General features: G+C 36.6%; 1 protein-coding gene and 1 long non-coding RNA gene across 2 annotated transcripts; one reads left to right on the plus strand and one right to left on the minus strand.

The window, feature by feature from the left end:
- Positions 1 to 5,871: 5,871 nt before the first annotated feature.
- Positions 5,872 to 13,724, minus strand: LOC122474922. Its single transcript, XR_006295045.1, has 2 exons — positions 13,540 to 13,724; positions 5,872 to 6,058 (listed from the first exon to the last, which is right to left on the minus strand). It is a non-coding gene; the product is annotated as an uncharacterized LOC122474922 (long non-coding RNA).
- A 20-nt stretch (positions 13,725 to 13,744) lies between these two features.
- On the plus strand, positions 13,745 to 55,972 carry NAF1 (nuclear assembly factor 1 ribonucleoprotein). Its single transcript, XM_043566288.1, has 8 exons — positions 13,745 to 14,272; positions 19,078 to 19,246; positions 34,138 to 34,231; positions 37,788 to 37,870; positions 44,423 to 44,583; positions 47,971 to 48,022; positions 51,559 to 51,661; positions 55,108 to 55,972. The coding sequence occupies exons 1-8, from the start codon at positions 13,944 to 13,946 to the stop codon at positions 55,569 to 55,571; spliced, it is 1,455 nt and encodes a 484-aa protein (XP_043422223.1). The 5' UTR covers positions 13,745 to 13,943; the 3' UTR covers positions 55,572 to 55,972.
- The last annotated feature ends 16,117 nt before the right edge of the window (positions 55,973 to 72,089 follow it).

Genomic DNA, 72,089 nt, shown 5'->3' on the forward strand with positions numbered 1-72,089 from the left:
TCATGATGTTTTTGCTTAATGTCTGTAATGCTCATAGGTCACAGAGGTTCACAATCTTTAAGTCAGTCATTCTCTTTGTTCCTTTTATGATGTTCCAATCTTAAGGAGATCATTTGACTGCTGGTTAGTGGCTGAAAACATGCATTAAAAGCTTCTGAGAGGATACAGCACACCAGGGGCATTATTATGATTATTACAAGCAGAATAATTCCCAATGTTTAAAGCACACTTCAGAGCCATGGTCCCCCAGACCCAAACTAATCAAAATCAAATAAGTCAAAGACAGACCTGCTAAAGGAATTATCCTTGTAAGCCAAACGGCTTGCTCTGTGATTGTATGTAACTGAGTTTTGACTTCCTCAGAGTGTTAATCCAGATATAACGGGTAGTATTAGCCACAACACAGAGACCTCTTTACTCAGCTAAAAGATAATTGAACAACTTGGAACAGAACAACATGGAGGCAGAAAAGACCTATAAATACAGAGAACAAACTGATAATTGCCAGAGTGAGTAAGGTAATGAGCAAAATGGGTGAAGGGGAGTGGGAGGTGCAGGCTTCCAGTTTTGGAGTGAAGAGTCATGGGAATAAAAGGTACAGCACCGGGAACATATTTACTGATATTGTAATTGTGTTATATGGTGATGGATGGTAGCTACACTTGTGTGAGCATAACATATAGAATTGCTGAATCACTATGTTGTACACTTGAAACTAATGTAACATTGTGTGTCAACTATATTCAGATAAAAATAAGATAAATGTTAACATTTGCTTTCAACAAAAACAACAATAGCAACAACAACCGCAACAGCACTTTGGCCAGAGAGTCTAAGGATCTTTGCAGAGCAGCAGTCACCTTAACAGTAGATTCTGCAATATTTAAAAGATTTAAGGAGGTGTTTCTAATCATAAGGTCATTTACATTTATTCCTAACCAGAGAAATAGAACCCTGCCAAAGAAAGTGAATCCTGAATCATGAATGCCTTCTGGTAATTATTTGAGATCATGTGAACGTGAAAAATAGTTGGGTTAATTTTTATAAAGTTTTTGAAGATTTTTATGAATGCTTAATTTATATAAGGGTTTGATTTTCTTTAAACTAACTAAAAAGAGTTCTTTTCCAAATTAATTTTGGCAATACCATTCAGAAGTAGAAAATATCACACATCTACAATCTACAACACACACACATATACTATACATATATATGTATATGTATATATGTATATGTACATATGTGTATATATGTATATGTACATACGTATATATATGTATGTATATATTAAACTGAGAGACAGACAAGAGAACTTACAGCTTCCATACACACATTTCCCATTAGCCCAAATTCCAAATTACTTTTTTTTCTTTTTTTGATAAGAATTACATCCATGCAGTTTGTATTTTAATATTTATATCTCAAAGTTAAGTCTCAAGACTTTTAAGAGAAATAGAAGTTTGGGGATTGGTAAGAAAGAATAGGTACATTTTGAACTTCCTCTAGAGTCGCATTTCTAGTTTTTGTAAAGATTTGTAAGATAAAGACAGTTGCTCTCAATTCCTCAGGAAATGGGCTTGCAACTTAAATGGCCTGATAGGTTGATCCACCCCTAAATCTTTTCACAAGGGCTTTAGAAAGTTTTTCTTTTCCTCTGAGTATATCGTTTTATTTTAACTTGGGGAGAAGGCCTAAAAAAAAATTTTTTTTTTGATCAGACTCTATAATTTGACCAATTTTTTGACCACAGAGCTACTTTGTAGTTTTTAGCTGGAACAAACAATAAATATTTCTGGCAGTATTGAACAACCTCTTGCACTGAGGAGGCGTTCTCAAAGATGGTGCAAAAGATACTTTATTTTCCTCTTTCTGCTAGGTACTACAGCAGAGATCCAGGAGAGCTGACTCCGATAAGGATTCTTAGTCTTAACTGGCTTCTGCCAGTTTTCCTAGGATCTCATCTGTAGTTCCAGTATATTTACCAGAATTTGGCAAGGTTTTTCATTATTTTTAGTTTTAGTTTTCCCTTGGTTTTTGAGAGAATAACAGCAGTTTATCAGAAAATTCCTCCAAGTCAGGTAAACTTCGGGAGGGACCCATTTAGGGTCCCAGCTTTAAGGGTAGATTTGAAGGCACGAATTGCTGAAAATTTTGCAGAGGCCTTTTGAGCACAATCTTTTTTCCAGGGTCCTCACTGATAACAACTGAGACATTAATCCCTGGGCCAGTATTTTAACGATGGACCCCAGGAGATTGTGATATGGAGGTGGAAGGAAAAGTGTTATTTTATTTTAGGTGTCTGGCCTTGGAGCTGTCGTAGCTGTAAAGCTAATGGTTTGGTAAACTTTTGTTTATGCTCTTGTGTCTTTAAATTTTCATTAGTCTTTTGCAACGAATTTTTTAATTAAGCTATTTTGGAATCTTGAAGCCTTTGGAAGCTTCCATATACCAATTAAAATAGGTATCCCAGGCGCATCTCGGTGGCTTAGTAGTGAGGGCCAACTCTTGATTTTGGTTCAGGTCACAGTCTCTCATTTCGTGGGTCTGAGCCCTGCGTCAGGCTCTGTGCTGGCAGCACAGAACCCGCTTGAGAGTCTGTCTCCCCCTCTCTCTGCTTCTCCCCTGCTTGCTCTCTACTTCTCTTTCAAAATAAATAATAACTAAACATTTTAAAAAATAAGTATCCCGTTCTGTTTGTTTGATATAGGGACCCTTACTTTTAAGTATACTTAAGTAAACAATCTTGTCTAATAGGAATATTCCACATAATGAACATTATAATTCTAGGTTGTCTTTAGTAAAATTTTGTCATTTTGGTGGATATTTAAAGCTTCCAGGAACACAGTTCTCAGACCTAAAATGAACAGGTATGCTAGGAAGATGGTGTGCTTGTTGAACTTTGAGATTACTATATAATTACTGTTATTGTTATTATTTTAGCTAAGCCTTTGGGTCACTCAAGCCAAACTAATACTTAGGAGGGATGTGCCATAGGGTTGGGGTTGTGTGGTGTTTCACAGTGCATCTCATTCCACACAAATTATCTTGAGGTTGGTGGGTGACCTAGGGTCAATCTAATCCATTGTGTGACCAACTAATCCTCACATGAGTCTTTGAAATAGGTGGCAAGTGCTCTAAAACAGCCTTTAAGTTCTCAACTTGTGCCTGCCATTTTTTGTGGCCTTTTTCCTCTCAAGATTCCCATCAGCAATTAGCCTTTATCTACACAAACCCAGGCAAACAGACACATAAGCCTTAATAGATTAGCAATAACCAAGAGAATGTTACTGCTTCCTGGCCAAGAGAACAGCTTGTGTATACCACCAGCAAATCCCAGCATGGATTAAACCAGCAGAGTTCAGTAAATGGGGATTGTGGACTAAAACTGGGGAAAGAGATTCCAAACAACTGGGGAGTTTTGGACTGAACCAAGGGCTAGGGACTCAGGTTCCAGTGGAACCATTTGACGAAGCTGATCTCCTAAGCCCTGAAAAGGCAATTAGATCAGGATCTCAATGTAAGGACAGTGGAGCTCAGAACCAATTGGACTTACCCATGGCTCTCATAAAGAGCAAGAAAGACGGTGAATTCAAAGAGGTTCACAGAGCACCATGCCTATGTTTTTCATTGTCCCTGAATGCCATCAGAAGTTTGCTTCAGATCCAGCTGCCACCACCAAATCCATTAAACAATAAAAATTCAATGCAGTAAATTTGAAGATCTAAACAGCTTTGTTCAATGATTCATGAATCATGTAATGCCCCATCTAGCAAGCAGAAAACAGCTCTGAAGACCCGCACGAGATGGAAAGCTGTTACACACAGAAGGGGAAGGGATAAAGAAAGAGCAGATTAATTCATCTTCCTTTGGGGAATGAAAAAGGGTTTATGTGGCGGATTACCTCATTAGTGGTGACCAGAAAATTCTGGACTGACTGCTTAAGACTACATTCCTGGAGAAGGTTGAAAGTAGAATTAGGTTAGGTATTAAGCCTTGGTTTGGTGACATGGGCTGAGCACAAGTGACTCCATTTTGAGCCTATTATTTCTTTTTACACCTTGACGCATAGATAAACTGAATTGCAGGCAGCACTGCTCACAGCAATATGTCCTTGGGCAAGAGGTTATTTGAGGTTATGTAGAAGTTCTGAAGCAATATTAGTCCAGGTTGTTTTGAGCTAGTTGGTGGGATAAAGAGACAACATTTAAAAGTGTCAAAAGTGCAATATTAATGAATGCTAAGTCTGATGAGATGGGACTACAAGAAAATTACATAGAATTCACCAGAAGAGTAAAGACTTAAACAAAGATAGATTTACAGTATGGTTTGAGTATGGTTTGTGTTAAGCAGTTCAATGTGTTACAGATACCACCCCCTTTTTTTGAAAACTTCTTTAAGGCTTATTTCTATTTTTAATTGTACGGATATATATTTGGATTTTTAATTTTCTTGGAATAATTTCAAAATCATAGAATAGTTATAAGAATAGTACAAAGAGAGGTGTCTGGATGGTTCAGTCGGTTGAGCCCCCAACTCTCGATTTCAGCTCAGGTCATGATCTCATGGTCATGGGATTGAGCCCTACACAGGGCTCTGTGTTGAGCATGGAGCCTTCTTGAGACTCTCTCCCTCTGCCTCTGCCCCTCTCTCCTGCTCATGCTTGCTCTCTATCTCTCTCTAAAATTAAATAAAGAAATAAATAAAGAAGAATTAAAAAAAATAGCATAAAGAACTCCCACTGACTCATTACCCAGCTTACCTAAAATTAACATTACTGTAATGGCACAATCTTCTGATGTAATTTGCTGCCAGAAACACAGCATTGTTTTTGTGATATCCTTGCAAAATAGATATATCATATGAATCAAATAATGAGAAAATATCAGATGAACCCTAGTTAAGAAACATTCTTCAAAATAATTGCCTTGTTCTCCAAAGAAACAATTGATTGTTACATACAATTGATAATTTTATTGTGTTTATACGTGAAATGTCCTTTTTATAGGAAACATGCACTGAAATATTTGGGGTAGAGAGGCATCATTTCTGTCACTGACTTCCAGGTGGGGCATAATGTTGTAGACACACGCACAAACAGATGCAGACATATGTATACACACACATGGGGTGACAATGAGAATATGTAGTAAAATGTTAACATTCTGAGACCCTTTTTCACCTGAAGCCCTAAGCTTGCTGTGGAAGCTGCCTTGCCAGGAAAGGCACAATCACTCACTCCTGCACCATAACCACAGGAGTGCAGGGTTTGGAGCGTGCTTGAGGAGGCTAAAGGACGTAGCTATGCCCCCTCTTGCCCATAATCTAGCCAGGGACTGAAGCTGAGTGTCAGGACAGAGAAGCAAGGCGATATGGAAAAGTAAGGCATAATAAAGAATGAAGAAAAACGAGATTAAGAAAGTGAAAGAGCAAGAAAGTGATGAGAACAAGGACACTAGTTCTCTGGTATGGGTCAGGAACTCAGTCATTGACTTTGCAGCAATTTGCGTCTTTCTTTGCATTACCTTCAGCTCTCAGCAAAGCATGCTTTTCTGGGGGATTTTGAGGGGTGTTTGGCTTTGGTCATAAAGAAGTACAATGTAGTGGGGAACTCTTCTAGGTTTGGAAGGACAGATGGCTGGGAAAGTCTGGGGGCTAGGACTAGGTAACTGGTATTTTGAACACAATGGACTCGAGCAGTGTAATCCAAAAAATGAACTTTACTTCCTCCACTGTCCCATTAAATCTGCCCAGGGGGACAATCCTTCTATTTGTGTGAAAACTCAGTCTCTCTGACTTTTCTGGTCACTCTGCAAAAAGAGAAATTCCTATGGTCTTTTAACATGGCAAACATAAAAATAACAATATGTCTCACATAATAATCAAAATTCTAAATTTTATTTCAACATAAAATCTTCACACTTCTCTCCAACTGAAGACTTCTTTGAGCTGGTTGCTAACTGTGGGAAGCAGGACATGATTTTCCTTTTGTCTTTTATCCTGTCCTAATATTTCTCCTCCTTTCCAAGGTTGTTATCATGCTAGATTTTTTTGGTCCTTCCTGTGTTGATGAGAAATGGCAGAGCGAAAAGAGGGAAGATGGATGGAGAGTGGGGGTGAGAATCACAATAATCCATCAACTTTATCCCTCAACAGTTTTTTTTAATGTTTATTTACATTTGAGAGAGAGAGAGAGAGAGAGAGAGAGAGAGAACGCTTGAGTGAGGAGAGGGGCAGAGAGATGGAGACAGAATCTGAAGCAGGCTCCAGGCTCTGAACTGTCAGCACAGAGCCTGAAGTGGGGTTCAAACCCACGAGCTGCAAGATCATGACCTGAGCTGAAGTAGGATGCTTAACCGAATAAGCCACCCAGGCACACCTCAACTTCTCTTTCAAAACCTCTTCATAAAATCCTTTGTCCATCCTACATTTTTATATTTTCATTGTGAATAAGGGAAATTTAAGGTTTTCATAAATGAGCATTGGCTGTTTCCTTTGAAATTCTGCCTTCAAGGAAGTCTAGCACTTTCTCAAAGGTAGCACCACTTGTATTCTGGTACTTTGTTCAAAAGTTCCAATTTAATATCCTGTTAGAACCATATCATGGAATATTGGTGTCTTAGTCAATTTAGGCTGCTAAAATGAAGTACTGTGGACTTGTTAGCAACAGAAACTTACTTCTCACAGTTCTGGAGGCTTGAAGTGTGAGATCAAGGTGCCAGTTTGCTTGGGTTCTGATGATAGTTCCCTTCCTGATTGCAGAATGCTGACTGCTTGTTTTAATCTCACATTGCTAGAAGAGCAAGGAAGTTCTCTCAGGTCTTTAATCCCACTCATGAAGGCAGAGCCCTCATGACCTAATCATCTCCAAAGGCTCCACATCCTAATACCATCACATTGGGGATTAAGTTTCAACATATGAATTTTGGGGGCATACAAACAATTAGTCTATAGCAGCAGGCATATATGAATTCTATCTTCAGGGAAAGAGGTAATCCTATAATCATGCTTAAAAAATTTGTTTCCCTGGAGACATTCCTCAAGGACCTAATTTATATGGTCCACCTGGTTGTTCTCATAGCAAAGGGCAATGGGAATGCATACTTGTCTTAAGAGAGCTTTCAAGAGTCCCTGAAAGCCTGACATCAACTGGCATTCTGAGTGAGATGCATTAGGGTTTGGAGGACTTTAACAGCCATAAAAACAGGGTCAGAAGATGATCTAATGCAATCAACAGGTGATCATTTTTAAGGGTCAACAATAATGTATGTGGAGTCCTCAGGGCAGTCTAAGATAAAGTCTATATTTCCAGCTCTCAAGACCACTCAAGTATCAGAAGATCACATCCTGTATATTTTGACATATTTGAGAACAGTATGTTGAGTGTAGAAATAAAAAACAATGCCTAGCCCAAGAGAAGGAAAACCAGCCCAACTTTCCCTGTCTCCTTGCTTTGCTTAAAATAGTCTCTGACAACACTGTCTTCATTCCCATCACCTATTGGGTGGTTTCTTTGCAATTTTGTTTTCATGTAATATTTAGGAATTTTCTTTTATCTTAAGGAAATGGTGAATTACGGAAAGATTTTTAAGTCAGAAAAATTATATGATCATATTTGCATTTCAGACATCTTATTCTGGCAAGAGTGTAGAGCATGGGTTAGAGACAGGTGAGACTAACTACTACATCAACAGTTAAAAGAGAATGGAGGAAAAGCCAAAAGTAAAACCAAGAAAATGAAAATAAAGCAGAAAGGGGGAAAATAGAAGAACAGTACCATAAATGTCACAGGTAGGTGGAGGGAGTGATAAACAGCTTATAATCGTTATGTGACAAATGTTACAAAATCTTATTTCCATTTAACAAAGGAATTGTACACTTCTAACCATACATGTGTCTATTCATGTCTTTTTTTTATCTAAATTTTTTTAAATATTTTTTTTCAGAGAGAGAGAGAGAGAGAGAGAGAGAGAGAGAGAGAAAGAGAGAGAGAATGGGGGAGGGGCAGAGAGAGACCAAGATAAAGAATCTGAAGCAGGCTCCAGGCCCTGAGCTGTCAGCACAGAACCTGACATGGGGCTCGAATTCATGAGTTGTGAGATCATGAAGTGAGCTGAAGTTGGACGCTTAACCAACTGAGCCACCCAGGCACCCCTATTTATGTCTTTTTAAACATTGAAATAAACAGATCAATCACTGTGTCATATTCTATAAAAATTCCTGAATTCAAAAAACCTGAGAACTAAAAGCAGACTATATGAAATCACAATTCTATAAAAGGTCTTAAGTTTCAAGTTGTTCTTTTTTTTTTCTTTTCTAAGTCTTTTCTTCAAATGAAATCTTACTTGAAACCCAACACTTGTAATCAATCTGGAATGCCAATCTCCGCATTCCCTAACCCTCAGTTTTATTGGCTCCTGATGCACTCTGAGGTCTATCAAGGCCTGTTCTTGTGACCATTCATCATTTAAAACTGAAATTTATATTGTGAGTTCCATAAGCTCTAGGACCATTTCTGTTATATTTACCACTTTATTCCCAATACCTAGCACAGCATGTGACACAAATTGGTGTCTGATGAATATTTATTGAATGAATGAGTTGACGAAAGATCAGACAGAGAAAATGACATGACTTGAATTAAGTCACACAGCAAATTGATGAGGCTCAGACTTAGTATATAGTGACTGGGTAGGTACCAGTGGCATTACCAGAATAGGAAATAAAGGAGGAGAAATAGAGTGAAAAAGGATGCTGAGGTCAGTTTTGGATATTAGAGTTTGAAGTGCTTTGGGGGCATCCAGGTAGAGGCATCAACAGACAACAAACTGTTAAGTCTATTTAGTTTAGACTCAGTGGTCTAGCTCTTCAACTCCTCTTGCAAAAGGCTTTCCTTTGTTTAACTTTTTTTTTTTTAATTTTTTTCAACGTTTTTTATTTATTTTTGGGACAGAGAGAGACAGAACATGAACGGGGGAGGGGCAGAGAGAGAGGGAGACACAGAATCGGAAACAGGCTCCAGGCTCGGAGCCATCAGCCCAGAGCCTGACGCGGGGCTCGAACTCACAGGCTGCGAGATCGTGACCTGGCTGAAGTCGGACGCTTAACCGACTGCGCCACCCAGGTGCCCCTCATTTGTTTAACTTTTAAGCACTGTGTTTGTCCAGGCATGTATCCCACCCTCACATAGCCACCAGAGCAGAGTTTCCTCTTTATTGTACATGCAAATCAACATGAGGAATCTTCTTAAAAGACAGATTCTGACTCAGAAGATGGAGCCTGAGCTTTGGCAGTCTTAACAGGCAGTCTTAGTAAGCTTCCGTGTGATGCCGAGGCTGCTCATCTACATTTTGAGAAGCAAGACCCTGCAAATCAGTGAAAAATGGCACGAAGAGTTGGTTGGCAGTTTGTTTTTTTCGTTCTGTAAAATTTCACTATCTTTATAATAAATAGAGATGGGGAACTTGCAAAGTTTTATTTGCTTTTCAAATGAATTTCTTCTCATAAACTTTTCTTTTGCACTTCAAAGAATATGTTTAGGTGTTTTACATGTTTGCTTTATAATATAATGTGACTGTTAATTCATAAATTAATTCAAGACAAATTTTCTTTAGTTTTATTTTTTTGTTATTTTATGTATGTATGTATGTATGTATTTACTTATTTATATTTTATTCTTAGGAGAGAGAGAGTATGAGCAGGGAAGGGGCAGAGAGAGAGAGAGAGAGAGAGAGAGAGAGAGAGAGAGAGAGAATCTCAAGCAGGCTCCACACTACCAGCTCAGAGCCCAACGCGGGGCTCGATCCCACCAACTGTGAGATCATGACCTGAGCTGAAATCAAGAGTCCAATGCCCAACCAACTGAGCCACCCAGATGCCCCAATTTTGATTTATTTTGAGAGAAAGATAGAGAGCAAGGGGGGGAGGACAGAGAGAGAGGAAGACAGAATCCCGGGCAGGTTCTGCACCATCAGCCCAGAGTCCGATGCAGGGCTTGAATATACCAAAGCGAGATCGTGACCTGAAGTCAAGAGTGAGAGGCTTAACTGACTGAGCCACCCAGGAGCCCCAGAATTTTCTTAATTTTAATAGTGATCCCATAAACTGCTTATTCTTTCTAGGAGTTTTTTTTAGCTGTTAGCCTCAGGCTAAAGATTTCAGGCTAAGTTTAGCAGCTGTTGGAAGTAAAGCTGTTAGAGAGGCAGGCTCTGGAAGTAGGTAAATTCAAGACATTTTGAAACATTCAAGTACTTATAAAAAGTACCAATTGCAAAATAGTAACATAGTTTAAATCTACAGAGAGGTCTAGTTATTCTTATCCTGAAACATGGAGACCATCCCAACTGGAAAACAAAAAGATTTTTATGAGAAACCAGTAGCCTTTCTTAGATATCATTACATTCATCTAAATTGAATGAATGACTTAGGCATCATCTGTACTTTTATCTGTAAGTCATTTTTCTTTTAATGTGATTGCTATACAAAACTTCATTGTTTTCTTTTTCATTCTTCCATTCAAAAAATCTTTTTATGATTCGTTATGCTTCTGGGCACTGAGAGACAGCTGTTGAGTCAGATAAAGATCTTGAGTTCACAGAATTAGTTTTGTAGGAAAAGAGACAATAAGTAAATAAATGTGATCGTTTCATGTGAAAATATGTACTACTAGAAAAATAAAAAAAAGAACAACCAACTAGAGTGGTTCAAGGGTGGTATTCTTAGATTGGGTGGTCTGGAAAGCCTTATCTAGGGGGCAATATGTGAGTAGAGAAATGAGTAAAATGAAGACATGAACCATATTTTTTTATTTTTTTAACTTTTTTTTTTTTGACGTTTATTTATTTTTGAGACAGAGAGAGACAGAGCATATGAACAGGGGAGGGTCAAAGAAAGAGGGAGACACAGAATCAGAAGCAGGCTCCAGGCTCTATGCTGTCAGCACAGAGCCCGATGGCAGGGCTCGAACCCACAAACTGTGAGATCGTGACCTGAGCCGAAGTCGGACGCTCAACCGACTGAGCCACCAGGCGCCCCAAGACATGAGCCATATTAATAAGAAAAGATAAGAGCAGAGCGGAACTGCCATATACCAAGAGTAAGCTTGGTGTGTGGAAGGGAGATTAAGACCAGTGAGATGACGGGCACAAGGGAGGAAAAAGCAAAAGAAGAATGGAAATGAGAGAGATAAGCAGCAGCCAGATCAAGCAGAGCAGGGAGTATGGATTTTATTCTAAGAGTGACTGCAAATATTTAGAGTTTTTAACAGAAAATTACATGTAATTTCTCTCTCTTCAGCATTTCCATTTGTACATTCCACTACTATAGTACATGCTTCTATAATACATTTCTTCACTAATGTTATTTATCACTTATTTCCAACATGTCTTTTCTACTAAACTGTTAGCTCCTTAAGAGCAGGGACTGTATTGATTTATCCACCTTCTTGTATGCCCAGTTCATAGTGCAGTGCATAATATATGGCAGTGCTAAGTAAATGATTACTGAATGAACAAATGGGTATTTTATTTGTTCATAAACCTCTACTCCTGGTTGTAACCTTTCTATTGCATTCTGGTCTCATACTTGCAAATGCTACTGGCATTTTCAATTAACTGTCCAATTTTTTTTCCCTCAAGTTCAACTACAAACTCATTATTTCATTCCAACTTCTCCATATTTATTGGTTAATATCAACTTCTTTCTAGTTTCCTCAGTTAGAAATGTTAGAGTACTGGGGCACCTGGGTGGCTCAGTCTGTTTAGGGTCCAACTTCAGCTCAGGTCATGATCTCTCAGCTCGTGGGTTCGACCTTGTTTTGGGCTCTGTGCTGACAGCTCAGAGCCTGGAGCCTGCTTCAGATTCTGTGTCTCTGTCTCTCTCTGCCCCTCCCCTGCTCATGCTCTGTCTCCCTCTCTCTCTGAAAAACAAATAAACACTGAAAACAATTAGAAATTTTAGAATACTTTGATTCTTCTGATATTGGGAATTTTCTTTACTTCATTGACTCTAGCACTGGTTCAGACTTTCATTATTTAACCTGGAGCCATCCAACAGACTTATCTGGCTAGGACATTCTGACTTAAAATTTCTTCTCTTTTCACATTGACACCACATATCTCTGCAAGATCATTGTCGCTGAAGTGTCATTTTATTCATAAGTTTGTTCATTGTTCTATTTATCAACCATTTTTCACACTAATGTGTGTTTGATATGTGGCATTTTCTTGTATAAATCCTTAATTAGTGCTCACATGAACTATATGAGATAGTATTTTTATCTCCATTTTATAGGTAAGGAAAATGAGATTTTGATATGTCAGGCTACCTGCTTAAGGTTACTTTTTTTTTTTTTAAGTTTATTTACTTATTTTGAATGAGAGAGAAGGAGAGAGCACAAGTGTGAAGGGGCAGAAAGAGAGCAAGAGGGAGAGAGAGAATCCCAAGCAGGCCCATGCTGACAGTGATGTGGAGCTCAAACTCACACACTGTGAGATCATAACCTGAGCCAAAATCAACTGAGCCATCCAGGAGCCTCCAGGTTACTATTACACCAATAAGGAAATGGTACGGCTGAGATTTGAACACAGGTCTATTTAGCTGGGAAAACTAAACTTTAGTTATTGCATTCATGAGTGGTATCTCAAGCTTAAATTCCTGCTTGTCTTTGGAGGTTAACCATGATACAGCTTACCAGTCTTACTGAACTTCTTATGACTGCTGAATTTGCATCCTGTATTTCACATTTCAAATGTTTTTCTAGTTATCTTCTGGGCATTGACCTTTTTACTTCAATTACATTGTAAGCGCCTTAAGATCTGATACGATGTATTACTCTCACGTTTCTGTGAAGGTCTGCTAATGTGGTGTGCACAGGTCATATTCTCAGTAAAAAAACTGACAAATCTTTAGCACAGTCCTTGGCACATACGCGTGCTTACTAAATGGTAACAATGATATTATTTATTATTCCTGAAGAGCTGATACATTAAACTTAAGTTCTAAAAAGATAACTATAGAGAAGCCTGGGTGGCTCAGTCAGTTAAGTGTGCGACTCTTGATTTTGGCTCAGGTCATGATCTCACGGTTTGTGGCTTGGAGCCCCATATCGGGCTGTGAGCAAAGCCTGCTAGAGATTCTCTCTGCCCCTCCCCCCACTCACACTCTCAACTAAACATTAAAAATTGTTTTTGAAAAAGATACCATCGAATTCCGATCTCTGCCTCAATCCTAAGAAATTTTTGCTTACCTTCCTTACGATCTAAACAGTTTTCCATGCTAAGTTTGTTCATTTTAGTCCCATCCTACCCTTTCTATTAAGTGGCATCAACTACAATATAAATCTCACCATAACATCAACAAGCAGCAACATTCCGTCAACTATTACTGCTCTTTTTGAGAGTGCTTTGAAGAAAAACAAGGAATAGTTGCAGTAATTTTTTTCAGATGATTGTTAACGCGCTTGCTATCTATCTATCGATTTAACTTTAATGAAGTTTAGTAGAAGTGTCTGTTCCAGACTTCTGGCTCAAGTTTCTTACTTACAGTGACTCGTGCAATCAGGTAACTCCCTTGCCCTACAAGCCCTCCTTCGCATCTCAGCTTGAAGTTGAATTGTCCCAGATGCAATAATTGGAACGTCCAGCCCCCTGACCCCAAGGTGCCCGGGGACGCAATGACACGGAGGGTTTAGGGCCCCGCGGGTCCGCCCGCCCCCGGTGAGCGCAGTCGCGTCCGGTCACGTCGTACGCTCCCCCGGAAGTGCCGCTGAGTAAACGGCGGGGGCGTGTCTCCAGGCAGCTAGGCGTGCAGTTACCCAGAAACGCGGGAAGTCGGGCCCTGGCGCGGTTACAGACGGGAACCCTGTTGTTCTGTCCTTTTCCCGAGGGAGCCGCGAGCCTCTCTGAGGGCCCTGAAGGTGAATCCGACTGGGTCTCCGGCGCGACGCCATGGAAGTGGTGGAGGCCGCTGCCGCTCAGTTGGAAACTCTGAAATTTAATGGCACCAGTTTGGGAGATAGCCAGGGTCAGGCGGTGCTGTCTCCGAGCTGTGTACCTGTACCAGACCCTCGGCCGCCACCACAGTCGGGTGAGCGGTCCCCGGACACCGGGCAGGCCGCGGAGGCTCAGCCTGCAGAGGAACAGCCGCCTGAACTCGCGCCGCAATCAAGGCCAGAACCTCCACAGGGAGGGAACTGCGTCACCGGCTCGGGCTCCGCAGAGCAGGCGCGGACCCCAGACTCTCTAGAGACCTCGGACTCGGATTCAGACTCGGACAGGTCCGGTGCCTAGGGGTCCCGGATCTCCGGAGGGTGGGGGGAGGCGCGAGGCCAGGGACTGAGAGGGTTCTCGCGTGGGCCCGGGAGGGAGGGAGGGAGGAGAGGTAGCTAAGCTTACTGAGCACGTGTTGACAAGTAGCTCGGACCGCCCATTCCTCTCTCTTCTGCAAATCGCGTGGTGAATCCGAGATTAATAATCAGATCCCTCTTTCTTAAATGTGGTAGTCTGAAGGGTCCTATGAATAGATCGTAAAAAAAAACCTGAGGATGATGGATTCAATAACCAGTTTGGCGTGTGCCCCTTTACGTTTATGATTTTGAGTTTTGTCGGATCTTCAAACAAACAAACAAACAAACAAACAGGTTTAGAGTGTGTTTTTTTGAGCCAGATGAGTTAAGGAAGGACCAGTTACAGGATTTCAGACATTTCCCGTTTGGCTCCTGACAATTTTGTTAATTCGTAGAATTCTTGCAGGGAGCACGTGTTCGTGAAATTAGGGAAACGTTGTTATGTAGCATTATTGTATGATCTGGATAGATTTTATAAACAGGTTTTTTTTTTTTTTTTATAAATATGACACATGTGGTGAGAGAGGACTTAAGGTTGTAGGATGTTACTAAACCACACTGAACGTTATCTACACGTATTTGAGTGTCATGTGGGATACTGAAAAGGTGAATAAAACAGAGAGAGGGACCAAAACTAAAACTAAACACATCAATACATAAATTAGAGGTGGTGAGAATTACAGTGAAGGGACAAGTGAGACATTGAGAAAGTAATAGGAGAGACCAACCCTGTAGGACCCTGTAGCCATGTTAAAGTTTTCATTCGAAATGTTAGAGAAGCTTTTGAATTTTAAGCAGAGAAATGGCATTCTCAGGTGTATATTCTAATAAGTTTTGCTCTGTAGAGAAGGAATTGAACTGGATTCAAGAGTGAAAGAAGAGGGGTGCCTGGGTGGCTCAATCGGTTAAGTCTCCCACTCTTGGTTTCAGCTCAGGTCATCATCTCAGGGTTTGTGGGTTCAAGCCCCACATCGGGTTATGTGCTGATAGTTTGGAGCCTGCTTGGGATTCTCTCTCTCTGCCCTTCCTGCACTTGCTCTCTCGCTTTCTCTCTCTCAAAAAAAAGAGTGAGAGCAGAGAAGCAAGAGTGGAACAGGGGTTGGTGTGTGGAAGTAGTTGGAAAAATGTTGCATGAGTCCATGATGTGACCATTGTTGTCTGGGTTAAATATTTTGAAGTTGCCCTAATAGATGGGGCAGTGAGCTAGACAAAGAGACATTGGTGGTGCTGTTTAGTGAAGTGGGGAGTAACCTATCTGGGATGGGGGCTGGAGACAAATAAGAGTGTTTAATTTGAACAGTTAATTTGAGATTTCTTTGACAGCTAATTGTAGATGTCAGGGAAGCATGGGATAATAAGTTTAGAGTTCAGAGGACAATTCTTGACTAGAGATGTAAAGTTGAACATAAGATTACAAATAGGATTTAGTTTAACTTTTCATTACAGACATTTCAAATTTGTTGAAAGTAGAGAGTAATGTAATGAATGCCCATGTACTCGTCACCACACTTAAACAGTTTCCATTATTTTGCTAATCTTGTTTTATCTTTTTTTTTAACCTGAGAGTTTTAAAGGAAATCTAAAACAGCATGTCACCTTACCTATATGTTCTTTACATTTCTGACTGATAAAGTACTTGTTAAGCAACCACCATGTCACTATCAAATGTAGTAAAATTAACCCTAATTCCTTAATACCACCTAATAGCCAGTCTGTATTCATATTTTGCTAGTTGTCTTTTAATAGTTGGTTTGTTTGAATTAGAATTCAAACAAGATTCTCAAACAGTGCATTTGGATGTTATGTCTGTTTAGTCTCTTTTAAGTGAACGACATTTTTTATTTAATGTTTATTTTTAGAGAGAGAGAGAGAGAGGGAGAACAAGTGGGGGAGGGGCAGAGAGAGACGGAGACAGAATCTGAAGCAGGCTCCAGGCTCTGAGTTTTAGCACAGAGCCCAACGCGGGGCTTGAACTCACTGGGATCATGACCTGAGCTGAAGTTGGACGCTTTACTGACTGAGCCACCCAGGTGCCCCAAGTGAAGGTCATATGTAAAGCCGTGAAGACAGAAGAAGCCACATGAGGGTGGAATACCCCCTTAACATAGTGGATGCCAAAATATGGAAGTTTTTTGAGGAAGCCAGTGGGAACCATGTCAAATGTTGCTGAGAAGTTAATTAAGATGACAGAAACATGTCCACTGGACTTGACAACATGGGGAATGTTGGTGATCTTGTCAAGGAGTGGTGGTGATGGAAGCCATTTTTGGGTAAAGACTGAATGGGAAGTAAAGGAGCAGAGACAGCATGTGTTAACAACAACCGTGTCAAGAAACTTTAAGGGGAGAAATGAGGCCATAGCTGGAGGAATTCAACAGAGGTAGTGTAGAGTTTTGATATGCTGATGGGAATGATCAGGGATAGAGGGGAAGATTCCTGATAATAGTAATAGTGGGAAGGAGTTCACTGGTAACAGAAGGAAAGACCATACTTGCCAGAACTAATGTCTTAATTTCAAGCACTTCATAGTCCATTGTTTTTCAGTGAATTATGGAATAGTATGGACTGGCTGTAGTAGGCAGTTTGAAAAAAAAAACGCTGTGCTAGACAAAGAAAGAAATAAGTGTACCTTTGGTGGGTAGGGGGTGGCTTCAGAGGAGGTAATATTTGAGTTGAGCCTATAAAGAAGAATGGAATTTTTCTGCCCTGGGGACATGCCAGTCAAATAGCACAAATAATGGCATGAGGTGTGAAAATAAGGGAATTTGGGAAGTTTTATATGCTTATGTGCTAGACAAGTGGCAGGAGATGGGATTGTAAAGGTTATCAGGAACCTGATTGCAGAGGGCTCTGAAATACACTAGGAGCATGGCCTGTGTCTTGCACCCAGCATAGATTTATGGAGAAAGTTTTAAAGGTTTTCTCTGTTTAGTGTTTTCTTAATAAAGAAATGGAAAGAATGGTACAAACACACAGCTGTCATCTTGATTTAATACTTATTAACATTTCAAAGTTAGTTTCAGAGCCATTTTATTTTTTTAAATCTTTATTTATTTTGAGAGAGAGAGAGGAGGAGAGAATCCCAAGCAGGCTCTGCACTGTCAGGGCAGAGCCTAACACAGGGCTCCATTTCACCAACCATGAGGTCACGACCTGAGCCGAAATCAAGAGATGCTTAACCGACTGAGTCACCCAGGTGCCCCATTAATGAGCCATTTTATTTTATTTATTTATTTATTTTTTATTTTTTTAACATTTTATTTTATTTTTGAGACAGAGAGAGACAGAGCATGAACGGGGGAGGGTCAGAGAGAGAGGGAGACACAGAATCTGAAACAGGCTCCAGGCTCTGAACTGTCAGCACAGAGCCCGATGCGGGGCTCGAACTCACATACCGCGAGATCGTGACCTGAGCCGAAGTCTGATGCTTTACCGACTGAGCCACCCAGGCGCCCCTAATGAGCCATTTTAAAGTCATTTATAGGTATTATGACACTTTCTCCCTGAATGTTTCAGCATGCATTCTCTAAGGGGACATTTTCTTACATAATGACAATTACCACACATAACAAAGTTAATAATTCCCTAAGATCTGATGTCCAATCATGGATGGTTTTATTTTTTTTTATTTTTTTTTTTATTTTAAGCAAGTGTGAACTAATTAGGAGGGAAGGTCATGAAAGGGTGAAGGTTAACAGCAGTAGAAGGAAGGGTTGACTGTAGTGGAAAGAGACTACTAGTGTTAACGCCAGTTATACAGTTATTACAGAAAGGTGAGAAATGAGGACCTCCCCCAAATATGGTCATAGTGACAGTGGAAATGGGAGTGAGAAGTGGAGTAGGAGTGAAGTTTGCCATCTGAAGATAGTATTTTATCACTGTGAGATTGCATTAGCTCAAAATGATTCCAACTTTTCTACCTATAGTGAGTGGATTGAAGACTAAGCAATGAAATAAAATAGTAGCTCAAGGAGAGAAGCGGGTTTAGTAGGGAGAATGTTTTTTTTTTTTTTTTAAACTTGTTGCTAGTATGAGGTAAGTGTAGGTTATTCATACAGAAGTGGCCAGTGTACAGCCAGAGATAAGGGGTGGAGCCTAGAATTTTCAGTATCAAAGCCGATGATTTAGGAGTTATCTATATAGGAGTGATGATTGAAATCATTGGAATGGATGAGGTTATCCATGGGAAGAGGACAAAGAAGAAGAAATGAGGATGGACTTAAAAACATAAAATGTGCTGAGGGACATTATCAGCAAACAATTTAAACTAAGAGGGTTACTGGTAATTGCTGTGGAAATCAAGGGCTAAGGGAGTTTTTAGAGAGTAGAGTGGTCAGCATGATTGGTAATTTTCAGGAGTTTCCCAAGTTGCATGAAACTGAACATTTTATTGGCAATTAAGTGATCTTCTGGTCATTGAGTAGTAAGAAAGGTCTCTTGTTCAGAGATTTCTTTTGTGAGTGATTTGTCACATGCATAATTACATTAAGACAAATGTATGCTGTGTGAGACTATTTTAATAAAAAGGTTTTGGGTTATAGCAGAGGTTTTGCAAATGTTACCAATGGATTAAAGTCTACTTTCCAAAAATCATAGTCAATTTCGAGATGCTAGCTTTTGAATTATATCAGCAACAGTAAATACATAGTAAAGTAGATATTTCCTAGTTGAACACTTGTAATTTAGTACTGTTTTACTACTGCTTTACTAAGTTTTCAACTTTTTCTCCCCTACAGTGACACAGATTCAGATAGTTCAAGCTCCTCCTCGTCCTCATCATCTTCCTCATCATCGTCCTCTCGTCTGTCACTTCCTCCACTGCTGTCAGATGGAGAAGATGATTTACAAGTTGAGAAGGAAAATAAGAATTTCCCTCTTAAAACAAAAGATGAGTTACTCCTTAACGTAAGTACTTCTGTTTGTTCTTAAACTTAATTTGCATGTTATAAAAGATGTTACGGTACTAATTCTGGTCTCATTTGGCCTGTATCTGCCTCCATAAATTTGAAGACTTCTCAACCTGTTATTGGGCAGACTTTTGCTATGCCTTGTTTTTTGTTTTGTTTTTGTTTTTTTTTAACATAAAAGCAAGGATTGATCTGGTTGCTAAGGTTTCTAAGGTTGCTTCTAACTCTAAAGTTTGAAAATTGTTCATGCTGGGCATCAACTTTAGTTTGCTACTTTTTTAAAATTTTCTTAGAAAAGATTTCATATGTGGATTTACAACCTTGGTGATATGTGTGTGTGTGTGTGTGTGTGTTTGTCCACATGTCAGAAAATTTTGTCCAATAGTAATTGAAATCTTTTTTTTTTTTTTTTAAAGTTTATTTATTTATTCCGAGAGAGAGAGTGAGGGGAGAGGCAGAGAGAGGGAGATGGAAAATCCCAGGCAACCTCTGCAATGTCAACTTTAAGCTAGCCGGATGTGGGGCTCAAACTCATGAACCATGCGATCATGACCTGATCTTCAGCCTGAGCTGAAGTCAGGCATTTAACCGACTGAGCCACCCAGGTGCCCCATAATTAATCTTTTTATTAATTTATTTATTTTTAAATGTTTATTTACTTTTGAGAGAGCAAGAGTGTGCATGCCCAAGTGAGCAAACACAGGTGGGGGGAGGGGCAGAGAGAGCAGGAGAGAGAGAATCCCAGACAGGCTCCACACTCAGTGCAGAGCCCAGTGTGGGGCTCATTCTCACAAACCATGAGATCATAACCTGAGTTGAAATCAAGAGTTGGACACTTAACTGACTGAGCCACCAAGGCACCCTTGAAATCTTTTTAATTGATTGCATTTAGAGGAGTAGAAAGTGAAATTAGATGGGTAGAGTTTCTTAGGACCCCTATTTACTTGAGGTTTGGGAACATTTTATTGTTGCAGATGGAGAAAACTTGTTCATTACAGGATGGTATTTATTGGCACCTGATAGGTTTGGTTTGTAAAGTAGTCTCGTGTGGTTATTTCCTCTTAAACTGTAAACCATTCCTAGAAGGATGGTGATAGTTTGGTTGAAACCTCGTGATCCAATAGAAATATCTCCTCAGAATTTCGGAATATAGGCTATATTGCCCCATGTTTATTCTCTCTGTACCCGTATGTACTTTACTTATTGCTAATGTTTTTTAAAAATTTAATGATCACTAATTACAGTTATTATGTAATACTTAAATCAATGAAACATTTTAGTGCAAGGTTTGAAAGCATTTAATTTTTTAATTTTTAATTTTGAAAACATTTTAAAAGCCTGGAGGTAATTGGGCACCTTTTTATGACCTACCAATATTATTTCTTTTTCTCTACTTGTAGTGAGAAATATCCTATCTTATGCTTTATGTATTGAAAACCGCTTGGATTTTTATGCAGCTTCGTCAAACTACAGACATTGATATCCCTTCCTGGCCTTTTTATGCACAGGCTCTCCCAATTTATGACTATTTTCTGAAAATATTGGGAGAATTCTTTGGTCTTTCTCTTGTATTTTGGTCACCTTTCTAAGTTTTCTCAGATCAACAAATAAAGGACTGCAGTACTCCTGTATATATATCATTAAAAAAATTTTTTTTTAATTTACTCATTTTTGAGAGACAGAGACAGAACATGAGTGGGGGAGGGGCAGGCTCACCCTGAAGTAGGCTCCAGGCTCTGAGCTGTCAGCACAGAGCCCAATGTAGGACTCAAACTCACAGACTGCAAGATCATGACCTGAGCTGAAGTTGGACACTTGACCACCTGAGCCACCCAGGTGCCCCTGTATATCATTTTTTAAATTTATCTTACTATACCTGGAATTTTACCTTGTGAATCTCTTAAAATTTAATGCAAAATTTTAGTCTATATGTTTAAGTATTTTTCTTGGTATATTGTGCTCATATTTTCATCAGAAAACCAAAAGGATCCATGTTTACACAGAGGTCAGGAACTACCTTCTGGAAGGCTGAGTTCATATCTCATCTTTGTAGCTTCCATAGTGTCAGGTAGGGTGCTTGATGGATAATGAGTTGTCAGTCAAGAGTAATATATGATTGTAGAACGAGTAAGGGAACTGGCATTTTACATTCATTCATTCTTAAACTATTCTAGCACACCTGTCATATACTAAGTGCTATAAACAAAACCCTCCAGTTTCTGCTCTCATAGTGCTTGGTGGAGAGAGACAGACAGTAAATAAAGCAGAGACAAATATAATTTTGGAAGTGCTATTGAATTGTGAAAGTATGTTTGGTTAGTATCAGAAAATTACAGGTTTGCTGGGAAGGTATGTTAGCTTTTGAAACTTGAACGGTGGACCAGTCTGTTCCCTTTTGTGCCAGTTCTGAGGGATCTTTGGGAAGGATGTAAGAAGCAATTATAGTCTTTACTTTTCAACTTTGGATTCTTGAGTAGCTTTTCACTTTATTTTATATTTACATGATTAGGAAGTCAATTTATTGGAAATTCCTAATCCTTTAGACTACTGCTACTAGAGTTGAGTGGAGGAACGAGTTCCTTGGTCTGCCATAAATCTTTGACTTAGGGCTGTGAAAGAGTATATATTAGGACTCCTTCAGGACTTCAGCTCTCAAGTTCAAGGGAGAAGAATGACTTGGCCCTGATGAGCAAGGATGGTATGGTTACACATACTGCGTATCTTTAGGACTCTGCCTTTTTCTCTGTTGATCAGTAGGTTTTTCTCCATAGCTCTGGCAGTTTGGCCATTGATATTCCTATATGCGAGTCTTGTGAAGAACTTAATACTGGTTTACCTGGGGCCTGGTACACAGCCCTGAACACGTCATTGAGGCTAGTGGAATGTGTCTTCGGATTGCTTGAGCATTAGTCACAGTCACTCCTGTTTATGTGGGAAAGTATGTAGGAGAGTAAGTGCTTTAGAGAAAGTACATGGGCATGTGTGAAGGTGGGAGCACGTACGAGCCAGTTTACAGAAAGGGAGTGTGAATGTGTGTGTATTTTGAGGAGGGTGAGGGTTGTGTGGTTAACACCAAGCCATGCAAACCACAAGGAATGGGTTCTCTGTCATAGGAAAGGGAGGCTTCTATCCATTTCGGAAAAGGATGCTATTTAGTCAGTAATAACAGTTACCGTATTAGAGAATAAAAGGGAAATACTTGGAAGAGGTTATCACACGTGACTTATGTTGGAGTCTTGTGGTTGTGAGTAGCAGAGGCTCTCCAATTACCTCAAGAAGGGAGATGTATTGTAAACTTACTTGGGGAGGAAAGCCACTGGGAACTAGGCAGCTATTGAGGATGGCCATGCTGTTTCTTTTATAGGCCTCTTGGATATTCTCCTAGTTCTCTGAGTGTCATTTTATTCTTTCTTTACTTACTGACTTCTTCTGTTTACCTGTAGATTCATCTTTTTAATTCTAGCTCCCACATAGATTGTGACCCTGGGTCTCTATCTAGTATCTTCTGTCATCTTCCCCTTGACAAACCAGACAGTCAGTGCTATATTTCTTTGCTGACTTTGGGACAGTCCTATTATTTAGCTTATTAGATTTGTTTTTGTGTGTGTGTGTGATTTTGTTTAAGTAAAAACAAAATAAGTAAAAATAAATAAGTTTATTTATTTATTTATTTTTTTGGAAAATGACAGTCTGCTTTTCTGGGAACTATCCCCTCTTGACAACTAGCTCTAGCCAGTATCAAATGTACCATCTTTTTTAGATCATACTGATATATCCTTTTAGCAGGGATTGTGCATAGAACTGTTTCATCTATGTAGTCTATTTAATTTAATTTCATAATGAAATGCTGAAGAAAATTAATGAGACCTACTATTCATGTTGTCTTTGCTAAAAGGTACACATAAGTTAAAATTGACCAAGCAGTTCTATCCATTAGAGAGTTTCTGCTGGATGTTAGAGATCTCTAGAACATAGACATGCCCAATTTATCCCAGTTTTCCCCATCTTACGTCTTTATAACATGTCTCATATTCTAGGCTGTTTCTACTGCCATTGAGGCATGCTGAGCATCATTTTTACCTTCAGTTAGTCTGTCAGGCAGGAATGTTGCCTCCCTGGATCTAGCTTTTTAAATCTTTTCTATTGTTGGAAAGTTAGGTCCTGGTGATCTAACTACTAACTATTGCAGGTCTTTAATTGTAAGTATATGGGAGATAGTGAAGTAACCTCAAGATTGTTCTTTTAGAATTAACCTTAGAGTGTTGCAGTAATCCCTTTGGATGACAAGATATGGTTATAACTTGATTTAAAAAAAGGAGGGGTGAAGAGAAGAGGAAAAAAAGAGGGAATGGTTAGCCATACCATTGAGGCATTGAAAAGGAGGGTAATCTTAGATGGCTCTATTTATAATGTCACAATTATGTAATATATGCTGTTAAATTTAGCCAAGTGGAATTATTCTTTTATCATATACTCCCCTTTAATGCTGAGAAGGTGTATATTTAACCTCCACAGTAAATGTAAAGCAGCGTAGATATTACAGCTTTGAAACTACATTAGACCACATTGAGTTTATTCAGTGTTTCAGTGAATTGGAAAATTAGGTCCTTTTTGAAAAACTTTCTCAGCAGTTTATGCCCTGAACTGTTTATTCAAATAAATCAGATGTAATTAAAAATTTAGAGTTGTAAAAACGTTTAAGGGATTGTGACATTTCAAAATCTTAATCAGAAATTAATTTTATACATTAATGCCTATTATTTTCTCTTCTGAAAACCTGAAGGGTTTTACTTAACATTCAAAAGTTATGGCTACAGTGCTTATGGGGATAAAAAATAGATAATGCTGTAGTAGGCATAATAGTATGTATTTATACACATAATATAACATGACCAAGAAAAAACTTTAATGCTTTAGGCAATTTTTGGTACCTTCATAATTTAGAGACTGCCTATGTTATATTGTAAAACAAATGCATTTTGTGGTTAGGTTGAGTACACTATATTTTCTTTCTGATTTTGGCAGTGCAGATACATATCCTAAAACATCCTAACATAAGGGTATGGAGACTATCTGGACCACCTCAAGTGGTCAGAAGTTACTTACAGCCGATTATTTCATGCCTGTTGATCTCCCACCATCTATGAAACTGTATTGCACCTTGGTCTTCACTTAAAAATCATAGACAGAATATGTTGTTTTCGAGGCCTACCTTGCTTTATAAGTTTTGCCTTAAATGAAGGCTTCTTTCAACTTTAGCTTTTTATGACTCTAGGTACATTTGAAATTACTGCATTCATTGTATCATAGAATACTGATGACACTTCTAACATTCTTTTTGGAAGTTTGATATTTAAGAAATGGCTTATGTACTTAAGAGGAGATATTTTTAAATTAATATGTGGTACTCTTTAAAAATAGTGCTCAGATTTTTTTTAAAAATTAAAATTTCATGCTTCGTTATACAAAATTATTTTAGTAAAGCTTATAGCAAGTAGAAATGATCCCTTAAACTTCAAATAAATAGTGTTTTATCCATTAGAGTAACCATATATGTTCTGTGAATATACCATATGGTTATTATTACACAGAAACATTCCATTTGTTACATTCTCCAATTCCTCAGTAGATTTTAATAAGTAAGTTCTGATTGCTTTAGAGGATAAAGACAAATGTCTGTTAAAGGGGAATCTAGTTAGAGAGTGACACCAGAAAGTTAATGATTGGATGCCTGATGAATGCTACTAGCCTTAAAAAGCTGTGGGATTTTCTGTAAGAGCAGATAACTTGCACTGCAGGGGTCAAGGAAGTCATCCTGACTTGATCTTAAATTACAAGGTAAGATAGGTATGGAAAGGTGACAGGTGAAGAGAATATGAACTTTCCCACTGAATAGATCCAGGGTGTTGCTTGGCAGTTGTATTCCCAGTGTTGGTTACTAGTAGGGGCTCAGAGAGTGTTTCTTCATTCATTCATTCATTCATTCATTCATTCATCATCCATACAGCTAATGTCATCAGTTCTAAAATGGGCACTTTTTCATTTGTTAACATTTTAAAATTTGGGACTAATAATTGATGACATTTAAAAATTTTTTGGACAGTGCTTTATCTTTGTGATATATAAAGTCAGTGTCTTATTTGATGAAATACGGACTCCTCAGTTAACAAAAGAATGCTTAGAGTTATATTTATTGCTAAAGATTTTTTCGTATTGAGATCTTACTTTAATGTTTATGTGAGTGAACTTTTGGAGATACTAGGAACTTTGTTTCTGACAGTAATTTTAGAGAAAAACAGGATAAGAACATTGTATTTATTTAAAAAGAAAAATATAAAGACACTGCAAAGAAGTGTTGAGTCATTTTTTAGGTGAAAATATTTAATGGGCTAGTCTCAATCTTAAATTTAGTGTCATATACAATAGAGTAATTCATGCTGGCAATTAATGTGTACTGGTGAGAGATAGCTAAAGAAAAAGCTGAGTCCCATGGAACATTGTAAAAGTACTTTTTGTAAAGTTGATGAATTAGACTACTACTAAATGTTATATGTGGTCATAGTTACCACACAGTGTACAGACCTAATCCATTCTTTTTTCCAATATGTTTTACCAGCTATAGGGAAAAAAAAATTCCATTCATGGCTCTCAGTACTCCAGGGATTGGATCCTACTTTCCAACCATATCTGAAAAGTGAAGGCTCACCTAATAGCATCAGGTAATTGGCTGCCACATGCATGTCCTGTATTCTTGAGTAATCTGAGGAAAGTGGCCAGATAATTTTATTCCACTTTCCTCACTTTTAAAAATTCTCCCCAGTCTGCACCAGAAAGGATTAGTTGCCATTTGGAATGTTTGATTCCTTTTCTATTACCCTCTGCTGCCCTTTTTGTAGATTTGTGAATGAAAATCCAAATCAGGGTTCTTTAGATAATTTTGCCTCAGAAAATCATAAATTACTGATCTCTCTCTCTTTTTTTTCTTTTACTAATTTTTTTTCTTGTCCCATAAGTCTTAAATAGAGAATTCAAGATCATTGTAATGCACAAATGTCATCTTCTCAGAGGGCCATATTTGACCCATTAGCTCCTTCCAATTTTGCGATGAAGTCTTTGACACCCATTTTTTGACTAGTGTATCTACAGTTTAATAGGATGGATTTTTAATGTTCTATGGTACTCATTTGAATATTGTGCTTAATTGAACAACCTTGTAGGCCATACAGATGTTCAAGAATCAGAATATAATAAGCTTGTAACACGAACAATAATTGCTCTTTCACGGATATTTCAGAAGTGTAGTTAGGGCCATGCATTTCTTTAATGCCGTGGTTATGGGTATCTATTATCCAGAATTACAGTAATTGTGTTTGAGGCTGGTATATAATTTCTATCTTACTGTGCTGTCTTTTTGATTACATGCAGTTAAACATTTTTTAAATTGCATTATTAGCCATTTGTGTGAAATATTCAGAACTTTTGCTCACTTTTCTCGCTATTTAGAATAAGAAAACCAGGACGTTGGGTGGTTCAGTTGGTTAAGAGTTTGGCTCTTGATTTTGGCTCAGGTCGTGATCTCACAGTTCATGAATTTGAGCCACCATGTCAAGCTTCATACTGACAGCATGAAGCCTGCCTTAGGGTTCTCTCTCTGTCTCTCTCTCTTTCTCTCTCTCTATCTCTCAAATAAATAAATACAATAAATAAAACTTAAAAAAAAAATCATCTTTAGAATAAGAAAACTGGTTCCCAGAAAGTGATTTGCTTGAGGGTAGTATTTAAGTAGGGGGAAGCAGATTCAGAACTAGTAACAGATGTGATTCCAGTCTGCTGTATTTTTAGTGTTTGTGTAGAAATGCATGTGTAGCAATATTAGAATTTGATCATTTGAACTTTGGTTATTTGGTTTCTGAATAATGTAGCATATTTTGTCTTGGTGATAGATGATTGTATCATAATGTGATAAGCTTTCTTAAATTGTATTTGCTTGGACCATCATATTGTCTTTTAATAAAGACTTTGACTTGGAACTGTAGATTGTGTAGGAAATAAGTGATTGAATTTCTTAGTATGTTGAATTCCCGTCGTTCATTTGCCAAATGCTGGTATGTGACTAGGGATTTTTATTTCCATGTGGCCTTTTCTTCTGCTGATGATGTGAATGAAGTATTTTTCTTCCTTTTCTTGCCTATTCTTTGTTATTACAAATACAGGTTTTGAATAAGTATGTCCAGAACTATTTTTACTCTTCTTTGATTTTGAGTCAGTAAACATAACACTCACTGTATTTAAACAGTAGGATAGATATTTATCTCTGGTTGCAGATACTGTACATCCAAGACAGGTTTTAGTTTCTTTTTAATTTTGGGAAGTAAAAGTCATAAAAATAGAGATTGATCACAAATCTTCATTTCCCAGGTAGAGTATTCAGATTATCATTAAGGCTTAATAGTAATATGGTGTATGCTGTTGTAATGTGGCCTTAAAATTATATCTGTATTGATGGCCGAAAACAGATGGGTACTATTATTACCTGGGTGTATGTTTTGTAGTGGAGGGCTTTTTGGATGTCTGAGAACATAAAGCAGTGCTGTTCAGTAGACCTGTCTGCAATGGTGGAAATGTTCTATATCTGTGCTGTGTTAATACTGTAGCTGTTGAGCATTTGAAATGTGGCTAGTCCAACTAAAGACTGCATTTTAAATTTTATTCAGTTTTAGTTAAATTTAAATAGCCAAATGTAGTTAGTGTCTGGTGTTGTATAAGCAGAATAAAAGAAGCCTTTTTACCTACTTATCCATCTTTCCATGAGGGTTGTAGGTTAATCCAGGCTCATACTTTAATCTTCCTTACCTGCAGTATATAGCCTTTTTGTCTTTTATTTTCAGTACACTTGATTTTTGCTTATGTGATGGAGAAGGTCTTTCTATCTCAGATTTCCCTCATCACCTCTACCTTCAGCTTTTTAGTTTATCAGTATGACTTTTACTTTTAATTCTTTATATCCTATGTGTACTGTCAAGAGCAGTAATGTCCTTCAATATGTGTTCTGGCTACTTTTTCCCCCTTATTGGAGTGTGTCTGTGTTTTTCCTCTTTTTTTTTGTGACAAATGTATCTTTTCCCCACTCATGGAAAACAAAATGATTGATTTTTATTTCTTTAAAGGAGATTATGTGACTGAGCAGATTTATTCATTACCTTACCAGGAACAGCTGCCGAACAGCGACTGTGTTATCGGGCAGCCAGGTGTTAATCTAATAATTGTAATGATGTTTGCTGCTGCAAACCTGAGGTATCTATGCATCAGTCTTGGGCAACGAAGCTCCCTTAGAAGCCTGTGTTTCTTACTTTCATTCCTTGAGGATTCTCTTTTGATTCCTGGGAATTACATTTTCATTATTTGATTTTGCCGATTGAAAAAGACTGTGACCTCTTCTGAGAGTTTTGTTTAACTTAGACTGATGAGGTAAGTCATTTCATTTAAGAAATATGTAGGAAGCACCTACTATGTGCTAGCCACTGTTCGGGGTGCCACAGCAATCAGCAAGGCTGACCAAGTCCTGCTTGTTGTTGTATTTATTGTCTAGTTAAGGGAGTGGACTTCAAGCAAGTAATAAACACATGGGATGTTAGACAGTAAAGTGTTTTACAAAAAAGAAAATTAGCAGGGTGATTTAATAAAGAGTAACTAGGCTTGGTGTGGTGGTACTTCAGATTTCATAGTTAGGGAAGAGAAAGTAAATTTGACATCCAAACATCAAGACAAGGTCTCCTACTGCCCAGTCTGACATAGCAATCCAAGGAACTTTCCTCTTGAAACTTCTGAAGTTCTGTCTCTTTGAACCTGACAAAAATCTTTATGGAAAGCATATGTGTTTAAAAAGGACAAATATAGTATCTCTTCTTCTCTGATCCAGTCCCCAAGATGTTGTCATGTTCAAAGCAAATATACTGCTTTACTTCACTGGACTTTCAAAGGTAAACGCCCAAACATATAAAGCTTTTAATCTGGAATTGTACTAGGCTGATTTCACTTATTTCTTATAAATTTTATGCACAATATTTAGTTTGTTATATACTTCTTGTGTTCTGCAGAGTATTTGTGAGAGAGATTTCATATATCACTTAAATACGTCTTTTACTATTAAAAGGCAATTTAATGCCTTCATTGACCTTTTTTAGGAATGCTTAGAAAACATTCCTATGTTACAAGATACTGGGATAACTGAACTAGAACTAGAGGTATGGTGGTGATCACAGATAACAGTATTTCTGGGGTTTTTTTCCCTGAGTTTGGTTCTGCATGGGACTAGAGATCCTCCTCATTTGTAGGCGGTTTTGTCCTGTTAATACATAGCTCGGAAACAGGATAACAGGAATTAAGGAAGCCTCTCAGACTCTGCTTTTGACCACAGTTGTGAGTTCCTGCCCCACTACAAATATTCTGGCTTTGTATATCTTCCCCTGTCATCCTCATTGCTAGATGTGTCTCATAAACATCCTTAGAGAACATCAGGATTTCATCAGATGTTGAAGCTGACCTGCTGAACTTACAGTAAATTATGTTATAATGATCTCAAATGATGATGAAAAGGCATTAGATAAAGTTCAACAGTCTGATCTTAAAAAAAAAAAATCCACACACAAATAGGAATAGATGGTCACTTTCTTAACCTTTTTAAAAAGAAATTTCAGTCAAGACACATCATTATGCTTAACATTAAAACATTCCTAATAAAAACTTATTCATCATGCCCTCTATCATTACAGTTGCTTGACACTTGATATTCTGGAAATAGCAACCAATATTATTTGAAAAGTTAAAAACATGATGTAATGATGTTGAAAAGGAGAGGGATTTAATATGGTAATATAGTGAATACACAAGAAAGTGATTGGACATAAATTTCAGCATGATGCTTTTTTGTGTTCAAATAATACCCTATAAAGATACATTTATAATAGCAAAGATACTAAATAACTAGGAATTTATAATATCAAATATATATAAATATAATATATTTATAAATATATATATATAAATATATATAAATATAAAATATCAAATATAAGGTAGAAGATCGCTTTAAATAAACCTAAGGACTATTTATGACTTAAAAAGACAACTCTAAACGGGATTTTAATCACTACTAACAAGACTCATATATGACAAAATGGTTTTAAAGTTTGTGTAGTGAAATAAACCTGAGAATAGTTAGGAAAATTTCCAAGGGGAAAAATATGGATGAAGTGAATAGAAGAACTTGCCTTATTCCCAAATATTAAAACATGTAACGAAAGGCACAGTTGTTAAAATAGTTTAGGACTGACACTGAAATAAATCAGTGGAACTGAGTGGAGATTTCAGTAAAAAATCCAAATATATAAGTACATTTAGTACATGTTAAAATTTATTCTTCAAATCAGTAGAGGAAAGGATGGATTGTTCTATAACACATGGGAATAATTGGCCAGTAATATGGATAAAGATAAAGCCAATCTTTGCTTTGCTTTTATACAGAAGTAAAATTATAAATGGACTAAATTGAAATATTAAAAATGAGATTAGAAGCAATGAAAATATCAGTGAATTTAAAAAGCGATTTTGGTATAGGGAAGGTCTTTCTTTTTGTGACACAAGTGTCAAAAGGCAAAGAAAGAAAAGCTTGATATATTTAACTACATAAAAATTAAAATGCTGAAGTTCGTTAAGCAACTTAAATGCATTCTGGGAGGTAAGGAAGTGGATATTTTCTTCATATTTGATAAAGGGCAAATGTTCTTTAATACAAAGCTCTTATAAATTTATAAAAAGATACATTTTAAAGAAAAATGTGTAAGATATACAAACAATTCATAAACAGAGAGCCAGGAAACACGTAAAGATGCATAGTCTTCCTGATTAATGAAGAAATTCAAATTAAAGCAAGATGTATTTTATATTGTAGACCTCTCAGACTGGCCAAGGTTTCAGGGTTGCTTCTCAGTGATTACAAGAATCTGGGAAAATCTCTCATCATTTGTGGAATTGTTAATTGATGAACCTTTTTGACTCCCCCCTCCCCACCCCCAGACAGAAACATAGTGCAAATGGGGGGAGGGGCAGAGAGACAGGGAGACACAGAATCTGAAGCAGGCTCCAGGCTCTGAGCTCTCAGCCCAGAGCTGGACCCCATTGCAGGGCTCAAACCCACGAACTGTGAGATCATGACTTGAGCCAAAGTTGGATGCTTAACTGACTGAGCCACCCAGCTGCCTCTGACAAAACCTTTTTGGAAAGAAATTTAACAGTATCAGTAAAAAATGAAAAGTGTTTTATACCTTTGGATCTAGCAGTTCTACTTACAGGAATTTATAACAGGAGTTATGCAAAGATATATGTGAAAGTTCATTGTATCATTAGGTATGATAAAAATTAAAAAGTGGCAAATATATCAGGTGACTAGTATTAAATTATAGTCCATCTATACAGTGATATACTGTAAGAATGTTTAAAAAATTAGGTGTTTGTTTTGTTGTAGAAAGATGTACAAAATGATAGGTAAAAAGGATAGCTTGCATAATTGGATATTTTAAGTAAAATATTTTAAAGTTAGAAATGTAGAGTTTATATCTGCATAGTAAGTGTATTTAAAAGACTGTTAACAGCCGTCTTTGGAGAGGAGTTGGGAGGTTGAAGGTAATAAGGTTGGGGAGTTTTTGCTTTTTGCTTTGAATCCTTCTGTACTGTTTTTTCCTTTTTTTAAAAAAGGGAACATATGTTTTATATTTTAAAGTTAAAGGAAATCAAAACAGTATCAGAATATAGATCGATACCAAAATATAATGACTGTATATTGCATAGATTTTTATTCCTCTTCATAGAAAATGAAAAACAAGGAGCTTTTCATTTTGTGGCCAAATAGCATTTATTTATTTGAGAATAACATTGAGTTTTGTGTCCTAAGTGTTAATGGCATGTGGTCTACCTCAGTTCAGAAGTTTTCCCAAAAGCTCTAACAGCGCTTTCTCTTTTGGAGACTTCTTATTCTTTGTTCTGCCTCCATGATCCTGAGTTTATTTAAGCAGTGGGCTTTATCACAATCCAAAAGTGATGAAAATTTTTGTATTAGATTTAACTATAGTTTGGTTAGTCAGTGGGGCAGATTTCAGATTTCATCACTATACTTCTGTATTAGTGTGGTGCCTGGGTGACCTAGTCAGTTAAGTGTCTGACTCTTGATTTTGGCTCAGGTCATGATCTCACAGTTTGTGAGTTCGAGCCCTGTGTTGGGCTCTGCACTGACAACGTGGAGCCTGCTTGGGATTCTCTCTCCTTCTTTCTGCCCCCCCCCCTCAAAATAAGTAAGTAAACTTAAAAAAAATAAATTTACACTTTTGCATTAGAAAATGCCATTTGCTATTTTTAAGAGGTGCCACTCCTAGAAGCAGAAATCAGTGTGATTTGTCCTCTTAAATATCAGTAAAGCCTTCTTGTCTGCAGTCTCCCAGTGTTATAATTCTCCATTCTTGTATTTAACTGGGTGTGGGATTTCTTTACCTAAGAACTTCTTAAACGGGTCTGTTCCTTGTCACGTGTTCTGTATCATTTCTACCAACTGTACTCCCTTCTCTATTCTAATGTACACATGGACCACTTTCAAACCATGGTCTTGAGAAGAAAAGACTTTCCATGTTTAATATGCAAAAATGAACAGTGGCTGTCCTCTCCCTAAAAGAACTCAGAAAAATTCTAACATAAGACAGTCATTTCCTCTACCACCATCTAGACTAACCTAGCAGTGATTAAGTCTTAAGCATTGAGTTGGTTGAGACTTTCAGTGTGGTTTTTAGCAAGTAATTCTTGATCAGAAAATAGAAGCAAGTTATACACTTCAACTCTGGTTATATGATTTGTTAAAAACCTTGTTTGATCCCTGAAGAGGAAAATGATTACCCAAGATACATTCATCTGCAGTGTACTGTATTGTTTAGGTTTTCCCATCTTTTCTGACATTTTTTCAGAAGTTATCTTTTTCCTCCCAGACTAACTCCTGATATGGCATCGATAGGATCTTTACACTTTCAAGCCTTCTTAAGGAAAAAACTTCCTTGTAAAAGTTAATTATGATCTTTTGGAAAAGGTCAAAAATAGAAAGCTCTGTTTATTTACTTTAAAACCTAAGGTCAGTTTTATTCTTAAATTTCTCTTCAACTTCATCTCTACTTCAACGTCTAGTTTCTATAGCAACTGAGATAGGGTCAAAAAAGAGGAATTGTAAAGAAATTTAGTTTTTAACATAAAGAGAGAAGATTCCAGGAACACAGTCACCGCTTTTGCAGGTTGGAGCCTACATTCTGTATCCTAGAAATTCTGTATTTTTTCCTGAAGAGGCCAGACGTTTACTCTCTTTCACAAAGCCCCAGAAAAGATTGCTGCTTGTCTTCAACTGCTTAGTCCCAATCAAATTGATTAACCAAATTAAGATGGCTAAGAGAGAGAACACTTCTGTTGCAGAAGTCGTAGTGACCAATAGAATGATTTTTCTGGGACTCACTGTGTGAATTGTCTATTTTTTAAATCATGCATTCCTTAACAGTGATAGCTTTTTTTTTTTCTTTTCTTTGTCTCATTCAAGTGTGATTGGTGGGAAAATCTAGGTACTTTTGTCTGTGTTCTTTGTCTAGCTGGATTAAGCTATAGATGTTATTGTATTACTCATGTGGGGAGATATTGGAGGTGGGAGAAATACTGCCAGACACTAACAAGGATAACATCACAGTGATGTTTTGAGTGCCTAACGTTACATCGTCAGACATGTTTATAAAACTTTAAATAGAAATGATGTCCCAATTTTTTTTTAAGTTGGTAAAGCTGGAGGAAGATCAGTGCTTTTTTATATTATAGGAACTACCTTCTGTTGAAGAACTCACTATTATCCTGCCTGAAGATATTGAATTAAAGCCTCTTGGGATGGTTTCAAGTATTATTGAGCAATTAGGTATGTAAATGATTTTATTAATCAAATTTTTTGTATCCAGGTATGTGTTCATCAAAGAATTTATGACTAGTGAATTTTCTGTGAAATATGTAATAATACTTCATTTTATAGTCACTAAGTTTGAATAGATAAATTCAGTTTTTACTTGTATAGGTTACTAATAAATACATTGTCTTTTTAAAAATTTAAAGTCTACTTTTACTGACATTTCTCCAGAATTTGATTTGGTATCTTCGTTCTTTACTACTATTAAATTACTACAAATTTAGTAACTTTACACAACACAAATTTATTATTCTACAGTTCTCTAGGCCAGAAGTTTGATATGTGCCTCACTCTGCTAAAATTAAAGGATTCGTCAAGGCTGAGTTTCTGTCAGGGCTCTAGGGAGGATCCATTTTCTTGTCTTTTTTAGCTTCTAGAGGCTGCCTCCATTCTTTGGCCCATGGCACCCTTCATCTTCAAAGGCAATAATATGCCTTATCTGTGACCCTTCTCCCTTCATCATATCTCCCCTGACTACAGCCTTAGAAGATTATCTGCTTTTAGGGACTCCTTAGGTTGGGCCTACACATATAATCCAGGATAATCTCCCCATCTCAAGGCTCTTAACCTTAATCACATCTGCGATTTTTTTTTTTTTTAATGTAAACATGTTTACAGGTTCAGGGATTAGGATGTAGGTATCTTTTGGGTGGGGAGTGAACATTTTTCTGCCTACTGCCTTTGATTTTTATTTTAGAAACATGTAAATTAGCTCTGTGATTTAATGGCATGAAATTTAAAGCTGTTGGTTAAGAGAACTATATATTACAGATTTCTTTTAGCCCTAGGATGTGAGGTAGGAACATGAAAGGCCTTGAAGTTAATGTAGCTACCATTAAGTCTTATAGTAAGATACACCTGAAAATAGAACTCAAGAGTTGACAAAGTCAAAGATACTTAAAATGGGTGGAAGACCTAGATTGTCCACCAGCCTCCTTAGTTTACAGGACTTAAGGGACACAGGAAAACCCAATTTACTTGCCCTTATGATCAGTTGTATAATGAGTCAGTGATAGAAATTGGACTTTTGACCTGTTTCTAACAGTGTCCACACCAATATTTTTAAAACTTCATACATTTATAATTTTGTACTTTTACAATTTATTAATCAAAATTTTGATTAAAGTGAAACATCCTTTTTATAAAAATCATGATTATTAAAACTATTTACCTGATTCTAAAATCCTTACATTTACTGGTTTTTGAGTTATCCTTTGGCATTTAAGAATGTACATAAATAAGTCAAATAAATAATTATTTGCTTACATGGTATGAGTTGAGCATCTATTAGGCTTGATGTTTATAGAAAAAATTTAGGTCATAATGTTTATCAAGAAAAAATGTGAACTATTTGATAAGCACAGAATAATGCTCTTTACAGATACTGTTTTGACTAGCACGCCCTAATAGACTAACAAAATTCTCAAGCTACCGGGGAAAAAAGATTGTATCAAAATTATCACATACTCCTCTCTTTTGAGAGCCTAAAATATCTAACATTATTTGGACCAGATTACAAAAGAGAAAATGAAGTATTAGTACATTAAGCAAAAAATAACATGAGTTCAAATGAGAACTCAAAGAGAAAAAAAGAGGATTTGGCTTTGTACTCTGCAGTTCTTCTACAAGTTATGCTGGTTTGTTCCTCTCTCTCCCTCTGTTTTAATTTGGAAAATACAGGAGGCTAATTAGATATTATTCACCTTGGTAGAAGTAGATGTCATAAAATTAAGGATCTTGTGCTAGTACCTATTTGACTGTTGAAAGCCTTTGAAAATCTTTATCAGTGTATGGTATAAACTTTAAGTTGATTTGTACCCAACGACCTGCAACTGCCACCTAGAATCATAATAAAAAAAGAATAGTTCTGTAGGCTGTGGAAACAGGGTCAGTAGTTGTGATGTTGCAGGAAGATTTTAGGTTCTGGTGATAACTTGGTCTGGAATTAGCCAGATTATGATTATAAGATATTAACATTATGATAATGTTAATCTCTTGAGTTCTGTTTTCTCATCCTTTTATGAAATGAAGGTATTAGATTAGGTGATCTTTTATTTTCATGTAATTTGATTCTTGGGAAGGGGATTAGGGAAGAGAGATGATTGAAAATGAATTCTCTTAGTGCTCACTATCATTATCAATCCTTACTCATCATCTTTATTCCAGAAACAGATCTAACTCAAAAAATGTTGATCTATATATAATCTGTGACTTATACGTATGTTCAGAACTTAGAAGCAGTAACTGATGGGGACGCCTGGGTAGCTCAGTTGGTTAGGTGTCCCTAACTACTGCTCAGCTCATGATCTCACAGTCCGTGGGTTCAGGCCCTGCATGGGGCTCTGTCCTGACAGCTCAGAGCCTGGAGCCTACTTCGGATACTGTGTCTCCCCCACTCTCTCTGCCCCTCCCCTGCTCATGCTCACTCTCTCTCTCAAAATAATAAATAAACATTAAAAAATATTTTTAAAAGAGGTAGTAACTGATACAATTGAAGTTTTTGAAGTGAATTTTAATAATCAATTACTATATTTCGTTTCTCAAGTAGATGTGACATCTGTAATGTGGCAAAGTATTCTTGCTTGTTACTCTAATTTTCTAAGAGCCTACTGCTTGTTTTTTCTCTTTGCTATGTATGGTAGACTGGTTGTTTAACATTTGTGTCATATACAGGAATTGATTATGATAGACTCGTGGGTTAATGCTATTGCTTTTTGAGAAAGAGAGTGATAAAAATTGCTGTTGAGTCCTATCATTCTTCATCTGTTCTGAGGAAGATGCTTTTATGAAGTCTTTAGCATTTTCATAAAACAGTAAGTATTCAGTTCTTTGTAGAAAAGAATTTCTACAATGAGAAAGAAGACTGATTTTTCCTAAAATAAGAGTTCTGTGAGTAAATGCGATTATACTTTTTTGGATAAAAGTTGCTTGAGAAAATGTACATGACTTAAATTTATTGACTTTTTAATGGGCGATACAACTTTTCTGTGAGATTTTATACTTTAGGTTTTTTTTTTTTTTTTAGAATTGTAGCTTTTTGGGTTTTTTTTTTTTTTTGGTGTGTGTTTGTTTTAAGTTTATTTATTTTGAGAGAGAGAGAGAGCATGCACGTGTGTGAGTGGAAGAGGGGCAGAGAGAGAGAGAGGTAGAGAGAATCTCAAGCAGGTTCCCTGCTGACTCAGGGCTTAATCTCATGACCACAGTGTTACAACCTGAGCCGATAGATAGCAAGAGTTGAATGCTTAATGGACTGAGCCACCCAGGTGCCCCACACAGGTACCCTAGAACTGTAGCTTTCTGTATTAAATAAAAATATGTAGACTCTATTTCCCTGTATCACTTGATAATAAATAGTTTGTTGATGTAAGAGGAATAGTTACCAGATACATTATCTCATCTTAAATTTCATTTTAAATTATGTTGGAATTAAAGGCTAAATAAAATTATTACTTAAATTTTACATTATTGTCTAATTAAATCTTGAAATAATCTGCTCTGTTTCATTTTTCAGTAATAATTGAATCCATGACTAACCTACCTCCGGTTAATGAAGAGACTGTAATTTTTAAAAGTGATCGACAAGCAGCAGGAAAGGTTTGTTAAAAAAAAAAAAAAAATCAGATCTTGAAAACTATGCTGTTTCTTTGTTGATTGTTTTTTCTGACTTTCCCTATCTGTCCTAAAAAGAAAGAATTTATTAATTTTAGTAGGTGAGCAATCTAGAGCTCTGAAGTTTTAGTTTTTTCTTGATTTTCGTCAGTGCTTCTTATCTGTTGATATATTGGTTTAATACTGCTTATCACTCTTTGCTGCTTGCATCATTAAATATAAAATACATTTTTTTCCTGTTTGTCAGGTACTTTGTGAGGCAGTGGTTCTACATATTGAATATCTCCAAGTACTCAAAGTTGAGTGCAGGAAACTTTCTACAGTGTAGTAGTTAACCTTTTTTTGGTTTGTGAGTGCCTTTGAGTGGTGGCTCTCAAAACTTTAGACTTTGGTTTCCTTTGGTGGAATCTGAGGATGGAAAAAAGAAAAAGTAGAAAAAGATTTCAGCAATAGCTGTAAAGTGTCACTGTAAGCACATTCTGGGAAATTATGAGTATGTGTACTTTAGTACTTAACATAAAGTTGAGTCCCTTGTAACATCCTTCGAATGGAACAACTCTGCATGTCCATCTTTAATATGGAAGACTTCACATGTTACCAAGTCTGTGCAATTTTGAGCAGTCAGCAAAGGATGTAAAGTCAAGAATATAAATACCAACCAAGTGTTCCTTTTTCGGCTGTAGGGGTAGCTTTATTCACCTCAGCATTTCTGCACCATACAGAGTACAGTTCTTTGTGTATTGTGTTGAAGACAGATAAGAAGTAGCTTTTTGGGGTTTAGTTTTCCCCAGGTAGCCAACAGTCGGCTTCTTTTTTTGTTCTAGGACAATTAATTTATATCTAATCAGAAAAAAAGCATATCTTTTTAATTATATTATTGGATCATTCATGTAATTTTCCCTTTTTTCTGCCATTTCCCTGCTATCCCATTCTAACACAAGTTGGAAAGAGCTCAGGTTTTTATCAGGATCCTACCACCTTATACTACCTACTTATATTTATATTTAATGCAAGTATATTTAAGTTTATAATATATAAAATCATATATATATATCTATACATTAGGTTGACAGGCTAATTTACCAAAGAGAAATGAGTGACTTAGGATTGTAAAGCAATCAGTGGTAGAATTAATTGGAGTCTAGAGCTAATCTATTTTGGCAATGCTGGAGAAAGTCAGTGAGGGGAAGAAAGATGATTTAATGCTTAAAGGATGGTGCTGTACTTTTTTGTCTTTCAAATACCTAAGCTCAGTCCTTTTCTTTCAAGTATGGGTTCTGCTGGTGCCTTTGTGAGGTGTTAGAGATATGCTGGGGGCTGTACCTCAGAGAAGGTTGAGAGAGAAAAGGGATGGGAAATGAGTAGATGACTGTGTCATGAGCCGCTCTCCGTGCCCTTGGGCATATATACTTCTTTAGGAGAAACCAGTGTTCTGCCCGGTGCAAAAGCAAAGCATTTCTCGCTGTCCTCAAGAAAGATGTAGAAGAAGGGAGAGGAGAAGAGGGAACAGAAACATAATTTCTTCATTTTCTGCCTAGGAGTTGAAAATGATCATTTCCATGATTCCTTTTATTTATGATTTTTGTGACAGTTACCTTTTTCTCTAAATAGCTAGCTTAGACAATTTTAATTTCACAATACCCAACACTAAGCCAGTTAAAAGCCTCTAAATTCACATTTCTTAATATCTCTCATTACATTTGAATTTTTAATTCTATAATCGTGACTAATGTTAATATTAGCTCTTTTGTCATTTGAATTTGAAAGGTATCAGATAAAAATGTAACATTTACGCCTCTAACTTTAGTTATGTGACATAAGTCTAGAGGGAAAAATTAAATCTATTTCTAAATTTTACATAGAGAGCTTTGTAAATTCAAGAAGTGACAAGCCTTTAAAAAATATTTGATCATAAATGGAAGCACTTTGAAATGATTCCCCAATATAATGGCAGGGGAGAGGAGAGTTGGGAATATCAAACCATTGATCAGAAAATGAAATTGACTCTGTTTTAGATCTTATTTGGACACTAAATTAGTTTTACCTTCAATGTTAAACCTTTGTATATCTTTTCTTTTTCCTCTGCCCTTCAACAATAATGAGCCACAGTGATATTTTGTATATTTTTTTTATTTTTATTTCTTTTAAGTTTATTTATTTTGAGAGAGAGAGAAAGCATGAGTAGGGGAGGGACAGAGAGAGAGGAGAGACAAAGAATCCCAAGCAGGCTCCACACTGTCAGTGCAGAGCCTGGCGCAGAGCTCAAACTCACGAACTGTGAGATCATGACCTGAGTCAGAGTTGGTTGTTCAGCCCACTGAGCCACCCCAGCACCCCTGTATATCTTTTAAAATTCATTGAAATTCTGTAAGCAAGTGAAATTATCCCCACTTACTTAAAGATCACAAAGTTAAAAAGAAATAAAATTGAGTTTCCAACCCATTTGGTCTGTCTGATGCATTTCCCTTAAACCTCCTCCCCCTTCCCTACTGATATAAGGAAGGTGACCTTGGATTTGTGTTTCTACCTTTTGCCCTTTAATCCTGATGATAAATAGTTCCTTTTGATAAATGAATAAAATTTTATTTTTAATGTTTAGCTCTTTAATACCAGAGGATTTAAAAATTGACCAACCTTTGCAATATATTATCCCTATATAACATGAATTACTTGTTTGTTTTGCATTTAGTCTTCAGTATTTGTTAGAACAGGTTTTGTTTTTTAATTATTATGTACTTTACTTTCTAATGAAACAATGAAATGTTTTCCCTGTCAAATATTGAGCAGAAATTTTTACTGATCTTTTTTTTTTTAAAGATCTTTTTAAAGATTCTTTATTTAAAGAATACTTTGTTACAGTCTGGTTGGTAGTATGTGTTGATTTTCTGTAAGTATAGTTTGATACAGTGTTTTTTTTTTTTTCCTCCCCCAGCAACTTGTGAAGTAATAATACACAGGGTGATTGAAATAATCATTTAATCTAACCAGTGAACTAAAATACTCTTATTTTCTTCATTTTTATTAATAGGAAGTCAAAATAGTAATTGATAGGAGAATTCTTTATGGCTGTGGAGTGTTCTCGATGCATCTTTAGCCAGCTGTCTCATGCTGGCCCCCAGCCACTAGAACTTTTGCCAGGCTGCATGTAGAACATCTAAGCATGGACTATGCTGTAGAATGAGAATTTGGGGGAATGAATGTACTTCTCTTCTTGTCAGTTGTTTTCCTAACAGACCCTATGCTAGATCTGTGTAATGTGGTGTAGTGGTGTGTGTTTGTGACCTCTGTGTGTGACAGGAATCCTTTGAGCTCTTTTAGCAGAAAGATACTGCTTTTAAGTAAGAGATGGTAAGTATATTCTAGAGCCAAGTGGAAGGACACTGAAAACTACCTCTCAAATGACAGGGCAAGTATAAAACATTAGTTGGATTAGATTTTTGTGAGTATTTCTATGGAATATGTACTATTTAGAGTATAAAGAAAGCTTTTTGCGTTCCTTAAAGTAAATATCTTAGACATCATTATCCTAAGTTTTGTTTCTCACACTGTTGTCTCAGCCATTCTTTCCTTCCATCTGTAGTCAGGATTTCTTGCAGAATCCTCAAGGGCAGGTCTGAAGACTGAGTAGGGGTAAAACTGTGAGGTGAAGTGGGGCTGGCCTGAGCCCTACTTTGTCTGAAGTCGTTCTTCACAGTTTAGCTTTCAGGTATTAGCCAGTCTAAAATCTATACTTTGAAGCTGATAGTAGTTTAAAATATTGTCAAATCCCCACCCCACCCCCCCCTTTTTTTTTCTATAACTCTGGGTTAGCTAAATTGCTTATGTGAACTCAGTTAAGTGTTCCTGTGGCTATTCAAGTTAGTAGCATAAATACTTCTCAGTTTTTGTGTAAGCCATATGTGGATTCACTAATGGAGCTTCCTGTCACCTGTTGTATGTATGTGGTGTTATTTTACTTAAAACTTTATAATGATTTTCTCATAGATACAGCTGATCAACACTTAAGATCTTAACAATAGTGAACTAAGCATGCTTTGATTTTTATCCAAGAATTTTGAATGTTAGTTCAAACTAGTCTGTATATAAACCTGAGGCTATTAAGGCATTTCTCTAGTGAAATCATTTCTCAGGATATGGAATTATTTATCCAGGGAACCATTCCTTGGGAAACAGTTTTATGTACCAGGTTGCAAACAATGATTATTATACTTTTATAGGAAATTTTTCAAAAACTCATTTTATCCCTGTCCAAACTTTGAAGAATGAGATTTGTCTATATTTATCAAAGTTAAAAAAGAATTAAGACTTAATTTTTTTTTTTAAATATTTACTTATTTTGGGGAGAGCACAAACGGGAGAGGGGCAGAGAGAGGGGAACAGAGGATCTGAAGCAGGCTCTGCAGGCTGACAGCAGAGACCCCGATGTGGGGCTCGAACTCATGAACCATGAGATCAAGACCTGAGCTGAAGTCAGATGCTCTACTGACTGAGCCACCCAGCTGCCCCAATAATTGTTAAGGCTTTTAAAAAAGTGACAAGACAATCTGTTACTTTATGTAATGTAAACCAGTAAGAGTCATGCTCCAGGATATCCCTTCGGTCCTTTGCAGTTCGGTTGGAAGAGGTCTGCTCTTTGTATCTAGATCCTTTCAAAGCAAATTTGCTATTTTCTTTTAAAAATACAAAAAGATAAATTTTTTATGCTATTAGTGTTATTTCAGAATATGTTGCCATTTGTATTGAATACTACTAGTTGTTTTTAGGGTACTCATGTCTTCAGAATATTGGTACCCTGCCTGTTTTATGCCTAACTGAAAATTTAATAAAACCTTGAATGGTATACTGAAGAGAATAAAATGAGAGTATTTACTATTAAAAATCAAGAACTGAGAAGGTACTAAAACATACTTTCAGTGCAGTTGGTTTAAAATGACCAAAGCTATTTGGAAAGTTATTTGGTAATTTTTTTAAAGTTTATTTATTTATTTTGAGAGAGTACAAGAGCACAGTGGGGAAGGGGTAGAGAGAGAGAGAGAGAGAGAGAGAGGAGAAGGAGAACCCCACGCAGTCTCTGCACGGTTAGCGCTGATTCGGAGCTTGATCCCAAGGTTCCTGAGATCATGACTCAAAATCTAGAGTCAGAAGCTTAACTGACTCAGCCACCCAGGGGTGCCCCAAAAGTTGTAATTTACATCCAGAGTTTTAATAGTAATCATACTCTTGGCTCCAATAATTCTGCCACTTACCAATGAATTTTCAGGAAACCTGAACTATGTAAATTTACATAAAAATATACTCATCATGGCATCATTCATCATATTGAGCAAATTGAAAGCTTCCTAAATGTCCTGGGAGACAAGTTAAATATATTGTGCCAGATCTATAAAGGAGTGTGCTATAGCTACCAAGATATACTTACGAAGAACATGGAAAAACTTAATGCAACCTTTGGTTTTAAAAGGGAGTAGTATACAAAACTACAGTGTGGTCTCAAAAGGAAAAATTTATTAATAGAAAAAAAGACTATAGAAGTCTACACTAATATTGGTCATGTCCAGTTTCTATAACATACATACATTTATTACCAGAAACATTATTTTTAAAAATTTAGGTATTTCTTTTGAGAAGAGCTTGAAAACAAGAGGCTTTGTTTTATCATTCTTTTTTTTTTTTTTAATTTTTTTTTCAACGTTTTTATTTATTTTTGGGACAGAGAGAGACAGAGCATGAACGGGGGAGGGGCAGAGAGAGAGGGAGACACAGAATCGGAAACAGGCTCCAGGCTCCGAGCCATCAGCCCAGAGCCTGACGCGGGGCTCGAACTCACAGACCGCGAGATCGTGACCTGGCTAAAGTCGGACGCTTAACCGACTGCGCCACCCAGGCGCCCCTGTTTTATCATTCTTAAAACATTTTCGGAAATAAAATATGTCTGTACTGAAAGTACTTGCTTTACATAAAAGTTAAAGGCTGTGTAGCTTCTTTGGTTTTTGAAAAATAAGCAACTTCAAGTTCAAATCTACTTTTCTAAGTTTTAAATTAGAAACAGTTGTGGTTTAATTTTATGAAAATGTTAACTACCATATGGGAACAGCAGAAATGATTGAATACCCATTAAAGCAGAAGCTAGCTTTTAAGTTTTGTGTCATAAGAGTCCAAGTGACACAGCATTTTATTTCTCAAGTTATCCATTGTAATTCTTTTCTTCATACTTTACAACTTAAATGAGGAATAATAAAAAAAAAGATAATTTATATCTAATTGGTATACCACCAAAATGATTTGAATTTAATAAGGTACAAACTTGTTATAATTGTTTTAAATTCATAAAAAGGAAATCTGGATTGAGTTGATGCATTTATAATCAAAATATGAAGACTGATTATGCAAAAATGACTTAAATAGAAATACAGTTTTATTGTTCTGACATGAGAGAATTACCTTATTATAACAATTACCAGTTTTTAAAAAATATTACTGTTTGAATTACTTTTTTACATATTAAAGGAGGTCTTTATGTTTTTTTCTATTTTATAGATATTTGAGATATTTGGACCTGTTGCACATCCATTTTATGTGTTACGTTTTAATTCTTCAGAGCACATTGAGAGTAAAGGTATTAAAATAAAGGATACTATGTATTTTGCTCCATCAATGAAAGACTTCACCCAATACATATTCACAGAAAAACTTAAACAGTAAGTATGTTATTGACATGTTAGTTGTCTGCCTATGTGGTGTTTATATTTTAGGAATAATTTTCAGTGAAGTTCATTCATTATTGTTAAATAATCTGTCTTCGAAACAGTTCATTTATTTTCCTAATAAAATCTTTGAAAGGTACAATTTGTTATCAGACTTTACAGGTAGAGATGATTTATATCTTTAACCGAAAAAGACATAGTCAGCTAGTAGGAATACGTTTGGACCATATAAAGTTTCTGAATTCTAAATCATATTTTTTCCATTATATACTTTTCTAACATACATGCTATTTCAGTATTAGTATTACCACCCAAAAAGAATTCTTTTCCATTTTAAATAAAATTATTTAGTTTGGATTACATTATAGGCTTAACTAATAAAACTTTGTAATTCTCAAGAAAAAAAACAAAATGAGTACATTTCAAGTTGCTTATAAATTGTAAGTGTCTAGAAGAGACGACTAAAATATGTCCCTGAAAAGTTATGTATCAAGTTGATAAACGGTTGATTTAACCAACAAACTACTGCTCTCCCTTTTATAAGATGCTAAATGATGCCTATGGCATATGGAAGTAATATTTCTGCATGTTTATGGTACTCATTAATTTTGCATTTCCATGTGTTAATTGTGTTGCCAGATGTTAGCTGTAGAGCTGTTTTTATTAGTTGACCTTGTTATTATAATTATATAATTTAATTTTTATATTAAATCAGTGGCATATAGTTCAAGTAGAATAGCTTTTTTGGGGAAAAAAAAGTTGAATGCTTTGGAATGATGAAATGAATATAAACCATTTAAAAATATTATAAAATTAGGAGTGGAAGAAACACTTCAAAAGATTGGGGGAGGAGAGGGGATCCTAAATCCAAAAATACTTTGCATTCAGTTTGACACACAAGTCCCTTTTAGGTCTAGCTCTCTTTTGATGGGAAACTTGAAGTATAGTTGAAGCATTAGGAGTGTGGTTTTTGCAGAACATACAGGAACTTTAGTCAGTGAGTAGCCTTGGAGCTACATCAAAAGTACTAGCTAGTCCTGATGGCATGGCGAAAAATCTCTTAAGTATTTACATAGTAAATGAAGTCTCTGAATTCATTTATCATTTTAGAGATGAAAATTTTGTTCCTGATAATTCATTAAGCTCGTGTTTAGGAATCTACACAATTATCTGAGGGAAACATTTTGCCTGAGTTGGTGAGGTTGATTTTTCTAAATAACTGCTAAAAAGAAAGGTGAATTAAATAGACAGTAAAGTCATGTTTTAAAATCATTCCTTAAGGGGCGCTTGGGTGGCTCAATAGTTTGAGCATTCTGACTCTTGCATTTTGGGATCTTGGGTTGTGATCCCAAAGTGGTGTGATCCAGCCTCCTGTGTCACTTTGCGAGCTGAGTGTGGAGCCTGCTTGAGATTCTGTCTCCCTCACTTCCTCTGTCTCCCCCACTCATGCTCTCTCTCTAAAGTAAAATAAAAAATTAAAACGTTAAAAATAAAATCATGTCTTAAAATAGTATTTCATTCTGCTTTAAATATTAGGATGTTGCTGTAGTTATGGCATTATTTTAACTTAAAAAAATTTCTTTTAATGCTTTTCTTTTTAATTTATTTTTGAGAGAAAGACAGCATGAGCGGTGGGAGGAGCAGAGAGAGAGACACACACACAGAATCCGAAGCAGGCTCTAGGCTTCAGACTGTCAGCACAGAACCTGACACAGGGCTCCAACCTGTGAGCTGTGAGATCAGGACCTGAGCCGAAGTCGGACGCTTGACCGACTGAGCCACCCAGGTGCTTCAGCCATAATTTTAACTTTTAGCAAATAAAATATTTTAGCTTAAAACAGATACACTTAAAAAGATTTCCTGAAGACATTTACTGAGTAGATTTTAAATAGTAGAAGCAGTTTTTGTTCTTGATTTGCAAGAATAAGAATTTTGTCCTGGAAAGAAAGAATTGGGAAATTAGGCCCACCCTGCAGAAGCCCCACCTGACAAAGATTATTCTGTTTTAGACTGTATTTTGATGTCTGCATGGGAACTCTGTTGAGTACTTGCCTTTGAGGTAGAGAAGTTCAGTTCCTCTCTAGTTTATCCACCTCTAGTAAGGCTATTTTAATTTTGGCTTCCCATGAGCTTACTTTCTTGTTAAAAGTGCTTTTTGAAATGTTGCTTGATCTCTTCTTCAGTAGATTTTGATTTTCTGTGGTAAATATACTAATGGGGAACTTTCTCCATTTATGTCTTTAAGCTTCTTGCTAAGGGCACCCCAGGCCATGAGATGGCATATATGTTACAAGGGGACTGGAACTGTGTTAACTGCATAGGTGTAAGCTAATAATTATTGAATAATAGCTTTTTTGTAAATAGAAAAATCATTGATAGTGCCCTCATAGACAGGGTCAAAGTTTTGAACCAAAAGAGCAGACTTCATGATTTTCGTATTCTGCTAGCCCGTTGACATCTGTACATTTATTTTTATGGATTGTAGATTAATAATGATTTTAATGAATTAATAACTGAGAACCTCATTTATTTTTGAGATTTAATTTAAAGCAGTGAGGACATCTCCTAAAGTTCTGTAACACTTTAATGTAATTGAGTAACAAGATATTGTCAAACTTAAGAAATCAAAAAGATTAAGAAGATAAAGATGAGCTTTCAGAAATCCTAGTCCTACTTAATAATATATGTACTTCTGTTGGTTGTAGAGTATAAAACTGTCCACTAAAAATAGTTCATGCCTGTGATTATACTGTCCTTCAGACTCTTCAAAATATTCCTTACCAAACGAGAGCTTGTTTCTGCCTTCTCTTTTGAGAAACACTGTTGGAGTAAGGTTTGGTTACTCATGAAGTATTATTGATAGCCCTCAGGTAAATACAGAAGATATCATGTTGTTATCTCTACCATTATACCTGTAAAATCTTAAATAAGGGAATGCCTCCTGGTCATTTTTGTATCCTTGACACTGGAACTGTGTCTGACCTATAGTTGGTGTAGAATAAGCATTTGTTGAAGTGAACTTTATGAACTGAGCTCAGGTATCATCAAAGTCATTGCCTCTGGAGATGCTTATGAACTGCAAAACCACTTTCCTCTGCACACCACACACAGCCTTGGCTTCTTATTCTGGTTCCCTGGTTCTAATATTTATGTGTGTCCAGTTCTTGTGTTTTCCTTATTAGCTTTCCGCATCTTCTGAAACAAGGGAAGAATATACACTTGGTCCTTTTATTTTTTGCTCTTATTTTCACATATATTACAAAATTAAGATTTGAGTTCATGTCTTCTACTTCATTATTTTCTATACTATTAACTAATAAACACTTAGCAGAATCTTAAGTACTTCTTGTTTTCTTTTGACTTTTTATTTTCTCTTTCTAGGGATAGGGGATCAGATGCGTCATGGAAGAATGATCAGGAACCACCACCAGAAGTAACTATAAGTCTCTTTACACAATATTTTAGGGATTATACAGGACTTGATTTTATAAAGTGTAATACCTGACCTGACCTGACCTTAACGAGGTCCTTAATGCTGCTTGGCAGTCACACTGCCGTCCTTGGGCCTACCTATGTAATGTTTCCATCTCCCAGGTGATTGTTTTATACCCCTCAATGAGAGTTTTTGATTGATCATTTTAGGAAAAAAAATATTAAAAAACAATTGGGAAAAATATTTTTTAAAAAATTTTTGGGAAAAAAATATTTTCAGCCATATTTTAATATTTATCAGTTTATCAGTTTCCTCCTAATTTACTATGTTTTTAATCAGTTTTGTGGACAGCTGGTAAAGGAAGAATTGTCATCATTGAAAACAATTTTATTCTTTAATTTAGTAAATTAACCATGGGGGCATGAAGACATTTATTAATGGTGCATTTTAATAAGCTGCCTTACTTTTGGAGGTACAAAATCATTAGAATCAGGCAGGGCACCTGGATGGCTCAGTCGGTTAAGCATCCGACTCTTGGTTTTGGCTCAGGTCATGATCTCACGGTTCATGGGTTTGAACCCTGTCCAGTGAGGAGCCTGCTTGGGATTCTTTCCCCCTCTCTGTCCCTCCCCTACTCATGGTCAGTCTCTCTCTCTCCGTCTCTCTCAAAATAAATAAACTTTAAAAAAAATTGCTTAGAATCTACCTACCTCTTCATTTTTTTAGAATTACCTCCCTAAAAAGAGAACTCTTGATTTTCTTTCTTGAATTCATGTCAGCCAAATTAGTTTTATGTCTCAAAGTAGCTTGACAGTTTTTCTAGAGATGTGGAATAGTCGGGAGTAATGATTATTTAACTTCCCATGGAGATCGTTAGGCAAATTTTCTTTTTTTTAAGTTATTAAAATACAAAAATTGCAGCAATGAGTATATATCTTCTTGAAAATAGCATGAATTTATACAATGTAAAGAAAGAATATTATAAATGAGAATTTTTAAATGTACTAATTCTGATGAAGTTTCTCAGTATTATAAATTCTTGGTATTTGTAGATTTAACTTTGTTCATTTTAGATGTTTTTAAGCAGTGGTGAAGAATCATGCTAGTTTCTAAGTTTGCTGAGGCATGAATCAGGTAATACTCCCTTAGAGAGTCATTTAACCAGTGAGTGATCCTAGTTTAATTCCACATTACCATGGGATTATGTTTTCTAATTTATGTTAGGTATACATGTGATTTCTGTTAAGGCTCTGAGGTTTACTTAGTGTTCTTAGTTATTTTTAGGGTATCTTCATACTGAAATTGTATGTTTTTAAAGTATTTAAGGGGTGCCTGGGTGGCTCAGTTGGTTAAGTGTCCGACTTCAACTCAGGTCACGATCTCGTGGTCCGTGAGTTTGAGCCCCGTGTCGGGCTCTGGGCTGATAGCTCAGAGCCTGGAGCCTGCTTCAGATTCTGGGTCTCCCTCTCTCTCTGCCCCTCCCCTGTTCATGCTCTGTCTCTCTCTCTCTCAAAAATAAACGTTAAAAAAAAAAAAAAGTATTTGAGAAAATTCACAAAGGTCTTAACATATTTCTTGTGAAATGCAAATATTCTAATACATCCCTGTTGTTTTAGACCTAAGCTTTGAACTTGCTAATTATGGTAATGTTAACTGTTTATAAAATTGGCATGATTAGGTTAATTTTAAAATGAAAACCCAGCATACTTCATGGGGTTTTTTGGGGTTTTTTTGTGTTGTTGTTGTTTGAAGTAGTTGATTGTCCCTTATTTCTGTAATAAGAGAAAACTTCTTGAGATTTAAAGTTTATTATGATGAAATTTTGTAGTATAGAATTATTGCCTGACATTAATCATAGATTATGTATAAGGAATGTACTTCATTTCCATATTCATTTCTGATACGTGAATATGTAGTTTGTAGTTGAAGTAAGGTATTTGAGTATAAATTTCAATTAATGTGTATACAAGAAACAGTGAATTTTTTTCTGACCTTAGGAGATGATAGCAAAATTATTACCTAAAGCACTCTTCTAAAATAAACCAATGCCAATTAAAATCCTTTAATACCGGCCTCTTGCTCTTAGGACACGCCCAATGACTGGCTCATAAGGTTCTTTATTCTCCAGTTTCATCATCTGATTTCTCTGTATAAGCAGCTTTCACTTTGCCTTACAGAACCAATTTCATGTCTCAAATATACCATGCCTTTGCACATATTCTCACATATTCTCCTTGAAATTTCTCTTTCCTTTATTTTCACTGCTAATTCATTAGAGATTTATCTTGAGTTTCATAACAAACATCTCCCTTGCCCTTTTTTTTTTTCCTTTCTTCAGTCCTATACTCACATAGCACTGAGTCATAGTACTTGTTCATTGGCTTTTTAATCTCATCTGAACAGCTTCAGGGAAAACAGTGTTTTCCATCTGATCTCAATACTTTCCTAGCGTTTGGCAGATATTAGATTTAACATGAGCTTAAAAATCTTAGCACTTTGAGATCAACAATAAAATGTCATGTATTTGAAGGTACTAACGTTGATATTTTCGAATTTGATTATAGATTCTGAGGTATATGGACTCTTGGTTCTTGGAAAATTTGACCTAGAATTTATTTCAGCAAGGCTATACTGAAAGTCTCATAAAAAAACTTTCATATACATTTTATTTCTCTTAATGTATATACATGCATACACAGTGAACCTGTGTAAGTAAAACATATCTGTTTTTTGATATTAATAGAATAATAAAATTATTCTAAGAAGTCGTAATATATATAGCTTTTAAGCTTTGGTATTTGGGCTAGAACAGTGAATCTCAATTCTTACTCTTGTAAGTAAGACTGACTCTTCCCATTTGTAATTTAAAATGATTTCCTCTTGGAAGTCGGATCATCATGTATCTGCTTATCTAATAAGCCTTTCCCTGCAGTCCAATCTAAATAGCATCCACAGTGATTTTTTGCCCATATTGTGCCTTATTATTTATTTATAACCTTTAATATACCTGATATTATATTATTAAAATATAATTATTAACTAAGATTATTAATACCTATAAAGTGTTTAGAACAGTACCTGGCATATAATGGGTATATATAAATTTTTGAATATTTTTTATATTAGATCTGATAATTTATGTAATTTGCTTATTCCTAACTATTCCTTCCCTTTAGCATTGTTTGGTAGCTGGCATTATGATGAATATTGACTCTTAAACTTGAGGTCAGTCTTCTAGCTAAGGAATATCTGTATCTGAAGGTTGTTAAAGTTTGGCATTTTAAAGTTACCAATCTGGGAGAAAAGAAGTTACCTATCTGAAACTTTCTAGAAATTAAAAGATAAAAAGGCTTGAGTACTCTGGCCTGTGTTAATTAAGAGTTAATTCAGATATTGCTAGAAAATATTATCAAAAAGAGTAACATTCTTTTATTATTTGGGGTCAGTGTTAAATAATAGGCTTTTTCTCACTTCCAAATATGTACCAATGAATTGGTAATTCCATGTGACATAATCTATATATTTTCCTCTGCAAGGCCTTAGATTTCAGTGATGATGAAAAGGAAAAAGAAGCCAAACAGAGGAAAAAATCTCAGATTCAAGGCCGGAAAAAATTCAAGTCTGAGTCTAATGAATCAAGTGAGTAAATGCAATATACAGTGATTTTTTAATCTTCATTTACGTTTATGTTAAGTTCATTACTAATAAAACTGAAAGAAACCTCTGAATTCTCTTTTTACCTCCTGGTATCCATCTAACATTGGAGGCATTACGTGGCGTGAAATGTGATGGAAGAGAGCCATGAGGAGTATTCAACCTTAGTTTTTTAAGCGTAAGGACGTAAAAGTGGCTTCTAGGGATAGATAAAAGCTTGTGAGTCAGTTGTGCGTATAGGCATTTTTTTTCTTAAGTAACCTCTGCTTTCATGTTTAGAATTAAATGATATAGTACTTAATATCTAAATCAAGGTATTTTATTTTTTAACATGCATTTTCTTTCATTATACCTTTCCTGTTTCCTTTTCCCTTTTTTAAAACTAAACTTTTTATAGGTTTACATGCAGTGGGAAGAAATAATAGAGATTTCTGGCATCCCTGTTACCCAGTTTCCTGACATGGTAACATCTTGTAAAACTATACAGTACAATATCACAACCTCCAGGATATTGACATTGGTACAATCAAGATTCAGAATATTTCCACCACCCCTCATGTTGCCTTTTTTATAGTCACTCCCACTTCCCTCCCTCCCACCTTCTTAACTCTTGGCAATCACTTATCATTTCTGCATTTCTGTAATATATTTTGTCATGTCAAGAATGGTTATATAAACGGAGCCATACAATATGTTACCTTTAGGGATTGGTTTTTGTCACTTAGCATAATTTCCCAGAGATTCATCCAGATTGTTTTATTTGTCAAATTTGTTTCTTTTCATTTCAAAGTAGTATTCCATGGTATGAATATACTATAGGTTGTTTAACAGTGATGCAAGGCATCTGGGTTGTTAATAATTTTGGGTTATAGGAATAAAGTTGTTTTATATATTTGTGTACAGGTATTTGTGTGAACACAAGTTTTCATTTCTCTGGGATAAATGTCTAGGAGTACAATTGCTGGATTATATGATAGTTGGATTCCCATCACCAGTGTATGAGTGACTCAGTTTATCTGCATTCTCACCAGCATTTAGTTTTGCCACCATTTTTTATTTTAGCCATTCTCATAAGTGTGTAGTGATAATCTAATTGTGTTTTTAACTTGCATTTTCCTAATGGCTAAGTATTTTGAACATCTTTCCATGTCCTTATGTGCTATCTGTAAATCTTCTTCGGTGATGTATTTGTTCATGTCTTTTGCCCATTTTGTAACTGTATTTCTGCTTTTTTTACTCTTGAGTTATGGGAGCTTGTACATAATTTGTTCCAGCCTGTAGCTTGTATTTTTATCCTCTCAAGAGAGCCATTTGCAGAACAAAAATTTTTAATTTCGATGAATCCCTAATATATAATTGATTTTCTTTTGTGGAGTCTGAGGATTTCTTGTCCAGACATATATTCCAAAAGATTTTTCTCTTATTTTTTCTTCTAACAGTTTTCCAAGTTATTTTAGCTATTCTAGTTGCTTTGCTTTTCCATGTGCATTTTTAATAATCTCTATATTGACAAAAAGTCTTGCTGGGATTTTGATGGGAATTGTTTTAAACCTGTTTATTGGTTTGGAGATAATTAATATGTTAACTGTATGTATTGAGTCGTCCATTGCACAAACATGTATATATCTCTATTAATTTAGATCTTTGTTTTTTTCTAGCAGAATTTTGTGGTGTTTAGAATATAAATCCTGTACCTTTTTTTGTTAGTATACACTTAAGTATTTCATTTTCAATTCATTGTAAATGGTTTTGCATCGCTAATGCCAGTGTCTATGTGTTTGTTGCTAGAATGTAGAAATAAAATTAACATATGTATGTTTAGCTTCTGTCTTGTGACCTTGCAGAACTCAGTAGTTCTAGGAGTTTTTTGTTTGAGATTTTCTACTTAGCCAATTACATCAGTTGCAAATAGGGACAGTATTCCTTTTTTGTTTTTCAGACTGTATTTGTTTTTGTTTTTGTTTTTTGGTCTCCCTTAGCTCTCTGGCACTGTTGAATACATGTGGCTTGTTCTTGATCATAAGAGAAAACACTGTCTTTCATCATTAAGTATAATGTTAGGTATAGGGTTTTCAAGAAGAGCATCTGTTTTGTCAAGTTAAGGAGAAGTTTCCATTTGTTCCTGTTTTTTGTAGCTTTAAAAAAATTATGACTGAAGAGTATTAAATTTTGACAGTACTTTTTCTGCATTGATAACATGATACAATTTTTTGTCATTAGTCTGTTAATGAGGTAGATTACACTGGTTTTAGAATATTGAACCAGACTTTGCATCCCTGGAGTAAACCAGACGTGGTCATGGTGTATAATTCTTTACATATGTTGTTGAATTCACTTGTCTCCCTCTTTCTCTGGTGATTTTTTTTATTCTGAAACCTACTTTTTCTGATATTAATGTAGTTACTTCTTTCTTTCGATGTATCTTTATCCTTTTACTTTCAACCTAACTATATCCTTTGAAGTGAGTTTCTTGTAGACTTGTGTTCATGTTCTTTAATCCACTCTGCCAAGCATTTCCATCTGTTTTAATTGATGTATGTAGTCCATTCGTGTTTAATGTAATTTTTGATATGTTGGGGCTCAAGTCTGCCCTTTCCTGTTTATTCTCTCTGGATTTCATTTCTCTGTTTTATTTTTTCTGCCTGCCCGTGGGTACTGTAACTTTTTTTTAAATTCCATTTTGATTTGTCTGTAGTGTTTTTGAATGTGTCTCTTTGTATAACTTTTTCAGTGGTTGCTGTAGGTATTAAATTGTACATACATTACTTATCACAACCTACTGATGTCATTGTTTTACCAGTTTGTGTGCAGTTTAGAAACCCTACCTCTTTATGTCCCTTTATTATTCTCTAGTTTATAATATAATTTGCATTAAATACTTCATATATATATAATTAGAATCACAAAAACTCTTATAATATTTGCTTCAACCTCAAACATAATTTAGAAAACTCAGAGAAGGACACTTTATTGTATTTACTCATTTTTGTTGTGTTCTTTCCTCCTTTCTCATGTTTCAAGTTTCTTATTGTTTCTGTTTACAAAACTTGCTTTAGTCATTCTGTCAGGCAGGGTAGGTCTGCTGGAGATAAATTAGTTTTTCTTTATTGTAGAATGTCTTTGGTTTCCGTTTTCCTCAGGATATTTTCATTTAGTATAGAATCCTACACTGAGTTTTCTTTCAGCCTTGGAAATGTTGTGCCACTTCCATGTGTCCTCCGTGGTTTCTTATGAAACATCTATTGCCCTTCCTCATCCTCTGGCCTTGTGGATTCATTTAAAGTTTATAACCTTAAGACTTAGGCTTTTTTAGCTACCATAAGATATCCTGGAAGTTAAAGAAAAGGCATTACTGAAATTTTATACTGTGTTTTTTGATGTATTAAAATTCATTTTAATTTTGTTTTTAATGCGTTCTTCCTCACTCATAGGTGAAAACTTTTCAGAAGTACATCAGAATTGGAATGCTCATAGCTCTGCTTCAGAGCACTCAAAAGGATATCGCAACAGAGAATTCACACGAGGATTTTCCCGGGGTAGATATCCTCGACCTTGCCATGGCAGGCCTCCATCGCCACAGTTTTATAACTCAGAACAGATGGTGTTTCAGGAGACTTCAGGATTTCCACCTCAGAGACCAGATAATACTATCATGCCACAGTATCCTTTTCCTCCGCCGGTGTTTGACATGCATAATTTTTCACTCCCTCCTCCTCTGCCACCACTGCCACCACCTCCACCGCCTACATCTGTAAACCTGGGTTGGGCTACACCAAACATGGCACCTCATCCATTAATTCCCTTACCATACTCCATCCCCCCACCCCCTCCCCCGCTGCCTCCACCTCCTTCTTCTGGAGATAGTAATTCTTCTCACTTTGGATCCTACTACTAGGGGAATGTATACATTTCTGGAGAAATGTAGACTTTTTATATGGGAAGGATTTTTTTTTTTTTAAAGAAAGCAATTATGGAGCTAGATTTTTAACACTGTAAAATACTAAATGATTCCTTCAGTCGTGACTTGATATATATTTGTAACCTTTGTGAAATTGTATCATGAAAATTTCACTTTTGTGGAGGGGGATATCCAATTATGTAATATTTAATTAAAACTTTGAATCCATGCTTTCCCTATTTCTGCTCAATTAAATAGTGTATATAGGTCTAATAGATCTGGAGCAACTTTCATCATGGGTTAAAGTATATTGAACACATTGTCTTCTTGATATATCTGAAAATAAGATGCTGAAATCCTATTGAGAGTCTTTAAAATAAACTATTTTTACAAATGTATGCTTTGCAAATTGATTTTGATTGTAAATGCAATTTACCAGTAATTTTTAATGTTCTTTAATTTTTTTTTTCAAGTAAGTGAAGGTACAGAGAAATAAAGCCTTCAATATTGGTAGAAGTTCTGACTATAATTAAAGTTAACATTCATTAATTATGCATAGGCAGACTTTTCATTATCTATGCAGATTTCCATTACTGAGGCATTATGCAGTAGATTTTACTATTTAATTAAAGGAACAGAAGGACTATTCATGATAAAGTATGTTACTTATTCACAATAAAATATATGTAACCCCATATTAGGACACTATGTCTTCTGTATCTGTTTCTCAGATTCTCACGTGCCTGCTGCAGATTAGTGCTTCATAAGTATTTATGGAATGACTGAATTTAGAGCTTTTAATTAAATTACTCCTGAGTATTCTTTTACATGATGAAATGTAAATGCAAGGAAAATTACAGAATTTTAGAAATAGAAGAGGCCTTAGAAGTACTTTAAACTAGTCCTTATTTAACAAACAATGAGGAACCTAAGGATTCCAAGTTTTAATTAAGATTACCCAGTGGGCCTAGTTTTACTGATTCTCACATCAGTTTCTACTAAATTGTTGTTTCCCGACCTTTTATTCCTTGAAACTCTTAGAAAATAATATTTGTATGCACATTGGGGTAATTTGGAGACCATTCATCACAACCCTGTGGACTGTGGTTGCACCCAGGCCCCTCTTCACATCCCTGAAGGCTGAGGAGACTCTTTGCCAGGTTCCGGGGGCCCACCTGAGAAGCCCTGGCTTTGGCGTACATTGACTTTATCATGTGTTGTACTTCATTTTTCTTTCTTGAAATGTGTTTGTAGCTTCTCTTTAGGAGTTAACTGTCATGGATTAGTTCATAGGACATTGTTAGAATTAATTGAGATTGTATCTGGAAGCACTGAAAAAAAATTTTTCTCTAAGAATGGAAAGAGTAAGATGTTACCATTCATTACAGTAAATCAACAAGTCGTTAGAATCACCAAGGCGTAAAAAGCATTCTTTGAACCTCTGTACCTAAAGTACTAGTATTTGACTTTAGGTATTTATTTTCTGAAGAAACATAGAACTGAATGATACCATTTGGTATCTGCCTTCGATTAAGTTGCTAACTGAAATACTTAATATCCAACTTGCTTCTTCATACATGAGGGATTTTGAAACTTCAGGGTGTCTAGAAATCACATGTAATAATCACCTAAGGTTGGGATAGCTTATTAAAAGTGCACATTCTTGGATTTTATCCCCAGATTCCAATTCAGTAGATCTAAGATGAGACCTAGGAAATCGTGTGTGTGTGTGTGTCTTCTGCTTTCCCAATGTTCTATTTATTGCTTTAATATTTTATTAAGTTTTTAATTTTAATTCCCAGATAGTTAACAGTACGGTGTTTGATTAGTTTCAGGTGTGCAATAGAGTGATTCAGCAATTCTGTACATTACTCAGTGCTCATAGTTAAGTGTACTCTTTAATCCCCATCCCCTATTTCCCCCATACTCCCATCCGCCTTCCCTCTGGCAACCCATCAGTTTATTCTCTGTATTTGAGTCCGTTTCTTGGTTTGTCTTTCTCTCCTCCCCCCCCCTTTGTTTTCTTAAATTCCACATATGAGTGAATCATACGGTATTTGTCTTTATCTGAATTATTTCACTTAGCATTATACTCTCTATAACTCCACGTTTTTGCAAATGACAAGATTTCATTCTTTTTTGTGGCTGATTAATAGTCCATTGTGTATATATGAAATATGTATATCACATCTTTATCCATTCATCTATGGATGGACACTTAGGCTGCTTCCATAATTTGGCTATTGTAAGTAATAATGCTGTAGATGTGGAGGTGCGGGTGTCCTTTCAAATTCATGTTTTTGTATTCTTTGAACAAATACCCAATAGTGCAATTACTGGATTATAGGGTAGTTCTATTTTGAATTTTTTGAGGAACCTCCATACTGCTTCCTACAGTGACTGCACCAGTTTGTGTTCCTACCTGCAGTTGTTTTGTTGCCTCGTGTGATCTGTTCTGGAGAATTTTCCATGTGTATTTGAAAAGAATGTGTATTAAGGATGGAATGTTCTGAATATATCTGTTAAGTCCATCTGGCCCAGTGTGTCATTCAGAGTCACTATTGATTTTCTGTTTGGATGCTCTATCCATTGATGTAAGTGAGGTGTTAAAGTCCCCTACTATTATTTTATTACTACCAATTACTTTATTACTAATTGCCTTAAGTATTTGGGTGCATAAATATTTACAATTGATACCTCTTTTGGATGTTACCCTGGCTTGCTTTTTTACTTCTATTTGCATGATTAATGCTAGTCCATCCCTTCATTCTCAGTTTACGTGTGTCTTTACATGTGAAATGCAGCTCTTTTAGGCAGCATATGTATGGGTCATGTTTTTTTTAACCATTCCATCACCCTATGTCTTTTGATTGGTGTGTGTAGTCCATTTACAATCAAAGTAATTATTGATTGGTATGTTTTGATTGCCATTTGTTACTTGTTTTATGGTTATTTTTGTAGTTTTTTTCGGTTCTTGCTCTCTTCTTTCAAGATTAGTTGGCTTTCTTTAATGATACGCTTGCATTCTTTTGTCTTTATATTATGTATATTTTCCTGTTTTTTGATTTTTGGTTACCGTTTGGTTTGTATATTACATCTTCTGTATATAGCAGTCTATATTAAATTGATGATCACTTAAGTTTGAACCCATTTTTTACTTCTCCCCATATTTTAGGTATATGGACTGTACATCCTTTTATTTGTGAGTCCCTTGAGTGATTTTTACAGATTTACTTATTTTTACTGGCTTTGTGCTTCCTATTTTACTTATTCTTGCTTATGGTCTTTCCTTTCCACTCAGAGAGTCCCCTTTAACGTTTCTTGTAGGGCTGGTTTACTGGTCATGAATTCCTTGAACTTTTGTTTGGGAAGCTCTCTTTCCTTTTTTTTTTTAAAAAAAAAATGTTTAATATTTATTTTTGAGAGAGCTCGAACAGAGGACAGGCACAGAGAGAGAGAGCGGAGACACAGAATCTGAAGCAGGCTCTGGGCTCTGAGTTGTCAGCACAAGAGCCTGACATGAGGCTGTAACTCGTGAATTGGGAGATGGTGACTTGAGCCGAAGTTGGACAGACGCTCAACTGACTGAGCCACCCAGTGCACCTCTATCTTTCCTTCTATTCTGATTGATAGCCTTGCTGAGTAGAATATTCTTAGCTGCAGATTTTTCCCTTTCAGCACTTTGCATGTATTATGCCACTCCTTTGCTGCCTGCAAAGTTTCTGCTGAAAATCAGCTTAAAGCCTTATCAGGTTTCCCTTGTATGTAACTGCTTTCTTTTCTTTTGCTATATTTGTTTGTTTCTTTGTTTGTTTAAAAATAGGCTCCAGGGGTTCGTGGGTGGCTCAGTCTGTTATGAGTCTGACTCTTGGTTTCAGCTTGGGTCATGAGCTCATGGTTTCATGGGTTTGAGCTCCACTGTCTCCCTCCCTGGCCCTCCTGCAATTACACTGTCTCTGCCTCTCTCAAAAATAATATAAACTTCATAAAAAAAACAAAGGCTCTGTGCCAAGTGTGGAACCCAACACGGCGCTTGAACTCCTCAACAGCCTTGAGATCAAGACCTGAGCTGAGATCAACAGTTGGACACTTAACTGACTGAGCCACCTAGGTGCCCCATCTATTGCTGCTTTTAAAATTCCCCGTCTCTACTTTTGCCATGTGTCTTGGAATAGACCTCTTTGGTTGTTTATTTTGGGGGGGCCCTCTGTCCCTCTTGGATCTGGATTTCTGTTTCCATCCCCAGATTTGGGAAGTTTTCAGTTATTATGTCTTCAAATTTCTCTTCTTTTGGAATTCCTATAATGTGGATATTATTAAAATTTGATGGTGTCATTGAGTTCCCTGAGTCTGTTCTCATTTTGAATATATTTTTTTCCTCTCATCTACTCAACTTGATTTCTTTACATTACCATGTGCTTCAGGCCACTAATTTGTTCTTCTGCTTCATCTCCTCTACCATATATTAATTTCTAGTGTGTTTTTAATTTCATTTATTGTGTTCACTCTGTTTCTTTTTTGTCTCATTTTTAAGGGTCTCACTGATACCCTCCAAAATTCAGTCAGTATCTTTATGATCATCATTTTGAATTGTCTATACCTCTGTTTTGCTTAGGTCTCTTGGTCTGATTTTGTCCTGTTCTTTCATTTGGGGCATATTCTTCTGTCTCCTTATTTATCCTACTCTCTGTGTCTGTTTCTGTGTGTTAGGAAAGACAGCTGTATCTCCTGCACTTAAAAGTAATGGCCTTATGAAGAAGAGGTCTTGCAGTGCCCTGCTGTACAGTGTTTCTTGTTCACCAGAACCTGGTGCTTCAAAGGGTGTCTTCTATATCTGATGTGTGTGCCTTGCTGTTGTGGCTGAGCTGCTCCTTCCTTCAGTCCAGTTGTCTAAAATGGGTTTCTTTGCTGTTGTGGGTTGGGTTAGGTCCCTGTGGTGTTAGTGGGCCAGTCTGGGGCTGTCTTGGCTTGAATTGAGTCAGACCAGGTGTTTGCCAGAATGCAGTAACACCAAATTACAAGGGGCTTTTCCCTTTGTTTTCCTTTGAGAAGCTTTTGCTGGTGGGTGGGGCCTGCAGTCAGATGAGTTGTCTGCCTCCAGCCCTCTGTGGGGCCTCCTGACTGGTATGTGTGGTTATCTCCCCCTCTGCCTCCAGGGTTCCGCTCTTGACCCCCCCCCCCGCCCCCGCAAAGTGGTGCTGACCAGTGTAGGGGCTGCTTGCATACTATCAGGCCTGTGGCACCACCATGGGCTCTGGCCAAGAGCGCATTGGAGGTGGCAGTTCCGTCAAAGCACAGCATGTGGGGTGAGGGCAGCAGGGCAGTAGTCTTAGTAATCTTGGCCCACCCCTAGTCCTTTGCAGGAGGGGCCCTGCAGCACCCTTACTCAGGTGGGCTGTCTGGAGGGGTGGATTGGCAGAAGCACAGTGTAAGGGGGCAGGGCAGCCGTGCTGGAAAACTTAGGCAGTGAGTCCCTTAGATGGCAGGATGTTAATGCTAGAGGACATGCTGGGGTAGGGATTGGGACAGGGAAGGAGGGGCAGGGAATGGCACCTGCCAGTTCCCTTGTTCCTGGAAGAGTTGCCCAGCAATTACTGCCCCTCTGAGGCGTGTTCTGAGATTAGTAAGTAACTTTCCTTCCCTTGTACCCCAGGTGCCTTTGAAACTGCTTCCGTGCTGTATCTCTACGAGCTGCTTGCTGTGCTGTGTCTTTAAGGCAGGGGACTCAGTTTCCTCTCATCCACCAGTTCTGCAGCTGAACCCATTGATTTTTTAAAAACTCCGAGTTTAAGTTCCACTAGTGGTAAGCACTCATGAAATTCAGCCCCTCTGGTTTTGGAAACCAAATTTTACAGGAATTTGGCTTCTCACAGGGGGCTCCCCTGTGTGGGAGTCTGTCCCCTCTCCATGCTCACTGCATCCCTCATTCCTGCAGACAGTCCTGTGAGTCCATTTAGTTCTCCCAACAGCATCTCTATTCTTCCTACCCTCCTCCACATTTAGTTGTGGAGTTTGTTCTGCCAGTTTTTGGGTCATTTTCTGGTTTATTTACACCGATGTGAGTGTTAATCTAGTTGCATATGTGGGTTGAGGCAGTAGCAGGGTCCTTCGACTCTGCCATCTTCCCCAGAATTCCCCCAGGAAACTAATTTTAACAGCTACTACTGGGTGATTAATTTCAGAGTTTATTCTTAGTATTTATAGATTTCTGAGTAAATATATAAAGTCCCAACTCCTTGACCATTTGGAACTTCAAGGACCACTTTTGGGAGGAGAGGTGAAGATGTGAGGGTTGATAGGAAAGAAGAGAGAAATAAAGTCAATTAAGTTATATAAAATCATATAACAAGTTATATTTGTAGCATTTCACTCAGTTCTCAGAGTTTTTGTTTGTTGTTGTTTTTGTTTGTTTTAGTTTTTATTTTATTTTGAGAGAGAATCCCAAGCAGGGATTAGCACTGTTAGCTCAGAGCCAGACATGAGGCTCACACTCATGGATCATGAGATCATGACCTCCGCTGAAATCAAGAATCGGATACTTAACCAACTAAGCCGCCCAGGTGCCCCCTCAGAGCTGTTATTTTTGCCAATTACATCTGTCTTTGGAATTTAAGAGCAGAAACCCATCATCGTGTCTTTTTTTATTTTTTTTTTAATTTTCCTTTTTTAATGTTTATGTACTCTTGAAGGAGAGAGACAGAACGTGAGTGGGGAAGGGGCAGAGAGAGAGAGAGGGAGACACAGAAGCCGAAGCAGGCTCCAGGCTCTGAGCTGTCAGCACAGAGCCTGATGTGGGACTTGAACTCACGATCTTCGAGATCATGACCTGAGGAGTGAAGTTGGTTGCCCAACTGACTGAACCACCCAGGTACCCCCCACCCATCGTGTCTTTTATGTAGAAGAAAAATACTAGCATTTTCATCATCTCCACCTTGATCTTACAGTGCTTTTAAAATTCTGTAGTCCACACTTTAAACTACTAGCTGGTATAAAGGTGAATACGTAAAGAGCTATACTCACAGTTTCTCACCTCAAATAGAGAATTCTTTATATTAGCCTTTTCCTATAAGAGGTGGGCATTCACATGATTGAATGTGTATAATGCCTTTGCATGTCTGCAGTTATAAATACAGTAAAATTAAAATGATTGCCTAAGCTAATCTGTTTGTTTTACTAAGATGAATAACTGTCTCTCCTCTTCCTCTTTTTTTTTTTTTTTTTTTTTGTCACAGAAATAGTGAAGTTCACGGTGGTAACTGGATGACCTGTCTACGTAATAGAAATAGGTGTTGAAAGAACTAGGTTGAGACTGTCTAATGAAGACCTGGAATAAAATGTGTAGTTTTAGGACCTACCAAAAAACATTCTTAAAAGCCATGTAGTTAAGTTGTAATGTTAATTACCAAAATGTAGCCATCTCTTTTGTGTAGCTAAATGATTAGTAGATTTAATTATCAATACCAGTTGGTTGTAGGGGAGATGAAAGGAATAAGCAATGGCAGGGGGCCTGTGTGCCCAGCTCTCCTTGTTTTGGGGTAATGAATATAGAAGGCTTTCTCTTCTTTTTCCCTCTTCCCACTCACATTCTGATTTATTCTTCCCTGCCTTCCACCCCCACTACTTTTTGTGCTACATTTTCTTTTACTTGCTTAGAGTTGGTAAACAGTAAGTACATTAAAAAATCTAGAACATTTGATGAATAAGAAATGAGTAGAATCTGAGTTCTAGTCTACTGTAATTTTAAACTAATAAATAGAAGTGGCATTTTAAGTGCTAAAAATCTTAGTGTGTCCTTTTTAAGGACAATGTTCCTTAAGATAACAATCATAATTTGGGAAGAGACAGTCTCACACATAATACATCATTTTTATACGTTCTATTTGAACAATAATGTTAGTGTTTGCATTCAGTTTTATAAAAATTACATCAAAAATTATAAGTGCTTTCAATGCTTTCTACTAGTTCTTTTATACAGTGTCTTGTCATTAAAATATTTTTGTTGCAGAAAAAGATGATCCTCTCTCCCTTCTGCGTGACACAAGTCAGGACATTCAGTCAGGGGAAGAGCAATAATTACTTACGTGTCTACTCACCCATTCCCAGTCTGTTTGGCTAGGGTACTTGAGGTAGGCTTGAGAAAATTTTTTACTTAGGATACTGTCTTCCTATGTTCAGGGTATTTAGAATTTTTGAAAATAAATAGTTTCAAAATTAAGTACTAGGGAAAATAAATTAGTATATTATTAAATGCTAGCTCCTTTTTAAAAAATAAAATTTACAAATTTAAACTAGATTATTTTTGTAAAATCAATTAATTTGTGTGTTCACGTTGTAGTACATTCACAAGACCTTTGTTTTGACATTACATATTTGATACCAATGACAATAAGCTCCCAGGTATCAGTATAAAAAGAAGATATTTTTAATAGAATGCAAACCAGATAAAAATAGAATTATTTATGAGAACTCATTGTCAGGTAATGTTGCAGCCACACTATTTATGATTTAATACATTCTACACTATTTATGATTTAACGCATTTAGGTTTAACACACACACACACACACACACACACACACACACACACGTATCTCTTACTGCAGATAAATTGCCAGAATTCCAAAAGCTTTTTTCTGCTTCTCACTCTGAGGCTTCATCTGATCCTAAATTTATGTAGCAATTATGTTCTGGAAAACCAAGGAAACAATTACTATAGTGTACCTGAAATTAAAGTTGAGAAATATCTTCTTCATATCTTCTATTAGACAAAAGTACTTGTTTTGAGCTACTTGCAACAATGAAACTGCATCTCATTTTTGACTCTTTGTGCATTCTCTACCTAAATTGTTATCATTGATGGATTAGACATGTACAGTCACTTAGTGTCCTGGAAACAAGGGACAAATTAGTGTATCAAATTGTAAAATAATGAAAATAGCCAATGAAGAAAAATGTAAAAAATTCTTATGCACATTATATATATGTATATATACATATATATACACTTTTTAATATATACTTATGTGTGTATATATACATATATTTGAAGGCTAGTACGTAAAAGCCTGATTATTATGCATATTTTAGTTCCTTTTGTTTCTACTTACAGGTTCGCTAAAATGGGAATAAATAGTCCATTAGTTTATTTTATAGTTAGTTGCATTACACCATCCCTCAAACAGAACAAACTGACCTTGGGGTGCTTGAGTGGCTCAGTCCAACTTTGGCTCAGGTCATGATCTTGTAGTTCATGAGTTTGAGCCCCACATTGGGCTCTCTGCTGTCAGCACAGAGCCTTCTTCAGATCCTCTGTCCCCGACTCTCTTGCCCTCCCCTGCTTGTGCATGCACATGGTCTCTTTCTCTCTCTCAAAAATAAACATTAAAAAAAGAAGAAGAAACTGACCTTATGTGGTAAAAGCTTTTTATGTATATTGAGGATATATGGTCTATAAACATTGTTTCTAATGAGAGATATGACCCAAATAGTAACAAAATGTAACAAATACAAAAGAATAGAATCTATTAGCATATAATCCCTACTATAATGTGATAAACAGATGATGGTGGTCTGTGATGTTTAGATGATAGAGATTAACTTCTCAAATGTTCTCAGTATCAATAGTCACTATACTGCAGAACCTGTTATTGTAGCTTTTTACACTGTTGATCGTGTGCTTCCATGACATACAGGAGTGCTGGAAAGCATTTGCTCTCCTGCATCTCACTGCTCTTGCAAATGTCTGTTTGACTAGGCGTCATGCAGTGTTTCATCTTAAATAGGATTTGGGACTGTCAAACTGGGTTATGCAAGCTGTGGGAGTAGCTGGTTCATTGAAAGCAAGTAATTAATTTTCTTTAGTGTCGGTTTGGTTTTTGACCAAGTGTAATTGGTAGTATATTTATTGGCAACAACATGACCTCGAAAGAATTCTGTTTAGCAAGATTATGAACAGACAAATATTTAAGGACAGAAGGGAGTAACTGGGCATTAACTTTATTAACACATTCAAATACCATTAGTTAGAACCATATGAAATTCCCTACACAAGAGAAATTTCAAATGGTTCAATGTAATATGTGGACTATAAGGTGTATTATTTCTCATATTTATTTTTCTTCGTAGAACATATCTCTGTACCATTACTTTCCAGAACACATTTTTGGAAATACTGTCATAAATGACAGCTGGCAGAAATTCATGGTAGTGCACATTTCTCCGAGATATTTCTAGTCTTGCTAAGAAGACAATCTATCAGAAGATCATGGGGCACAAAAGAACTATTAAAATATTGTATATTAGGTTAGGAAAAAACTGTTCTTTAGTGTAGACTCTGTGGTTCTTGACTTGAGATTTGTTCCCCAGTGTTCTAGGATCCACTAAAAACCTGTGAGATGGACATTTTTCTCGGAGAGAAAGTCCTTGCCTTTCATCTTGTTTTTTAAAGTAATATCTGAAGAAAGAAGGGATGGAGAGAATCTTTCAAAGGTTTTCTCCTTTTGTAGCAGGTACAATAAGTGTTTCTCACATTTGATAATGCACAAATCCTTTAATAAAAAAAAAATATGGGGGCGCCTAGGTGACTCAGCAGTTAAGCATCTGACTCTTGATTTTGGCTCAGGTCATGATCTCAACAGTTTGTGAGTTCGAGCCCCATGTCAGGCTCTGTGCTATGTCAACATGGAGCCTGCTTGGAATTCTCTCTCCCTCTCTGCCCCTACCCCACTCATTCATTCATTCATTCATTTTCTCTCTCTCTCTCTCTCCCTCCCTCCCTCCCTCCCTCCCTCCCTCCCTCCCTCCCTCTCTCAAAATAAAGAAATAAACTTAAAAATTAAAAAAAAAAAAAAGTGTTATGTACCCTGAGAACACATTCATGGATCACAGTTTTGGAAACTGAGTTACTAAATTTCATTCTATGAAAAGCTCTTTTCAGATTCTTATAGAATCTTTATACCTGCAAGAACATATCTGTGGACTTCAACTTAGACAATTGTCTTAAACAATATTGGGTTTCAAATGGCTGTACAGGAAAAAACTTCCAAATGATTACAGCCAGGAGTAGAGGAAATATTTAATGGTCTTAGACATCTAGAAAATGTCTAGCATGTATGTTTCTGCCCCATGGGGAATTTCTTTATAATTTCAACTATAGATAGGAAATCACTCATACACTAATAGAAAGGGGCACTATATTCTGTTTAACAAATTTAGTTTCCATCTCCATTTACAGAGCTCAGGCATATTGTGACAAAGGGTGAACTTTGACTAAATTAACGAAGTCTAAGAGCATTCTATAAATACTGGAAATGCCCAAACACAAGAACAACAGGAAAGGGAAGGACCTGGATGGAACACAAAATAATCCAGAAAAATTCCTGCAGTGAGATATGGTGACTAGGCCAGGATGAGGCCATTCTTTCAGGCACAAACAGCTAAGGCGTCTCCATCTCCTAAGGACAGCAGATGTGGAAGATTGTATATAATGATCTATTATAACTGTATAATTTATTTTTGTTACAGAAATGGAAAATATAGATTGCTCACGACAATGAATTCAGTCATGCTGGTTGATACACTTTTTTAGTTTGCATAAATTTTTAGTCATAATATATCCAGATACTTTTACATATAGTTCTCTGCCCACTCGGTGGGCACTTAAAGGCTGTTCCCAGTGTGGTCAAGAAGCATTATCCCTTTCAAAATGCTCATTTAGAAAGTTTCCTTTTTGTGACTGCAGTGTGAAATGTAAGAGTAGACTCAGTTTTCACAGTGTATGCTACTTACAATCTCATAACATCAGGACATTTTATGGTGACTAATTGTATCAATCTCCCTGATTGGAGTATAATTCCTCGAGGACCAGCACTATTTGATCACATCTGTACTCTTAGCACACAAAAGGTATTCAAAGAGATGCTAATTGCAACATTGACAAATGCTTCCTGCTGTTTCATAACCTGTAGGACTCTCCTTTGTGTTTCTAGAATACAGTGGTTTATATGTGTTGATTACAGATGAGCGCTACAAGCATTAGTGATAATTCTTTTTATTTAATAACTTGAAAGTATTTCTCAGGATATCAAAAATCTATTTTGGCAAAGATTTTCAGGACAGATGAGACTCAAAAATGGCTCAGAGAGGGGGCGCCTGCACGACTCAGTAGGTTAAGCATCTGACTTCAGCTCAGGTCATGATCTCACAGCTCATGGGTTTGAGCCCCGTGTCGTGCTCTGTGCTGACAGCTCAGGGCCTGGAGCCTGCTTCAGATTCTGTGTCTCCCTGTCTCTCTGCCCCTCCCCTGCTCATGGTCTGTCTCTCAGTCTCTCTCTCTCTCTCAAAAAAAAAAAAAAAAAAAAATTTAAAAATGGCTCAGAGTGATCAGTAGAAAATGAATTCACTTGTTTTTGGAGCTGGTTTTGATAATACCCTATCAATACAAATATGGAAATTACAGCATTTTGACAGCAAAATTAATGATCCTTTTTCTCAGGATAATAAAATGTGCTTAAAATTCAGACTTTAGATGATACTGAAATATGACTCTTAAATTCTTTATTAAGAAAGATAAATGTTCAGGGCTCCCAGGTAGCTCGGTCTGTCAAGCGTCCAACTCTTGATTTCAGCTCAGGTCATGGTCTCACGGTTCATGAGATCAAGCCCCACTGTCAGCACAGAGTCTGCTTGGGACTCTCTCTGTCTCTCTCTGTCCCCCCTTCCCCCCACTCATGAGCTCTCTCTCTCTCTCTCTCAAAATAAATAAATAAATAATCATTTAAAAAAACAATGATAAATTTACTGTAGGGTTTTTTAGGTTGATTTCTATACTGATCATCCAATATAATTGTATATATGCTGCTGTATCCATAAAGACACCTTTCAGAGAGCTCACCTCATAGATAGTGAAGAATAATGAATGATATACATATATATAATAAAGTTTCCAGAGAATTTAAAACTAAAGGTTAAGAAGAAAAGGCTTAGTATTCTAGGAGATATCTGCTTTCCTCTCCAAGTTCTCTCTACTTTGTAAAATGGCTTCAGGAGGAGAAAGCCACTTGAGATCATGTACTAGATTTATTTGAAAATATGAAAAAAAAAAAAAAACCAGAAGCACAAATCCATAAATCTCTTGTAACAACTGATAGGGAAGTACATATAATTTGCGGTTAATGGTTTTTTGGGTTAATCACCCTAGTAAAATTGGAGTTACAAACCACTGAACGTTCATCTACTTATTTATTTAATAAACATTTCTTGGGGCGCCTGGGTGGCTCAGTCGGTTGAGTGAGTGACTGACTTGGGCTCAGGTCATGATCTCACAGTCTGTGAGTTAGCCCTGCGTTGGGCTCTGTGCTGGCAGCTCAGAGCCTGGAGCCTGCTTGGCATTCTGCGTCTCCCTCTGTCTCTGCCCCTCTCCTGCTCATGCTCTGTCTCTCTCTCTCTCTCTCAAGAATAAATAACAACAACAAAAATTTAAAAATAAACATTTCTTTTGTGCTTGTTATTAGTTATCCATTTGATTCTGGGGTACAACCCCTAGAGTGCAACTGTAGGAAACACACAAAGAAGGGTACTAAGTGATATCATACAAGTATATGTTTGTACAGAATATGGTGGGAACATAGAGGTGAGAGAGGTCAATTCTACCTTAGGTAGGGATGTGGAAAGGAAAAATAAAGGATAGCTTGAGAAAAGCTATGGAACTGTAAAACAGTTCAACTAGAATCCACCAGGCAGATGGGTGTGATGGATGTAGAAGGTATAGCTGAAGTGGAGGAAACCAATTGCAGAAGCTGGAAAAGCCAGAGAGCTTTGGGGGCCTCAATAGACAGCCCTCACCCCATGGTTTCACCCGAGTTAGTGACATTTTTTCCTTCATATCTTGGAAATATCTGGGAGAACAAGTTAGAGGGACAAAATGGAAGGAGGCAGATGAGGAAATTATTGATGAAAGCAGTGTGGGAGAGTGATGATGAAGACTTATTACTGGTTGAAATGGGGATTTGATTTTGGATGATAGAAACGTCAGGAATGTGAATTGAGAGAACTTGCAATGTTAGGAAGTGGGCTTGAGAAGGGCATCTGTGATAACTCAGGTTATAGTTTGAGTAACTAAGGTGTTAGTCTCTGAGAAAAAGGATACTATTTTGCATGGTTTATACACTTTAATCTTCACAATTTTGTGAGATAAGAAATACTATTATAATTTTGTAAAGAAGGAAAAAGAGGTAGAGATTAAAGACTTAATCCAATTTTTTATAGGTAGAAATGACGAAATCATATTGGACACAAGTGTCTGATTCTAGGATCTGAGCTTATAATCACCATTCTAGGCTACCTCACAAGGCAATGATAAACCACAAGATTTTTGAAAGTTAAAATTAGAGGAACAGAAAAAGGTTACAACAAGATGAAAATAAAACTATTAAATTTATATTTAAAAAGTCATTCATGCTGAGAAATTCTGCTAGAAATTTATCAGCATATATTTAATACCCATATATGCCCTTGATATAAGGTAAGACAGACAGGGTGCCTAGGTGGCTCAGTTGGGTAAGCCTTCAACTCTTGATTTCATCTCCGGTCATGATCTCAAGGTTCCTGGGATCCAGGATCCCTGTCGGACTCCATGCTGACATTGTGGAGCCTCCTTGGAATTCTCTCTCTCCCTCTCTCTCTACCCTTTCCCCACTTGTGCTCTGTCTCTCAAAATAAATGAACATTAAAAAAAAAAAAAAGGTCAGACACACACACACAAACACAGACTTGAAACAAAAATAATTCAAGGTTAGTTCAATGATACAGTTATCTGTTCATCCACTTATAATTTTACTTATTTCTCTCAAGTTTCCATAACAAGAATATTATAGCAGTTACATAATTAAGCTACAATATTTCCAGGAATCTCATTCATGTACAACTTGTAGGTTAATACTTCATAACATTTGTTTATTAAAGTAATTAGTTGGAAATGTGGCTTGCTTTTTAAATTAGTTGTAAATCAGTTGTGCTAAAAATTGATGTAATCAGTAAGAAATTATAGACTGTTTTTAAAATTTGTGTACACTTTTCAGGTTGTTAACATCTGACTATTAATATCAACTAAAAACTGATGATATCTATTGCTGTATTGTGTCAATTTTAGGAATTTATTTTGAATATTTCTAGCACCAGCTTAGAAACAAAAACAAAAACAACTCCCTCCATCAAACTATCTTCTGTAGCTGCAGGCTTACAATTTCTAAAAACCAAACCCAAGTCTGATCCTGTGATTGGCTGAACTTTCAAATGCAACAACATGAATGAATCTCAGAAACATAATGTAGAGCAAAAATGCCAGGCACAAAAAGCATATATTATATGATTACGTTTAAGAAAAGACAAAAAAGAAAAGTAAAAACTAGCTAACCTAATCTTTAGTTCTTAGAGCTATAAGGTTTAATAGCACAACTATTTTTTATAAAAGCAAGAAGGTAATTACCATAAATATTAAGAGAGTAAATACTACTAACAATGAAGAAAGGAATAATAATTGGGAGAGGGTGGAGTGGGCCTTTGACACTGCTGACCGTGCTCAGTTTCCTGATCTGGATAGGGTTATATGGGTGATCACCTTGTGGTAATTTCATGGGCTGTCCGTTTACATTCTATGCAATTTCCTACATGTATTATTTTTCAAAATGACAAGGATTAAAATAACCCTGAAATGGCTTTTCCTCTTACTCAGAGTAAGAAGACAAGTCCTGAAATTACCGGCAAGTCCCTCAATGATCTGGCCCCCTATTAACTGTTTGATTTCTCAATTTTTCCTCTCTCGCCTCCCTCACTCTTCTACATACACAGTTGGATGCAATTAGAGAAAACTAAACCGCCAGGATGTCTGGTATCACTTGAAATTCGTAACACCTAAGCCTAAAATAGACTCTGAAAGCTGCCTGGAAATGCACTCTATTTCCCTAGTCCATTCACTGGTCACTCACCTGGGTGACTGTGTCGCACCTCTGCTCTATCTTCAAGCCCTCCATGGCCCTCACCCCTAATTTCACTGTCCTGCCTCACTCCCAAGTATCGGTTTCCTTTCCTCTTTGTTCTGAGAAAGGATTCTGTGCAACGGACATAGAGATGTATTTCCCACAACCCCCTTCAAGGGGAGAGCCGTCAGCCCAGCTCCTGGGAGAGCTGTCAGCAGCTATCCTTCAAACAGCGAGCAGCTACTTCAGGCGCCACTTCACCTAGCAGGGGCCCAAGAGGGCACGCTTCCAGAGAATGTGTGCGCACTTCCTGTGTCTGCTCAGGGGCAAGTGAATGGGGGTGGCATGAAGGCACCGAGGGACAAACTCAGGGCTCTCTCTGGGGTTGGTTAAAGCCTTATTTGGCACACATTTCACTTTGAAATTTTCTTCCACCCAATCCTGTTTCCTCCCTCTCATTTCCGTCAGTCTTGATCCCTAACACATACTCACTATTCCAAACTTCATCTCAGTTTTGCCAACCAGAGGACCCGATCTGTGA

The sequence above is a fragment of the Prionailurus bengalensis genome, chromosome B1, assembly GCF_016509475.1.
Source record: "Prionailurus bengalensis isolate Pbe53 chromosome B1, Fcat_Pben_1.1_paternal_pri, whole genome shotgun sequence".
Taxonomy (NCBI): domain Eukaryota; kingdom Metazoa; phylum Chordata; class Mammalia; order Carnivora; family Felidae; genus Prionailurus; species Prionailurus bengalensis.

Bases quoted from the DNA above. Each gene is read 5' to 3' on its own strand.
- NAF1 (XM_043566288.1), top strand. From the start codon at position 13,944: ATGGAAGTGGTGGAGGCCGCTGCCGCTCAGTTGGAAACTCTGAAATTT. The intron at 37,871-44,422 runs GTTTGTTAAAAA...TCTATTTTATAG, and splicing joins ATCGACAAGCAGCAGGAAAG to ATATTTGAGATATTTGGACC. The intron at 48,023-51,558 runs GTAACTATAAGT...TTCCTCTGCAAG, and splicing joins ATCAGGAACCACCACCAGAA to GCCTTAGATTTCAGTGATGA.